The sequence below is a fragment of the Prionailurus viverrinus genome, chromosome A3 (genome assembly GCF_022837055.1).
Source record: "Prionailurus viverrinus isolate Anna chromosome A3, UM_Priviv_1.0, whole genome shotgun sequence".
NCBI lineage: Eukaryota > Metazoa > Chordata > Mammalia > Carnivora > Felidae > Prionailurus > Prionailurus viverrinus.
Genome location: NC_062563.1, coordinates 31,261,272 through 31,322,219, shown reverse-complemented (window position 1 = coordinate 31,322,219; position 60,948 = coordinate 31,261,272). Strand labels below are relative to the sequence as shown.

Sequence of the window (60,948 nt, the reverse complement as noted above, 5' to 3'; positions counted from 1 at the left end):
CCCAGGAAGTCCAGGGATGGATGAGAGAGGGAGGTGAGAGGTGGACAAAGAAACTTGGCCTCCTTCACCGTCACGTCTGCCCACCCGTCAGTCGAAGGGGCCTTGCTTAGCCCCTGCTCAGCTCAAACCCTTTTTGGAATAAGGGGGTGGGAGGGTTAGAAAATGAATCCCACATCCTCTGGGGAATCCGGGGCGCTCGAGGTGGGCTCTGAGGGGCAGCGTGACTGTTCCCTGGGAGTGGCTGTCACAAGCGCTGGGCGAGCCAAGGGGCTCGGGCCGAGATTCCATCCGGCTTGAAGAGGGCGGCGGCCGAACGGGGTGAGGGAAGCCAGCCCATCCTCCCCACCCCTGCCCTCCTACCCCCTCCCTGTCGCCCCCACCCCCAGCCCGGAAGAGACGCCGGCAGCCGGAGCCCCGACTCTCAAGCTGGGAAGGAGGGGACGCGCAGCTCCAGCATTGTCTGGGAGGGAGGGGAGAAGCTCCGCCCCCCAGGGGGAGGGGAGGAGGGAGGAGGGAGGGACGGCGGGAGAGGAGGGGAGGAAGAAAGGCGAGGGAAGAGGGGCGGGGGAGAGATGGAGAGCTAGAGAAAGGCGGGGAGAGAGGCCGATCCGACGCGGTAGGGACGGATAAAGGCAGGGGGGCGGGAGGGGCGGAGGGGAGGCGAGGAGGGCGGGGCGCTCGACCCCCAATCGCGCGGCCGCCGCCTGCGCTGCCCGACTGGATTTGAGCCGGGCCCGCGGATCGCTGACCCAGGCGCGCGCTGGAGCAACGACCCCGCCCCCGCCGAGGCACCCCCACTTTTCAACTCCGCGGGCGATGCAGCCGGCTGGGGACGCAGGCAAGGCTCGGGGCGCGGGGCAGCGGGCGCGGGATGCGGGGCGCAAGGTGCCGGGCGCGGGCCGGTCCTCTCTTCCCCGCCTCCCTCCAGCCTCGCCGAAAGTTTTCCCGCGGTGTTCCCAGCCGGGTCCAGGTCAGCGCCTCAGTCCTCGGCTGCCCTGGTCTCCTCCCTCCTCCCCCGACCGCCGGGGTTCCTGGGCGTGCGGACTCCCCGGGGGCCGCGTGGGCGCCAACCCCTGCACGCCCACCTTCTGGTCGGAGAAAGTTGTGGTCCCAAGCTCGTCTTTCCCCGAGACCCCTGGGGGTCCTTCCTTCTCTCCGCGCCAGGGGCGGCGACAGGAAGGCGCTCCCACCCCTTCTTCGGGGCCCCGGGACTCCGTGGTGAGCTGGGGCCGGGCAGCAGGTGCAAGGCTGGCAGGCCCGGACAGCGCTGGGAGTGCCCGACCCCAGCCCGGTCCCCATCTTCCCTGCCCAACGGACGGTTCCCCAGAGGCGGGTTCCAGCACCCAGCGCGGGCGGGCGGCGCGCCCGAGGCTCCTCCGGGAGGGCGCAGGGGCCCGGGGCCCTCGGTCCTCGTGGCACTTCCCCTTTGCGGTCTCCCCGCCCGCCTACGGAGCTAGTGCTGAGGTCGTTGGGGACCGCGGCTTCGCGTTCTCTCTCGCCCGAGAGAGGCAGGTGCCTTGGGCGACCCGGGTACTTCTGCATTTCGGGCGCCTGCTTTGCATTCAACTCTTAAGCTGGGAAAGCCCTGGGGACAGCACAGAGAGGCGAGGTGGCCGGGCGGAGAGACGGAGGGCTCCATCTTACTCTGGGGCTCTCTGTGGGTGCTGGGTTGTTCACAGCACCTCTGCGCCTCAAAGACAGCAGGAGCTGAGCGCTAGGCTTCCCAGGTGTCCGGAATCCGGGTTCTCCCAGAGGAGAGAGGCTGTGACTAGTGCTGGCCAGGTTTATAGTAAGTACCTTAATGTGATGAATGAAAGTTTGAACCAGTGAGCTGACAAATAACAATTCATCCTGGAGTGAGACTCTGTTCCTGCCACAGTTGATCTTGGTACAATGGGAGGAAAGAATTAGAAACAATGATTCTTTTAAACAGCTGTGATTCAGAGCCAGAGGCCTTCTTGCCAGAGCATCTGGAGGAGGAATCTGGGGTTGGATTTATTTTACTTATCAATCCACATTTATTTCCTGGGAACTTTTTCTGCAGGTGGTCTGAGGAATTAAAGAAAGTTCTCACCGCTAAGAGATATGGGTTATTTTGAGGGTTATTTTTGTTTTTGTTTTGTTTTTAGCTTGTGTCCAAATGCAGTGTCCCAGGGACTAAGTGTGGAGTCAGCCTGGGAGGTGCCCACTTGGGAGCAGTGACCCTGGAGTGGCAAAGTGAGGGTGGGCACCAGCTTTCTGCTCTGGATCAGGCAGCCTGATGCCTGGGAACTGCCGCAGCCTGCTGGGCCGTGGGAGGCCACAAGAAGGTCTCAGTTGGTGGCTGAGCTCGGAGAGGTGGGGTAGGTTGGGAAAGATAGCAGATAGTTCTTGCCCTGGAAGAAGGAGAGGAAGCTGTAGATACAGCCTGCCTGGGCACCTGGGAGGGTGGGCTGGGACAGTTGGGGATTCCCTGTGCTGGGGACGCTGAGCGGGGAGTCCTGCCCCTCCTTCAGAAGACAGGAGAGCAGGGGTGCCGTACTGAGAGGCAGGATCATCTAGCGGTGGGGCGGGGGGCGGGTAGCCCAGATATATCCCATGTTCCTTGCCCTTATTTTTGTGCTGGTGAGATCGGTTAAAATGAGGGGTATCTTCAGGTAGCCGGGCTGAAAGGAGGCCGGGGGACCTGGAGCCCCCAGGCCTGCCCCCCTCCAGGGGAAGGTGGGGTGTGTGCCCTCTGCACCTGACTGCGTGGGCCAGGGCATGTGCACCTGTGCCTGTGTTCCTCCCCTGGCAGCATCCCCACCTTCCCGAGGGGGTCTCATTCTGCCACGGGGGCTCCAGAGCCCGCCTGCCTCTCTGCATGTCTGCACTGCTTCTGTTTGGGGCTCCAGGATCTCTCTCCAGTTTGTGTTGTCTTGGAAGTTAGTTAGGAGTGGTATACGACCTTCTTCTCAGTCCCTCAATCCCCCCTGTTCTCAGATGCGCTGTCCTACCTGGGGCCTGTCAGTCACCCACTGGTTTTGCTTTGATTTCTTCGTCTGTTTTCTGGGGCCCCAGAGCCAGGCTTCGTGTCTGCCTTCTGTGCGTGAGCTGCTTAGGAATGGCCGAGAGAGTTGGCTGGAGCCGTGCCCAGGACCACACATCCTGGCACCTCCGCTGGAGTGCCAAAGGCTGTCCCAAAGCACAAAAGAACGTTGGCCTGATTCTTGCCTTCGGTCCTCCCCGGGTACCCGGGTAGGAAGCGTCCTCACCGGGAGGGGGTGTGGAGGCAGGACGAGATTGCCAGCGAATTCTGCTGAGAGGCTAGGAAATGGACTGGGATTTGCCTTGTGTCTCCTTCTCTCCCCCAGGGTGAGAAGCTGGGCAGGTCTCCGCAGTGTGCTCGGAACAGAAGACGTCCAGTCTCTCTGTCTTCAAGACAGTTGCTGAGAGCTGCGACCATGCGGTTTACAGAACTGGGGCGGCGGTCCCTTTCTGCCACCTCCCTGCTTCTGCCACCACTCTTTACAGTAGGGTCCAGTGATTTACCCTAATGACCCACTGCCCTATTTAAGCACCTCCCCGCATCTCCAGAAGAATTTTAAATAAGTCCTTAAGGTGGGGTAAGCTCCCACAGGCCTGTGATTGCTGGTTTCATTTCTTTGGCCTGCCTCCGGGTTCCCCTGGAGGAGATGTCTGTGTGAGAATGGAGGGAAGCGGGCACAGTAAACAGGGAAGTCCTCCAGACTCGGCCAGCGGGGCGTCCAGTGGGTCATTTTTGATCAGCCCTGGGATGGCAGGCAGACTCTGGAGCCTGTAATCACAGGTTGGCACGGCTGCTTGGGACGACAGCTTGAGGATGCAGAACTCCTGCCCAAGTCAGCTGCGGCTGAATCAGGGAAGGAAACCTTTCCCAGAAGTAGGGGGGTGGGGAGGGGCTCTTGGCTAATTCCCGTGGGATGAGCAAAGTGACTTAGAAGGACTTTGCCTATTCATTCCATTGATAAAACTTGACAAGAAGCTACCTTGTGCTGTCCTTGGGCATCTCAACACCAAGTGATTTGGCAAGATAGGTTTAGTTGACCAGCATGGTGCTTTACCCATACTGGGCACTCAGTTAGATTTGTGAGATTTTGTTTTTTGTTAGATTGTGAGATTTTGTGTTTGTTAGATTAAGTGCTCATTTTAATGTTTTTTTATTGTTTATTTTAGAGAGAGAGGGAGGGGAGGGGCAGAGAGAGAGGGAGACACAGAATCCGAAGCAGGCTCCAGGCTCTGAGCTGTCAGCACAGAACCAGACGTGGGGCTCGATCTCAGGAACCATGAGATCATGGCCTGAGCCGAAGTCAGATGCTTAACCGACTGAACCACCCAGGCGCCCCTAACTGCTCATTTCTAAAAGAGTAATGCAGAATATTGGATTTGGAGTTTGAATGTGGTTTTAACATTTTCGGCTGCATGATACCTGGCAATGTAATACATGCTGTCAGCATCCTTCCCATGTTCCGTTGGCCTCAACCAGTGACTGACGAGAGAAGGTGATAAATACCCCAATTCCCTCACATCTCTGCTGGGGTGACTTAGGGGCACGTGCTGTGCCGTCAGAGTTGCCTAGTAACTGGCTCCCTTCACTGGCTGCTGTCCCTTCCCTGTCTCACTTTCCCAGCCCTCTTCCACTTGCACTCAGATTCTTGTTTGAGGGTCAACTTCCAGGGGAGACCAGCCCAGGATAGGATTTAGTTCGCAGTCATTTACCGGTAAATGTAAACAGTATTTTAAAGTCTCTGAGCCTCAGTTTCCCTAACTGTAAGATGGAAACTGTAACTGTCTCACGGTGATATTGTGATGTGCATTCAGACAGGAGCCTGGCGCAGAGCAGGCATTCAGGCAGACATTTGCTGCTCATTGATTAATATAGAAGGGGCCGTGGTGGATTTGGGAGCGGGTATTATGATGGCCCATGAATGGCCAATGCTTTGGAAATAAGCTATCCTTAGGCGAGGAGAGGAAACTGAGCTCATCTGCTCATGGCTTTCACACCTAAGCTGTGACCAGTGATACATTTTGAACAACTGACTCTCTAGAGGTTGGGGGGAAGCCCTGGGATGATTTCAAGTTACCAACATGGCGCCGTGAACACTAAGTCGGGAAGAAATGTACATAGTCAGCCCTTGAGAGCCAGTAGGAGCAGCTCTAGTTCGTAGCTGACCATGACCGAGCTGGGATGTGGCCTCAGTGATCTTAATTTTCAATTTTGTATACCAAGTTAAGGGGGGTAAGAATTGTACGAGGCGTCCACAATTCGGGGTATGTTCAAGCTCTGCCCTTGAACAGCCGGCTGAATCACTCTGTGTGAGATGCTTCTGGGGTTTACTCAAAGACTATTGAAATGTTTATGCTGTTGTCTTTCGGGGCCTCAGTTTCCCCATCTCCGGGGTAAAGAATTAGATGCTTCCACTAGATCCTTCTGCCCCTGGGTCTCTTTAGGAAGAGTCCACTGCATTCTTCTTGCATCCACTCAAAAACAAAACCTTTCACAAAGGAGAATCTTTCATGTGTCCATACTTCTATTGTGCACCACAGGGCACTCAGCACTGGGCCCTGTTAGAGCCTTTTGCCGTGGTCTTCCCTGCTGACAAAAGGCAATTCAGTAGAGATTAGCCCAGCCACGTTCTGCCTTCCTTGTGTACCCATTTCTCTTCATGACACAGGCATGGCGGGTCCCCTGAGGAGGCCTGGGTGGTGGGGAGAGAGGAGCTTGTGTCTTTTGGAAGACTGTCCCCACTTTCCTGAACCACAGTGCAATGTCACAGACCTCCAAGTGAAAGCCAAGAGAAGTCCACATGGAGAAGGAGACTTTCGTATGACAGAATCCAGAATCCCTGGTGCGGTTTTACTCCTAAGTCTCGGTTGACAGTCCTCTTGAGGGAGTCCCTGACTCAGCAATGCCACTGGTAGGAGGTCTTACCCTAAGGGTATAATTGGACAGGTGCAGGAAAATACGTGCACAGGGATGTCCCTTGCACCGTTGTTTGTAATAATAACCACCACCAAAATGGAGACTAAATCCCAACAAAAGGAAGCTTGTTCTTATGGTACAAGGTATCCCTAGCTTTTTGAAAGTTCTTTGCCTTTATGCTGCTTGGCTTTTATGAAAGATCTACCTTTGTACCTGTTTTTTTCTAACAGAAAGAAATCTGAAGGGGATTTTCACTTTTATGAAAATAGGTGAAAAGCAGAAATAGCCTTCAGTGTTTGTTTTGCAGCAAACTAGTGTGGAGGCTACGTACAACCTGAGCCCTGAGAGTGGTCCCGCCAGGCTCCTTCCCTGGGCCCAACACTCAGCATGTCGGCATCGAGCCTCAGAGCCTTGAACTGGGTTTGTGAGCACCTGTGCTTGTTTCAATTTATTTTGTGTATCCGTTAGCAAGATGTGGCCTGAGGTGTCGGAAAAGCCTAAGTTCTTTTTGGGGTCTAGGAGTGCTAAAACATTTTTCCATACAAATTCATGGGAATTGCTTCTTCGCTTTATACCACTTGGGCTCACAAAAGTTTCACAGGAACGCTCGGCTTCTGGATGGAAGGGAAGACCCGCATATCTATCTATACGCTGGATTACTGTGTGGCCACAGAAAATACAGGGTACAGATGTGCATCTATTCCTGTGGAAAAATATATTTCTAAAAAGCAGGTTACTGAACTGCGCTATTTGTAAAATGTATCATACCCTCTGTTTTATATTTGTCTCTGGAAGGATGTATGGCAAAATGTTCATAGTGATTGTCTCTGGTGAAATTTGGGGAGATACTGATCTTCGTCTTTAAAAAAAATATATTTATTTATTTTGAGAGCGAGGGAAAGCGTGAGTGGGGAAGGGGCAGAGAGAGAGGGAGAGAGACAGAATCCCAAGCATTGACGTGGGGCTCGATCTTATGACTGCGAGATCATGACCTGAGCCGATATCAAGAGTCAGACGCGTAACCGGCTGAGCCACCCACACGCCCCTGATCTTAGTCTTTTTTTTAAGTTAAATACTTATTTTTTTACTTTTAATTATGGTAAAAGATACATAATATAAAATCTACGCCTTTTATGTACAGTTCAGGGGCTGTCTAGTCCATTGGGTTCGTTGTAACGTGATATCACCGACTGAGTGACTTAAAAACTACAGAAATGTTTTCTCATGGTTCTGGAGGCTGGAAGTCCAAGGTCAGGGTGTCAGCATGGGCGGGTGAGAGCCTTTTCCAGGTCTCTGACTTTGCATTATACCTTCACATGGTAGAAAGGATGGGGGGGGGGGGGCTCCATGAGATCTCTTTTATGGGGGTGCCAATCCCATTCATGAGGGTGGTGTCACCCCTATGAATCATACCCAAAGGCCCCATTTCCTCATCCCATCACGTGTTTTTTTTTTTAAGTTTTTTTTAAAAATGTCTATTTATTTTTGAGAGAGACAGAGACAGAGCGTGAGTGGAGGAGGGGCAGAGAGAGAGAGAGGGAGATACAGACTTCGAAGCAGGTTCCAGGCTTTGAGCTGTCAGCACAGAGTCCAACACGGGGCTCAAACTCACGGGCCGGACGGTGCAATCATGACCTGAGCCGGAGTCGGACGTTTAACCGACTGAGCCACCCAGGCGCCCCATATACCATCACATTTTGGGTTAGGATTTCAACATATGAATGTGGAGGGACACAAACATTCAGACAACAGCAGTGACATTAAGTGCATTCCCATTGTTTTCCAACCATCACCAGTATCCATTTCCAGGACTTTTCCATCATCCCACACAAAGACTCTGTACCCATTGAACATTAGCTTCCCACTCCTTACCCTCAAGCCCCCCACAGCCCCTATTCCACTTACAGTCTTGGGGTTCACTGTGCCTTGAACGTAAGAGCTGTCCTGTAGTGAGTGAGGTCCAAACCAGGTGGAGGTGAGTTGTTGAGGCCATCTTCCTTGAAGATTGAGAATGAGATCCTCCCCATTTCAGTTTCAAGCATCCTTTGTGTGTTCCGGGCTCTGAGGCTCAACTTGACCCACTCAGTGCCCACCATGGTGGCTGTGGTTATGGCTGCTGAATGTTCTGTCCACAGGCAGGGTGACCTGCCTGGCATGCAGGGAGGACTTTAGTTGGTGGGGGTCCATGAGGCCCCAAGTGCTCTGGAGACATGGGTGGTAGCCTTAGATAGTCGGTGCCCTCTTCCTAAAGCTCCATACGGGATCTTACAGCTGGTTATACAGACATTTGAGATAAGGATTACTTTCTTATGCCTGTGACAAGATAATCAGGCACATGGTATAGTGGGGTGGGGAACAGGGGAGATGGTGTGTATGCTTCAGCTTTATCAACTCAGGTTGAGTCTGAGGTAAGAGGGGGTCGGGAAGCTTTAGGACCCAGAATTGGGAAACCAGGTCACGTGTTCAGGTGTCACGGGAGTGGATCACGTGGCTTTTCTCTGGAACACCTTGTTCTGTGGGAAAAGCTTGAACTTTCTTGGTAAGTGAGTTCCCGGAAGGGCCTGTCAGGCTCTCCAGGGGGTCAGCCATAGGATGTAGGTCTGGGAAGGACAGACTTGCCCACTGGACTCTGGAAGTTTCTTTACCTGGCCCTGTCTGTTCCCTCTCTGCCCCGTGGGAGGCTGCTCTTTTATTCCTAGACAGTCGGGGAATCTCTGTAAAGATTTTACAGAGATGGCCTTTGAAGCCCATTTTGAGGAGAAGTCCTGTTTTTCATGCTGTTGATTTTTCTTTAGGGTCATTTGGCTGGTTGTAGGGCAGGCAGAAGAGGGTGTGAATGTGGTTTTGTGGAAAACTTCCCCTCAGCCTCCTGGAAATGTTCTGGAAACCCCCAGATGAGCCATCTCTCCTGGTAGTTGGACGGGTCTGAGATCTGCTGCGTGAGAGTGAATTTTTCCACATGCACAGGAGGTTTAGGGGGTTAAAGGAAGGTGGATGTAAGATGCCCCACCATGGCTGCCCCCAGGGAGGGCCCATCACACATTGGATTCTTCCTTTGCTGTCCCTTCCTTACTGCTTCTGAAGTGCAAGGAACCTGCCCAACTTGGGGGGTGGGTGGGGTGAAGGAGGCCCACCCTCCTGGCTCTTGGGTTTCCAATCCTGGCCCCGGGTAGCCAGGAGCAGAAACCCCAAGATCTCTGCACACAAAACTCAGAATCTTAGCGTAGAGCACCAAAAAAGGAAAAACTGCTGGGGTTCCCTGAGGAAGGGGAAGTGAGGTCAGAGATGGGTCTCAGAGAAATCACTAAGTAAACAGGAAGAGTGGCCAGAAAGAAACCTGTGCTTGTCAGAAACAGAGAACTGAAGGCAGCCCCTCCTCACCTGCCCAGATCGGTCAGCATGTCCCCGCAGAGCCGAGATGCTAACCACAGATAGCGAGTGGGGGCCCCAAGGCAAGGACTCATCCAGACCTTGGGCCCTCCCCGTGGGTCGGGGCTCCACCTAAACCCCATCATTATTGGGCTGGAGGAAAGCCTAATTCACCCTTCCCGAGGTACAACATTAAACTACCCTGTAAAATAGCTCTTGGTTCTGAGAGATGCAGGTCAAGAAATGCTGTCTTATTTGCCTGGTTAGGGCCAGTGTTTCCTCCACCAACTTCCCGTTCTTTTCCTCAGGCCAAGCCAGCCATAGAGAGTTTCCCAAGTTGTTGGAGTTTAGCCCCTGAAGGGGGTAATCTTGGCGAGGCCCTTCTGGTTAAAGATGACGAAGGTGCTGCTTTAGGGAGGTGGATGTAACCAGGCCCTTCCTCGGCAGGTCTGTCAGATTGGAGGGTTAGATTTCTAAGTCTTTAGTTTCTCTGAGCCAGAGTCTAAATTCTACACACACGCATGCGTGCGTTTTTTTACTTCCTTAGTGCCTTTTTTTTCCGTCCTGCTCCAACACCCTGGTTCTCTGATAGGAGCCTAAGGGCCTTTGGATTTCCTTCTAAACATCCATCCAGAAGGTCAAAAGCTCGTGGACGCCGGTGGGACTTTCCTATAAACAAGTAGTTGCTCATCCGGGCCTGCGAGGTGATTGTTTGGGTGAGTACCCGTGGTGACTTTCCAGGTCACTCACCTGGCCACCCGCCCGCTGGTGTGGAGTGGGAGGCAGGCCCTTCTGGCAGGAGTCCCAGGACCATTTCCTCATATCTGCCCCGACCTCACTGGGGACTCAGATCAGTGCACGGAAGGCCTGAGCAGAACAGGACGGGGTCCGTGCCAGCCGACTGTGGAAAGAGCAGGGGCTTTGCACACCAAGCTGCCTGAGGGAGGAACCCAGCATGGCTTGAGTCTCAGCTGCTCATCTGGACAGTGGGACAGGCAGGCAGGGGCTGCCTCCTGGGATGGGAACCAAGTTTCCCATCAGCAAAGGCCTCGTATCTGTCATCAGTCAGGCCCCCAGGCTTTTTCCGGGCTGGGGGAGCAGGTGGTCTGTGGGACCCACGACTGTGAAGCTAGCTCATTCTTTAGACAGAGGGTAGATGTGACTTAGGGTCTGTGGTTCTGTGACACTGCAGGTGCCCAGGTCCCTGGACAAGGTCTCCATCCCTGGCTCGCGCAGGGTCTGCTTTACCTATGGCTTGTCTGTCTCACTTACCTCCCCTCCCCAGGACTCCTGGACCCACCATGGCTGGCCGCTAAAGCCAGCCTATCCCTGCCTGTCCTGCTCAGCCCGTTCCCCCATGTCTGGCGTTTCGCCAGGGTACCACAGAAGGAGCCCCGGGCTTCTTGTCAGCTCTGTGACCTGGGACAAGTTGCCTAACCTCTGGGACCTTCTGTTTCCTCATCTGTAAAACGGTGAAAATAAAGCCTTCCCCATGGGTTCTTTCTTGTAAGGAATAAGATAAAGCTTCTAGAGCCTTGTTACCGGCAGTGGCAGCATCACTTGGGAGCCCGCGAGGAATGCACATTCTCCCATCCAGAAGTACTGAATCGGAAACTGGGGGGAGGGGGAAAGGAGTCTGTATGTGATGAGCCCTCCAGGGGATTCGGGTACACCCTCCAGTGTGAGAACCACCCCTCTGGATATGGCTGGGTCAGCCGATTTGTCGCTGAAAACTCTTTTCTCCCCCTTCCTCTCGAGAAAGCTTTCTTGGCAAGAACTCGAGGGCTTCAGCTTCTCCGCCACACAGTCCGACGTTTGACCCCAGCTCCGTCTCTTCCTGGCTGTGTGTTTTGGGACAAGCTACTTAGCGTCTTTGTGCCTCCTTGGCTTCATCTGCAAAATGGGGGTATTAGGGTTTCTTTCTTCATGGGGTTGTTGTGGGGATTCGACGGGTCCAAGCAGATACTAGGTGGCCCATAGTAAACTCTTATTTAGGGTAGCTGTCTATTATTCGCATTGGGTATTTTATTATTAGCACGGTGATAATATTGTGATTGTTCTTTTCCTGATTTGTGGGGGAAACAGGTGTCAAGGTGCCTCCTGAGACGAGTGTTCTGCTAGTTCTCTTGCACTAAGCCCCTTTCCACCTGTCAGCCTCTTCCCAAATACCTTTCACTCGCCCTTTCTTGATGCTTAGAGGGCTTTTGAGGTGGCAATTGGCAAAGCCTTTCATTCACAGTCAAATGTAAAGCTGCGAAAGTGCAGTACATACACTTGGGACACTTGACCTTAACCCTACGGCCCTTGGCAGTGTTTGGTGCCAGACTCTTTCTCGAGCAGAGTGATTGGGAGAGCTGTGTGGGTGGGTCACTGGAGGCCTAAATGCCTGGAAAAGGGGACAGAGGAAGTGCATTCAGAGAGGGGAAGATCAGTGGGGTGAACAGGTCCTGGAGAGGTCACGGTCCTGGCCAGTAAGTGGGCCTTTCATTGAATAAAGCAGGCAGGTGGAAGGCAAAATGTGCCCTATTTCCTTCCCAAGCAGCCTGAATTTTGCCCGTGTCTGGGACAGGATCAAGTTCAGGTTCAGGAACCAGGAGGTGGAATCGCTTGCAATCTCTAGAACTTGGCAGGGTCCCAGCCCACAACTCTTGTGTCCTTCCTCGTGTGGCGCAATAGGGTTGGGGTTTCCTGTTTGCCATCGACACTTCTTCCTGCCCCTATACCAAGGAGCTGAAATGCAGGGGGACTATCTCCTCTGTCACTGCTTGGTGACTAAACGGAGTCTCTCAGGAGACCTGATGAGAAAGTCTTTAACACTATAGTATGAAGTGCTGTGTGAGATAACTTTCTGCTTCAACCCAGGGGTCCCGATTGTCCCCGGGAGGCAGGGCAGCACTCAGAGAAGAGGTGGGGACAGGCCCCAAAAGGGGAAGCTGTGGGCCTCCAGCGAGCATTTCCTTTGTATCTGGAGCCTGGGGCTGGTTTCCTGGCTTCTGTGGTGCGGTGCCCTGCATGACGGAGCCCTTTTGCATCAGCTAGCTGTGGCCCTGCACACACTGATCCTTTGCGATGCTCTACACTGTCCCCTCGCCCCTTTGAAAGATTAGTAACGGGGAGGGGGTGCTAAAGATCCAACTTAGTTTGCTTTGAAAAGATCCCATTCCTTCCATTCTTGAAAGGCTGCTTTGGGGCACATTTCTTGGTGTCCTCACTCTACACAGCTCTATCCCTATCGGACTTTACGATCGTTCTCAGCCCTGGTTGTACATTGGCACCACCTGCGAAGGCTTTAAAACTGCTCATGCGGGGCCCCTGGGGGGCTCAGTCGGTTAAGCTAAGCTCCGACTCTTGATCTCCGCTCAGGTCGTGATCTCGAGGTTCGTGGGATTGGGCCCCGCGTCGGGCTTTGCGCTGACAGCACGGAGCCCGCTTGGGATTCCCTGTCTCCCTCTCTCTCTGCTCATGCTGTGTCTTAGTCAAAATAAGTAAACTTTGAAAAAAGCGGTCCTGCCTGGGCCCCTTTCAGGGGGTCTGCTGTAATCAGTATGAGTTGCAGCCTGGATATCAGGAATTTAAAATCAACTCCTCTTGCCACCCACCCCCCACCCCCACCCCGAGCCCCATCCTCAGGGAGAGTTTAATGAGTGCTAGAATGAGAACCTCTGAGGTGTCCTGTGACTCAAGGCAGCTGCTTCTCCTTCCCGCCTTGGTTTCGGCCGAGGCCTAGCAGACTGCACATCCCTCTCGTTGGTCAGAGGGCGGCTCTGTGGGGTTTGCCCCCCTGGGAACTCTCTGCGGCAGGCCGTCCCCTCCCCCAGCCTGTCTCGTTCTCCTAGCTGTACTTTCTTAGATACTGGGACTGCCTGGGTGCTGGAAACCGGCTGTTGCCCCCGGCCCCCATCCTACCCCGGTTGCTGAGCTCAAGCCTGGCTCCTGCTGTGCCACCAGGAAGAGAGTTTGGGAAATGGAGTGGGGTTCTTTATCTCACTCTGGACTTTCCTGCCAGGGGTTGCCAGCCTTTCTGTTCTGCATTTGCCCTTCTCCCTCTGGGGGCTTTTCAGTTCTTTTGTGTCTAGGCCAGAACAGAAACGGTAGGGATTAGCCAGCGTCCCGGGGATGCTGTGAGACCAGAACCAACTATGGTGTGTTCTCCAGGCCCCCTGACAGTAAGGGAGTGAGGGCACCGGAGTCTGGAGCAACCAAGAGCTGAGAACACAGGAGACCTTGCTCTCTTCGAAGAGAGCTTTGGATGCCTTTTCCCACCTCCTTGAGCTTCTTGAGTGCTTAATGTTTGCCTTCCTCACAGGAAGCTGAGCCGGTGACTTTCAAGGGCTTGCACGGCCCCTCATTTATTCTTGGGGAGGCTGGAGACACCTGTGAGTGGGGGAGTCCGTGAAAAGGAAGAGGGAGGGATCCTTTGTGCAACAGCTGCAGGGGTTTGACTGGTCCGGAGCTGGGGCAAGTCTGCCCCCATTCCTGCAACTTAGCCTCCAGCCAGCGGCACCTGGCTGTCTCCTGCCCCCAGCTGCTTCCTCCCAGCCTGAGGGTGGTGGGAGAAAGTGGATTGCTCGTGAGTCTTAGCTGCTTCCCAGTCCTGGGAACTGTTCCCAGTCCTGGGACCCTCCTCCCAGAGGGGCTCTCAGCTGATGGCTGACTGGCGCACGGGAGCAAAGCCTGGCCGGCCTGTCTGAAGCAGGGACAACTCTGTGGAGTTATTCACACGCCGGAGTTCCCATGGGATCAGGCTATGGCTGGGGTCCAGCTGAACCCCAGTGACCCAGTTCCTTCCCCGGCCCGGCCCTGCTTCCCTTACTTGCGCACAGGTTTCTCTCGAAAACACTTCCTTAGTAACTCATGTGCCCCCAAATCCTTGTTTGGGGCTCTGCTTCTAGGAATCCTCTTACCTAAGACAGCAGGAACCCGCTCCCTCCCTGGAAGAAATAATGATAATGGAAACACCAGATGGATGGTTTCTGTGTGGTGGTTAAGTGCTGGGGTGGAGGGCAGGTTGAGGCATGAGCGCCTGCCCCCGACACTGCCCAGGGGCAGCGGGGACACTTTGAAGGAGGAGCTAAGTTTTGGATCAGGGTCTGGGGAGCATGTGAGTTTGCTTGGGTCTGTAGAGGAGCATGGACACAGAGCGTGAAAAGCAGACCCAGAAAGTCTCTGTGGCTGGGGTGTCACCCTCCAGTTGTGTAGGAACCTCTCCTCTGTCAAAACGTTCTCTTGGATCTTAAGGAGGGTCGTGTCCCCAGGTTGTCTTTGGTGCAAGCAGGAAGTAATGGATGGGTAGTCACGTGAAACATACAAACTAGGTTGCAACAGCAAGGTACATGGTATTGCCCAGGCATTTGAGGGAGCCGAGGAGCACCTAGAACATTCTGCCAAGGCATGATGTCAGTGCCAGTAGGAAGGACTGACTCGTTGGTGGCCCCAGCGGGTCTTCAGTGTGACTAAACCCTGGGAGGCTCGTGTCCCGATGTGGCAAGCCCGATATTTCGCACATCTCCAGACCTTTTATCAGATGTGGTTCAACATACACTCCACCTCTTAAAGTCTTTCTACAGGGAAGTCGTGCTGATTTAGAATGCTTGAGGAGGGGCGCCTGGGTGGTTCAGTCTGTTGAACATCCGGCTTCAGCTCAGGTCATGATCTCACACTCCGTGAGTTCGAGCCCTACATCGGGCTCTGTGCTGACAGCTTGGAGCCCGGAGCCTGCTTCCGATTCTGTGTCTCCCTCCCTCTCTGCTCCTCCCCTGCTCATGCTCTGTCTCTCTCTGTCTCAAAAATAAATAAAAACGTTAAAAAAAAATTAGAATGCTTGAGGAGTGGAAGACTCTGTTCACAGAGGAAGTTCAGTAGTTGTAAATAGGATTTAGACTCCCAAAGAGCAGCACCACATTACAAAATATTTTTGATAAATAGCTTTTTATAAAGTTATTTTTCTTTTTCTTTTTTTTTTAATTTTTTTTTCAACGTTTTTTATTTATTTTTGGGACAGAGACAGAGCATGAACGGGGGAGGGGCAGAGAGAGAGGGAGACACAGAATCGGAAACAGGCTCCAGGCTCTGAGCCATTAGTCCAGAGCCCGACGCGGGGCTTGAACCCACGGACCGCGAGATCGTGACCTGGCTGAAGTCGGACACTTAACCGACTGCACTACCCAGGCGCCCCATAAAATTCTTTTTCTATAAGGTTTATGTGTTGTGTCAGAGTTGTCCTTCATCCGTGTCCCCTTTCTCTCCCCTTCTTTTTCTGTGTGGGAAGCTGTGAACCGTGAGCCGTTTCAGTTCTGTGTCTGAGATGCTGGCCGATGTGGGAAGCCCGGCCTTCCTCCCCATCTTGTTGGCTCTTCATCAGAGAGATGGTGGCTTGCCACTTGTGCATCCTCAAGGCATCGTGGAAGCGTTGCTTGTAAGTGATCCTTACAAAGCATTTTGGAGTCCCAGAGTGCTCCGCAAATTCTTGATAATAAGAGACAAGGCAGAAGAGTTGCAACAGCCACCGAACAAATCCCTCTCTCCGAGGCTGCAGACATTGGCAGGCGCCTTGGAGGAAGTGTCCAATTGAATCCACATTCCAGCCCCATCGACCATCTTCCTCCGACCCCTCCTTGTGCGAGGAACAATACTCTGTTTAAGGAATATCAGACTGAACTCTAAATTTCCGGCCCTTTGTTAGCTCTGCTGCTGTGTTTGCCTTAAAGTGAATGTTAATTTAGCTGACACCCCCCCCCCACACACACACACTCCCGTCTCCCCCAGCCCTCTCCACCCCTGTCCCCTTCCCCCCTCCAAAACCCCCAACTGGTTGGAGGCAGCCAGTGATTTGTGGTGATAGTTGCAAAGCTTGTGAAGGGGGATGCAGGTGTTGGTCTCAAGACAGACAAAGAAAGGATTGGGTCCTAGAATCAGTTACTTATTTTATTTTATTTTATTTTATTTTGTGTTTCTTTCTTGTTTTTTTTTTTTAAATTTTTTTTAACATTTATTTATTTTTGAGAGACAGAGCACAAGTGGGGAGGGGCAGAGAGAGAGAAGGAGACAGAATCCGAAGCAGGCTCCAGGCTCCGAGCTGTCAGCACAGAGCCCGATGTGGGGCACGAACCCACAAACTGTGAGATCATGACCTGAGCTGAAGTCGGAAGCTCAACCAACTGAGCCACCCAGGCGCCCCTGTGTTTATTTCTTTATTTTGAGAGAGAGAGTGCAAGTGGGGGAGGATCAGAGAGAGAAGGAGAAAGAGAATCCCAAGCAGGCTCCATGCCGTCAGTGCAGAGCCACATGAACCTCGAGATCGTGACCTGAACTGAAATCAAGAGTTGGACGCTCAACTGACTGAGCCACCCAGGGGCCCCAGTTACCTGTAGTTTTAATTCAACCGTGTGGTAGGCTATTATTTTCCTAACACCCCTCACCCAAGACTTGTAAAAGTAAGAAAAAAGGTGGGGAGAAGTTCAGGTTGGAAACAAAGATGGAGGCAACACGAGCCAGTAGGTCTGATGCATAGCGATGGTCTTGCTAAGATCACCCAACACAGGTAGAGCGATGGGACCCCGGAGAAGCCCCACATTTGGGCCATGAGACTACTTGCTTTTTATCAATCTGGCAAATACAAAAATAGTGATTAGGGAGGTTGAACATCTCTTCGTAAATGTGTTAACTATTTTAATTTATTTTTCTGTGAATTCTGTGAAAGTATTCATGTTCTTTGCCTGATTTTCTGTTGGGTGTAGAATCTTCTTCTTATGGATTTATTAATTTTGCATATTAATGACATTAGCTAATTTTATATATTAATGGCATTCGCTAATGTTACGTATTAATGACATTAGCCCTTTGTCACATGTATTGTAAATGTTTTCCCCCAAGTTGTCATTGACTTTTGACTTTGGACAGGGTAAAAAATTTTTTTCTAAACAGAAGTTGAAAATCTTTACAGATTGGTTCCATTTTGGTTTTTTTTCAATTATGCCTTCTGGATTTTGAGTCTTTCATAGGAAAGTTTTTCCCACTTCAAGTTTATATATATCCTATGTTTCCTTCCAGCATTTTATGTTTTTTTTTTTTAATTTTTTTTTTCAACGTTTATTTATTTTTGGGACAGAGAGAGACAGAGCATGAACGGGGGAGGGGCAGAGAGAGAGGGAGACACAGAATCTGAAGCAGGCTCCAGGCTCTGAGCCATCAGCCCAGAGCCCGACGTGGGGCTCGAACTCAGGGACCGCGAGATCGTGACCTGGCTGAAGTCGGACGCTTAACCGACTGCGCCACCCAGGCGCCCCAGCATTTTATGTTTTAATGTTGAAATTTTTTATACAGATATCATTTCTTTTGGTGGAAGGAGTAAAGTAGGGGGTTAGCTTTCCCCTCCTCCCCTTTCCAAAGGCTAATCAATTCTCCAGCAACATTTTTAAAATTTATCTTTCCCTTGCTATTTAGATGTAGCCCACATTCTATGTTCCCAAATATATTTGGGTCTGTTTCTATATGCTGTATTGTTTTATTGATCTGCCTATTTTTTTCTCCAAGTACCAAATTGTTTTAATAACTGTAGAGAAGACTTAAATTCTCTAATTGGGGGGGCGCCTGGGTGGCTCAGTCGGTTAAGCGCCCGACTTTGGCTCAGGTCATGATCTCACGGTTCATGAGTTTGGGCCCCGTGTTGGGCTCTACACTGGCAGCAAGGAGCCTGCTTGGAATTTTCTCTCTCTCCCTCTCTTTCTGCCCTTCCTCTGCTCATGCTCTCTCTCTCTCTCTCTCTCAAAATAAATAAACTTAAAAAAAATTCACTAATTGGTATGTTCAGTGGATTTAAGAGGGCATGCTATCAAAGGGACTTGTCTTAAAACAGGACAGACTGCTTTCAGATGCAAAACAAAATTACCAAATTATAGCTTATTATGGAGGCAGTGAACAAAAGAGTCCTGCAGCAAACCCAATCTGTGAGTTAGATTAACTACAGAATTCTTTTTTTTTTTTAAGTTTATTTATTTTTTGAGGGAGGGAGGGAGAGAGAGAGAAAACACACACATCAACAGGGAAGGGGCAGTGAGAGAGAGGGGGAGAGAGAGAGAGAGAGAGAGAGAGAGAATCCCAAGCAGGTTTTCCACCAGCATTTTGGAGCCTGATTTAGGGCTCAAACCCATGAACTGTGAGATCATGACCTGAGGCCGAAATCAAGAGTTGGACACTTAACCGACTGAGCCACCCAGGTGCCCCAGGTTAGCTGCAGAATTCTAGGAAAAGAAGGAGATGGAGGTTTGAGTGAAAATATTACAAGACTTGAGGGATCGGGGCAGGGACAGATGGATGGATGGACGGACAGGCAGTGCTAGAGAAAGAGGATTGGAGACATTGCCGAAGAAGAACCAAGAATGGAAGGAAGAGAAGAGTATCGAAGAAAGAATAGAATAACATTTCCCTGGTTGAGGAAAGACTTGAATGTTCACGGTGACGTCTGTCCACGGTCACTAACCTGGTGTCTGCTCCAGCCAGGCTGTGGGGTTGGCTCTGGCTGAGGTTCCCCCATGACGGCTCTGGGTTTTCTTCCTTGGGCTCCTACCACCAGCTCCCGGCTCCGCCGACCAGCCTCCCTTTCAAGGCACCTTTTCCTCTTGGCCTCCAGGGTACCGTGTCTCCCTGCTCCCCTTCCAGGGGCTCCTTTTGCTCTGCCCGTCGCTGACCTATGGAGTGCATTGGAGCCCAGCCCCCTCAGCCTTCTACGCTTTCCCGACCTCCTTCCCTGGGAGTTGCGTGCTGTCACCTAACTGGGCCACAGACCGGGCTGTGCCTGCCAGCCGCAGCCTGTGTGTGTGCATCATCCTGGACTCTGCCTTTAAGCCCACGGCCATCGCTTCTCGGCCTTTTGGCTAAGATCAAGTGTAACCCCACAGCAAATCTGGCAGCGTGCCCCTTTCCAAACCTTTTTATTGATGCGTCAATGACTTTTCCATCTACCTCTCTAAACCCTTTAGACATTGTGACTCCACCCCCATTGTCCCCTTCCCTGGGTCAGGACCCTACAGGGGTCCCCTTGCCACCGTTCCCTTCCATAATCCTTTCTCAAAGCAGGTGGGGTGGGGCATCGTTCTGAAGTTCAAGTCAGATCACACCCTCTCCTTGTGTTCCTCTTGCCACTGTAAAAATGACCCCAGATGCGGTGGTTTACTCTCTTACGTTCTGGAGGCCAGAAGTCTGAAAACGGTTTCACTGGGCCCAAACCATGGTGCCAGGAGGGCTCTGGGGGGAAACCATTTGCTTGCCTTTTCTGACTTGGAAAATCGTGTTCCTTAGCCCATGGCCCCTTTCTCCACCCTCAGCCAGTGTAGCACCTTCAAATTTCTCTTTCTGCTGGGGTTGTCTGTGGCAGATCCTCCCTCTGCCTCTCTTAGACACTTGTAACTACATTTAGGGCCCTCCCAGGTAACCTAGGATGGTCTCCCCATTTCAAGAACCTTAATTTAATCACACCTGGGGACTCATAAGGTAACATTCATAGGCTCCCGGGATTAGGACCTGGGTACCTTTGGGACCATTATTCAGCCTACCACACCTCCCGTGGAACCCCAACTCCTTGGCATGGTCAAGGTCCCCCATGGGCGCCACCCCATCTTGCACAGCTCCAGGGTGCATGCTGCTTCTGTCTGGACCCCTCTGCCCTTCACCTTTACCTTTGTCAGCTGTACCTCATCATTGAGGTCTCAGCTGAGAGGTCACTTCCTCCAGAAAGCTCCTGGGAACGCCCCAAGTCCAGATTAAGCGCCCTTTTGTGTGCTGCCGTATACCTGCCTTCCTTGCTAGAACAGTCTCCTCCTGTCCGTCTCCCGCTAGACCTTGAGGGCAGGACTGTGCCTGTTCACTTTGCTGTTGAATCACCATCAGGAAGCGCAACATGTGGCACACGCTAGGCATACAATACATTTTTGTGAAATGTGTAAATTCAAATATGCATAGAGAGGGTACTTTAAAAACTACTCACTAGTTATGGGTAATTGTCTTTTTAAAAAAAATAACTTTTTCACCGGTCTGATTCTCTTGTTTCCTTCTTCTTCTTTTTTTTTTCCTGCAGTACATATGTATTCCTATTTTTATGATTTTTTCTCTTTAGGAAAAATAGAGAAATTAATATTTATAATTTAGAGAGAACAGTTGTGTTCTTAGGATACTACTTTTGGGTATGCAGGTGGGGATTGAATTTTCTGAATGGAACTCAGCCCTTCAGCTCCCCTCCCCCACACTGATTGCCCCTCCTTTCGGGGGGCCTTTCGTATTTGTTTCTTGTGGCTGCTTGAACACGTCACCGAAATGTAGCCCCTTAAAACGACACAAATTTATTATCTCGGGGTCTCACTGGGCTCAAATCAAGGTGTCAGCTGAGGCTGTGTTCTTTTCTAGAAGACCCAGGGGAAAAATTCACTTGCTCGTCCTTTTCAGCTTTTCACATTCCTTGGCTGGTTCCTGTCTTCCTCCAGCTTCGAAGCCAGCAACAGCAGATTGTGTCCTTCTCACATCGTATCACGATAACACTGGCTTTTCTGCCTCCCTCTTCCATTTTGTAAAAAATCTTGGCGAAATACCCATAAAATGTATCAGCTTCGTCATTTAAAAAAAATTTTTTTTAGTATTTATTTATTTTTGGGAGACAGAGAGACAGAGTGCCAACAGGGGAGGGGCAGAGAGAGGGAGACGCACGATCTGAAGCAGGTTCTAGGCTCTGAGATCTGAGCTGCCAGCACAGGACCTGACGCAGGGCTCGAACCCGCAAAGCATGGGATCATGACCTGGGCTGAAGTCTGGCGCTTAACCGACTGGGCCACCCAGGGGCCCCAGCAACCAACTTTTTACCTTATGGTTCTATGACACTGACTACTTTGGAGACTTCATATTGGTGGCATCAGCCAGTATTTGTCCTTTTGTGGCTGGCTTATTTCAATTAGCAGAATGTCCTTGAGGGTCATCCATATTGTAGCACGTGTCAGAATTTCCTTCTTCTTCTTCTTCTTTCTTTTTTTAATGTTTATCTATTTATTTATTGACAGAGAGAGAGAGAGAGAGAGAACAAGAGACCTAGGGAGGGGCAGAGGGAGAGGGAGAGAGAAAGCCCAAGAAGGCTCCATGCTGTCAGCAGAGAACCCGACGTGGGGCTTCAACTCACGAACTGTGAGACTATGACCTGAGCCGAAACCAAGAGTTGGCTGCTTAACCAACTAAGCTACCCAGACACCCCAGAATTCCCTTCTTTTTTAAGGCTGCATAATATTTCATGGTATTACCATACACCGTTAATGCATTCATCTGTTGATGGACATTTGAGTGGCTTCCAACTTTTGGCTGTTGTGATCGGTGCTGCTGCGGACATGAGTATATACATATCTCTTCAAGATCCTGCTTTCGATCCTTTTGGATATATACTCAGAAGCGGAATTGCTGGATCATAGGGTAATTCTATTTTTAACTTTTTGAGGAACTGCCACATGGACCACATGTCCTCAGTGGTAGCACCATTTTACATTCCCCACCAACAGTGTCCAAGGGTTCCCATCTTTCCATAGCTTCATCAACACTTGTTATCTCATGTCTTTTTTTTTTTTAATGTTTATTTATTTTTGAGAGAGAGAGAGAGAGAGAGAGAGACAAAGTGTGAGCAGGGGAAGGGGCAGAGAGAGAGGGAGACAGAGTCCAAAGCAGGCTCCAGGCTTTGAGCTGTTGGCACAGAGCCCGACGCGGGGCTCGAACTCATGAACCGTGAAATCATGACCTGGGCTGAAGTTGGACGCTCAACTGACTGAGCCACCCAGGCGCCCCTGTTGTATCTTTTTGATACTAGCCATTCCGACAGGTGTGAGATAGAGGTCTAATGTCATTCTTTTGCATGTGAGTTTCCAATTTTTCCAACATTTATCAAAGAGACTCTTCTCCCCCACTTGAATATTCTTGGCTCCCTGGTCAAATATTAATTGTATTAATAATTAATTGTATTAATTGTATTAATATTAATTAATAAATATTAATTAATTTCTGGTCCCTAAATTCTGTCCCAGGGGTCTATGTGCCAGTATCATACTGTTTTGGTTGCTGTAACTTTGTAGTAAGATTTGAAATCAGGAAATGCGAGGCCTCCAGTTTTGTTCTTTCTCAGGATTGCTTTGTCTATTTGAGTTCTTTTATGGTTCCATACACATTTCAGGATTATATCTTCTGTTTCTGTGAAAAGTGCCATTGGAATCTGGATAGGGATTGTGTTGATCTAGAGATGGCCTTAAGTACTATGGACATTTTTAACAATATTCTTCTGATCCATGAACACGGGACATTTTTCCATTTGTTTTTGTATTTGTTTTCAATTTCTTTCATCAATGTCATGTAACTTCCAGTGTGCAAATCTCTCACATCCTTGACTAAATTTGTTCCTAAGTATTTTATTATTTTTGATGCTCTTGCAAATGGGATTGTTTTCTTTATCTCTTCTTCAGATAGTTTGCTGTTAGTGGATAGAAACACAAGCAATTTTTGCAGGCTGATTTTGTATGCTGTACCTTCACTGAATTCATTGATTAAGTCTAACAGTTTTTTGGTAGAGTCCTTAGGATTTTCTAGATATAAGATACTATCATCTGCAAACAAAGACAATTTTATGTCTTCTTTTTTGATTTGGATGCCTTGTATGCGTTTGTACTGCTTGGTTGTTCTGGCTAGGATTTTCAGGACTGTGTTGAATAGGAGGGGAGAGGGTGGGCACCCTTGTCTGGCTCCTGATCTCAGAAGGAAAAGCTTTCAGGGTTTCACCATTGAGTGTGATGTTTGCTGTGGGTTTGTCATGTCTGGCTTCTTTTATGTTGAAGTATGTTCCTTCTATACCCAATTGGTTGGAGTTTTTGTCCTGAAAGGACGTTGAATTTTGTCAGATGCATTTCCTGCGTCTGTTGAGATGATCATATGATTTTTATCTTTTGTTCCGTTAATGCGATATATCACATTTATTGATTTATGTGTGTGGAGCTATCCTTGCATCCCAGGGATAAATCCCACTTAATCATGTTCTGTGATCTTTTTATATAAAGTTTATTTATTTACTTATTTTGAGAGAGAGAGAGAGAGAGAGAGAGAGCACCTGTGAACAAGGGAGGGATGAAGAGAGAGAGGGAGAGAGAGAGAATCACAAGCAGACTCCATGCTGTCAGCACAGAGCCTGACGTGGGGCTCGATCTCACAGACCGTGAGATCGTGACCTGAGCTGAAATCAAGGGTCAGATGCTTAACCAGCTGAGCCACCCAGGTGCCCTTCACGTCGTATGATCTTTTTAATGCACTGTTGAGTTTGGTTTGCTAATATTTTGTTGTGAATTTTTAAATTTGCACTCATCAGGTATATTGGCCTGTAGCTTCTTTTCTGGTAGGAGGCTCACCTGGCTACCAGGGTATCAAGGTAACACTGGCCTCATGAAATGAGTTTGGGAGTGTTCTCTCCTCTTCAAACTCTTTTGGAAGAATCTGAGAGGAATTGATATTGATTCTTCTGCTTTTTTTTTTTTTAATGTTTATTTATTTTTGAGACAGAGAGAGACAGAGCATGAACGGGGGAGGGTCAGAGAGAGGGAGACACAGAATCTGAAACAGGCTCCAGGCTCTGAGCTGTCAGCACAGAGCCCGACGCGGGGCTCGAACTCACGGACCGCGAGATCACGACCTGAGCCGAAGTCGGACGCTTAACCGACTGAGCCACCTGGGCGCCCCTATATTGATTCTTCTTTAAATGTTTGGTAGAATTCACCAGGAAACCATCTGGTCCTGGGCTTTTCAAAACCTGGGAAGTTTATGATTACTAATTCAATCTTACTTGTTATTGGTCTATTCGGATTTTCTTTTTCTTCACGATTCTGTGTTTGTAGATTGTACGTTTCTAGGAATTTGTCCATTTCTTCTAGGATATCCAATTTGCTGGCATATAATTGTTCATAATATTCTCTTAAGATCCTTTGTACTTCTCTGGTATCAGTTGTAATGATGTCCAAATCGTGTCTAATTTTGTTTGAGTCTTTTCTCTTAATCTTACTAAAGGTTTATCAATTTTGTTTATCTTTTCAAAAAACGAGCTTAATTTCATTGGTCTTTTCTATTGTTTTTCTCTTCTCTCTTTCATTTATTTCTGCTCTGATCATTGTTATTTCCTCCCTTCGTCTAATTTTGGGCTTTGTTTACTCTTTTTCTAGTTCCTTCAGGTTGTTTATTTGAGATCTTTCTTTTTTCTTAATGCAGGTTTTTATTGCTATAAACTTCTCTCTTAGAACTGCTTTTGCTGTATCCCATAACTTTGATATGTTGAATTTCTTTTTTTTTTTTAATTTTTTAAAATGTTTATTTTGAGAGAAAGAGAGAGAAAGTATGAACTGGGGAGGGGCAGAGAGAGAGGGAGACACAGAATCCAAAGTAGGCTCCAGGCTCTGAGCTGTCAGGACAGACCCTGATGCGGGGCTCAAACTCACAAACTGCGAGATCATGACCTGAGCTGAAGTCGGACGCTCAACCGACTGAGCCACCCAGGCGCCCTGATATGTTGAATTTCCATTTTTGTTTGTTTTAAGGTATTCTTGGCTTCCATTTTGGTTTCTTCTCTGACCCATTGATTGTTCAGGATTGTGTTGTTTAATTTCTACATATTTGTGGATTTTCCAGTTTTCTTCCTACCACTGATTTCTAGTTCATACCATTGTGGTTGGAGAAGACACTTGACATGATTTCAGTCTTAAGTTATGAAACTTGTTTTGCGTTTAGTTTACTTTGAAATGCATCAAAAACAAGATAGATTGTTGAACAGATAAAGGAACGTATAGCTGGACAGATGTGTGATAAAGAAGGATATAGTAAACGTTAAGGGTAGAATAGCCATGCATACGTGGCTGTTCATTGTCTTACTCTAAATCTTTATGTTTGAAAATGCTCATAACAAAATGAAAAAAAATTTCTGGTAAGCCATTACCCCGAGAGAGCCAATCCTTCATTCGTTTACATGCAGATGTACATATACCAGAAGTTCTAAACTGGGGGCAATTTAGCCCCAAGGGGACACTGGGTAATGTCCGGAGACATTTTGATTGTCATGACTGGTGGTGCTGCTGGCATCTGGTGGGTAAAGGCCAGGGATACTGCTAAACATCCTCCAACGCACTGGACAACCCCCACAACCAAGAATGCCCTAGCCCCAAACGTCAATAGCGCTGAGGCTGAGAAAGCCTGACGTATATAGCTGAGTATCTGAATATAGATATCCATTCATATAGATGTGTATATGCATGTTTTATGCTTACATATATTTTAAACAAAATCGGACTCACAGTTTTATAACCTGTGTCTTCATAATGTATTGTCACGTTCCCAGGTAATTAAATTGGCTTTAACGCTGTCATATTTTAATGGCGATTATAGATGTATATGCTGTGATTTATTGGGCCCAGCTCGCTCTGGGCATTTTTAGGTAGTTGACCAATCTGTAGTCTACCTCAGTAGAATTTGAACCTTCACTGTCAGACAAATCTCTATCCTGTGTGGTGAAGATATCTTCGGGAAAGGCTCGTTGGTCGTCCTCGGGACCACCTTGGGTGTCAGCATTCTCTGTGCCTGGAACGTTTGTTCTGGGGCTTTCCAAGGGCTGTCGTCTTGGGGTGGTTTTTCCCCAGTGGCTGTGGCCAGCAGAGGCAGCAGCCCACAGTGTGGCACCTCACCAGCCCTGGGTCAGCGTTGGGCTGTCCCAGCTGTGGATCTGGGGTGGGAACAGGGAGCCCTGTTCTCCCTCCCCTGGTCCAGGTTCTGCTGAGTTCCTGAGGACACAACTTGACTTTAACCTGTGTCTTTTCTCAAATATAGGTCTCCCCTTCTGATGACAAGGGAAAGGAAGAATGGATTACAGTCACGAAACCTCCCTAGTCCCGTGTGGACAAGATAAATACATCTCCAAGTAAGGTTTTTTGCTGTAGTGTTGTGTCCCCAGGGGCCAGTGCCACATGGTTGGAAACCCCTGGCACAGGAGTCTCTTCTGTACGTGGGCGAGCAGGGGCTTCTGTCGGGGGGAAGAAGCGAAGCTCCCGATTGTGAACTAGTGACAGCACAGCAAGGTTGGTGCTATAGATAAAAACATGCCCCCAGAGCCTGGCCATAGACCGCGAAGTAAAGACCTTCAAGACATGGCACCCTTGGGTGCTCAAAAAGATGGTGTCCTGGAGGGCTCCCAGGAGGAGGAGTTAATGGTGGTGGCTCGCTGTGCTACCTGTGGTGTCCCTTTGGGGGGGTGTCCCAGCTGGGCTGGGTCCCTGTGCTGCCGGCGTTCTGACTAAACGTTCAGGTGCCCCCTGAACAGGAGATAGTTTCATTGCTCTGTATGTACGAAAATCTCTCGAGCTCAGATTTTTGGCTCATGTGAGCCAAAGTGGACTCTTCCAGATTATCTGTTTGAGGATGTATTTTTATATCTGGCACCAGGATTTGTTCACGCTGGGTGCTCTGTATCTGAGCTAAATGTTTAGCTTATCTGCCACCAAATTGTTTTAATTCCTTTACACATATTTGGCCATATACAGACACGCAGTTGTGTGAGATATGGATCGCTCTTATCTCCTCATTGACGGATTTTCCCGGGTACTTCTGCTGACCAGTAATTTGAGATCTGCATGTTCAAAAGGGCCAAACGGCTCTTGCGTTAGGTTATTTGGAGTCGCATTTTTCACTAATTCACTTAGGCTTCCATAGCATTACTCCGATTTTTCTAGGTTTAGCTTGGCAGGAGATTTTTGGAATTTCAAGCCAGCTTTGACCTCTGGTGTGGCCCCGCATCGCTGTGTTGAAATGGCTGGAGTCAGAGGGACCGAACTTCATAACCTCTTGCCTGAGATGAGGCAAAAGCACACGGCAGCCTCCTCAAGCCTCTCCCTTCCCAGCCCCCAGGCACTAGCATGCACTTTCCCATAGACTGTTCTCAGGTTCAACGCGGGCTCACCCTGATCACAAAGGCGGGAAGTCCTTGCTCTTTCTTGTTCAGGAGAGCTGTGTTTCCAGAGGACCACCTGGAAACCAGGATCTAACAGCTAGGGAGGCCTGATACGAGGCTTCGGAGGGAGATTGGCAAGTTAAAAAACATTTTTTTTTTGTTTATTTATTTACTTAAGCAGTCTCCACACCTAACATGGGGCTTGAACTCATGACCCTGACATCAGGAGTCCCATGCTCCTCCACTCAGCCAGCCAAGCAACCCCAAATTTTTAAAAAAATAAACTGAAAGGAGCCACCTGGGTGACTCAGTCAGTTAAGCGTCTGACTTCGGCTCAAGTCATGATCTCACAGTTGGTGAGTTCGAGCCCCACGTCGGGCTCTCCGCTGTCAGCACTGAGCCTGCTTCAGACCCTCTGTTCCCCCTCTCTCTGCCCCTTCCCCACTTGTGCTCTCTCTCTCTCTCAAAAAGAAATAAACATTTAAAAGAATAAATAAACAAAAAATAAAATAAACCGAAAGCATCTAGAATACAATAAAAAGATAAAAGTTTGTAGAATAGAATATTACCAGGGCCCAGAACCCCCTTCTGCCCCCTTGTGGTCACTGCTCCCCAAGGTGAACCACTATCCTGAATTCTAGCACCCATTTTATTATTTTTTTATTTAAAAAAAAATTTTTTTAATGTTTATTTATTTTTGAGACAGAGAGAGACAGAGCATGAACAGGGGAGGGTCAGAGAAAGAGGGAGACACAGAATCTGAAACAGGCTCCAGGCTCCAAGCTGTCAGCACGGAGCCCGATGCGGGGCTCGAACCCACGGACCGTGAGATCGTGACCTGGGCTGAAGTCGGACGCTCAACCGACTGAGCCACCCAGGCGCCCCTCTAGCACCCATTTTAAACATTACATACCTGGAACCATACGATACGTGGTCTTTTGTGTGAGGCTTCTTTTGCTCAGCATAACGTCTGTGAGATTCATCGTGTTGTGCGTAGCTTGTTCATATTCTTGCGGCTACGTGATATTCCACTATGTGACTCAGCTCCCTTTATTCATCCACTCCACTGTTGATGGGAGTTTGTAGGTTTTTAAACACGCCCTAAGGTCATGTCTATGAAGCTTAAGTCAGTGGGGTCCAGACCTTTTAACTTTCTGAAAAGTCCAGAAGTTTCTGAGTCTCACGGAGGCCTACAGGGATCATCCTGTCCTAACTCACAGCATATGTGAGGGAGGACAGACAGTGGAGACACCAGAGAAACCTTGTCTGTGGACTTTGTAGTGCGTTGGCCTCTGAGCCTGTGCCTTGTGGGGGACGGCGTATTTAGCTTGGGTTTAGGGAGCGTGGTCAGAACTGCCAGGCTTCGTCAGCAGGCGTGGCCTGCCTTGGTTTTCTGGAGTTGTTCCTTACGCTTGGTGTCTACTCTTGACCTGGATCTTGGGGGAACATGAAGGTGGGGGTGGTGGCTCTGTGTGTGTGTGTGTGTGTGTGTGTGTACATGCATGTGGACAGACACCCAGACTGGGGTGGCTGAAGGCCAGGTTAGAGGTGAGAAAAGAGGGAATGACGGCATTCAGTGGCTTCAGCTAAGAGTGTTACACCTTTTGTATTTTTTTCCCCTAAGGAACGAACTTCTCCTGCATCTGAAGACCTACAATTTGTACTATGAAGGCCAGAATTTGCAGCTGCGGCACCGTGAGGTAAGGCGTCCCTGGGGAAGGCCTGTGGGCTGGCCAGACTTTGCCTCCGTGTCTCCAGGGTCTAAGGGTCCCTGCCTCTCCTGCCCCTGGGAGAGGCCTCTCATTTAGGATGTCAGTGGTGTCCCTGGAGTTCTTTGGAAGGATACCCCCAGGCTCATTTTGTTCTAAAGAGGATGAGCTTTTCTGTTCCAAGGACATTTCTGGGGATGTGAGGCTGAGCGGGGGGTGAGGGGGGTCCTCCAAAGGGGGACTTTCATGAAATCGGCAAATCATGTGAGGTCTGTGAGGAAATGCTCTGCCCTTCCCCACAGCTGTAGCGGTCTTCCTAGGGTGTCTTCCCAGGATGCTCTTTGCTATCCTTCCGTCTTTTCCCAGCCCCCATCCTGAATCTAAGCTTACTCATCCTGTATCCATTTCTGTAAAGCCTGTTATCAGGTAGATGATGAGCTATATAGGAGCCTGGTAGAGTAATTTATACTCAAGTGTTCTAGACTGATAAGAAGATATGTGTAATACCATGCTAAACACATTTTCAGGTTATCTAGCCATGGCGATTTAATCCATAGAAACAGATATCAGTCAGATGGTAGAATTTCAACTACTAAGGCAGGCTGGTTGGGGATAGTATGTGAGATGCAGTGACTTTTTCTGTGGCCCTTAAACCAGGCAAAGTCCTACTTTGCCTAAATCATGTGATGTAAGAGTAGTGATGCCAGCCTCGACCAGCTAGAAGGCATACATATAACCTGTTCTTTTTTCTTTTTTAATAAAGTTTTTTAATGTTAATTTATTTTTGAGAGAGAGAGAGAGAGACAGAGTGGGAGCAGGGGAGGAGCAGAGAGAGGAGGGAGACACAGACTCCGGAGCAGGCTCCAGGCTCTGAGCTGTCAGTACAGAGCCTGATGTGGTATTTGAACTCACGAACCATGAGATCATGACCTGAGCTGAAGTCAGATGCTTAACTGACTGAGCCACCCAAGTGCCCCATATGGCCTGTTCTTAAATAAAGCTTCTCCCCAAGCTTCCCCCACACATGAAAGTTGTTTCACTTATCTCTTGCTTTCTTTTATTCTTCCCCCACCTCTCTGAGGGTGATCCTGGGATCCAGGTCAGTGGTTCATTGGACAGGTGTCATCTTTATCCATACAGCATAAAGATGTGGCTGTGGCCCAGGTCTGACATCTGTGGGTTTTTATGAGACTTGGGAAAGAAGGCCTGACCCTTTTATGCATTGTCCTGAAAACTTCTCCTAATTCGTGGCTGGGCCATTTGCAAGATTTAGGTCCTTGAACAACGTTTCTGGGCTGCGTCTTACAGAATAAATTCTCAGAATGTTCTATGATGAAAGGGTTTCATGGTCATCAATGAGACTAATTTCTTTGGGATAAAACATGCAGATGCCCTTAAAAGGGTTTCGCATTTAATTTCTTACCAGTCAACAACCCTTGAGTATAAACTGGGAATCCTTACAGGACCTGTTCACCTCGTGGAGAGCCGTCAGGTAGCACATTAGCTAATTAAAGGCTCTGGGAAGTTCTGCTGGTAAGAAATCTGATTAACACATCATCTCCCAACTCATGATCACTTGACACCCTTTTTTAAGGTACCAGGTGACCTGTTAGAGGAGCTAGTATTCTGTAGAATCAACTTGGGGAAACGTTACTTTGAATCTCCGCAGGTCAGATTGCTAAACACATGTTATGGCTAAACACGTATCACTTTCCCTGGTAGGGGAGGGGAAGTAGCTAATGCAAGAATTTAGCTCTTGCTTTGTTAGCAAGGTTAGTCTCACTTTAAAAGATGTATTCTTTTTTCTGCAAAGTATTAAAAAAACACCCCATTTTTTTTAAAGTTTCTTTATTAGAGAGAGAGAGAGAGCGAGAGAGCGTGAGCACGAGCAGGAGAGGGGCAGAGAGAGAGGGAGAGAGAGAGAGAGCATCCCCAGCAGGCTCCGCACTGTCAGCGCAGAGCCCGATGTGGGACTTGAGCTCGCGAACTGTGAGACCATGACCTGAGCTGAAATCAAAAGTCAGATGCTTAACTGACTGAACCACCCAGGCGCCTGAAAAAATACCCCATTTTTTATAATTTACGCACATGTACTTGAATTTCAGGGCAACTTTTGTGTTGACCCGTGAGGTCATCGGGGTAGTTTGCAGTGGGGCGCATCCTGGAGCTGGGGTGTGAGTATAACTGGGCGTGCCCAGCAAGGACACATCAAGGGTGCTGTCAGCTGTCCTCCAGCGTGGCGCTGGTGGGGTTTTCTGGGCTGGCTCACTGTGTCAGTTGCTCCGTGGGCAGGAGGAAGATGAGTTCATCGTGGAGGGGCTGCTGAACATCTCCTGGGGGCTGCGCCGGCCCATCCGCCTGCAGATGCAAGATGACAATGAACGCATTCGTCCCCCGCCATCCTCTTCCTCCTGGCACTCTGGCTGTAACTTGGGGGCTCAGGGGTGAGTGGGGAGAGATGGGACTGCGGGGGGGGGGACCGGGCGTGTCTGGGGGTTCCGTTCTTGAATGTTCTTGAGTCGGTAAATGCCACCTTCGTCCAGCAAGCCTTGACCCCAGCGCCCCACTCTCCCACCTGCGCTGCGGGTGCACCTGTTCTCGGCTTAGGAGGAGGAGGAAGGAGCAGATGTTCGTGTGATCTGGCCACCGTGCCTGTCACCACAATCACTGGATGAGAGTGAGAGGGGAGGCGCACCAGCCAGCGCCTGGCTGAGCAGTGAGTCCTCCGTCATGGAGAATTCCGGAGCCTCTGAGGGGAACCGCCAGCAGCCAGCCAGGCCTAGCCTACAGATTTCCGAGGGGACACCTGGTGTCCCAGCACCTCTCCACGGGGACCCCTCCTCATAGAATGACCCTGCTCCGGAGACACTTAGGGTTCCAACATGGAAGCTCTGCATGTCTGGGAGGCCCCCTCTTCCGGGTCCCCGCTGGGAGTCTGGGAAGGTCTGCTCCCTCCCTCCCTCTGCTGCCAGATGGTGGCCGAGCACCTGTAGTGAGGCCCGCCCTCTTTACCGGGCCTTCTTTCTGGGACTTTAGTTCTTGGTATCAAGTGACTAGCTGCGTTCCATCCAGACACTTGTCATTGGTCCCTGCTGCCCTGGGGCCGGAGTGTTGGGGCAGGGGGTGCCAACCTCGCAGCCAAAACCACAGCGATGTGTTTCCTGTTTTAACCCAGAACCAAGCCCTGTCTGTTGGACACGCTGAATGTTATGTTAAACTCCACAGCCAAATCAATCTTTCTCTAAAGTGGAGAGAAAGCTACACTGTGGCCAAACCCTGGAGCTGATCTGCTTTCTTTCCAAGGGAATTTTAGGAGGGAAGTTGTTGCCCATCCCATCAGGCGCTGCGAGGTCTAGTCAAGTTTCTCTGGCTTCATCTGCCTTTGATGGTTTCTCACTCCACTTTAATTTCAGCATTTCTACCATATTTGATTTCCTGTGGGTCAAGCCCTTTCCACAGCCGCATCCCAATGCCCGGACTATGCTGCATTCCCTCCCCTAAGTGAGAGGATTTTTAAAATGCCGTTTGACCTCGTGATTTTCGGCTGAGCCTGCTAAGGGGTCCTTCACTCTGCACACTTGTTTCTTCCCCCATCCCTGCAACATCAAGCGGTCTTGGTTGGTTCTTGAAACCTACTAGTACTTTGAGAGAGTTGTCAGAACCGTAAGAATGTTAGCTCTGATGCCTGCTCTCAACGTGACTGCCTGGACCACTGTGTCCAGAAGGATGCTGAGGCCAGTTTCTGCTTCGATGCGGGAATGGGCGGTGGCCTCTGTGAGCGTCCAGTGCTCACCGTTCCTGAGAGGCTCTGACCAGTTCCATTCTAGGGTCAGAAGTCCAGAGTTCTACTACAACAGGAAGTTCTTTCAGATTTTCAATTTTTATTGTCTTTTAAAACTATCATCCCTGGACCATAAGTCCCATCTCTGCTGGATGCCAGGGAGCCACACTCTTCTCATTATGGGATGGTCCTCATTGGTTAAGTATGATTCTCCTTTCGAGCCAAATCCTCTGTTGATTTTGGGTGTGCTTCTCTGAGCTGCTGTCATTATCCCTTTTGGCTTCGGGGAGTCATTTGCCAATTACCATGGCAACACCAGGACTCTGCTCAGACTGCCTGCTTGTGATCCTTTCTCCAGCTCGGCTGAGCATTCCGTCCGGCAACCCCAAGAACGCGATCATCAGTGGCCCTTCTGATGAGGCCCTGACCCTCACGGCAACCAACCTGTTACTTTCCATTCCTTTTAGATACTTTCCATTCCTTTTAGATGCCATTCCTTTTAGATTCCTTTAGAGTCACTCCTACAACAGAAAAGGATCTGAACTGGAATCTTGTCCGGAGATTATTAGGGTTTCCCAAAGAAGCTATAGAACCCATATGTGCTTAGAAACTGCACGCACATAGCACGTGGATTTTGTTCTTCGGTGTTCTCCATCCTGGCCTTGGTGAATTGGGTGCTTATGTTGCTGCAGATGCTGGGAATGAGCATATTCTCCTCCGACATACCCCCTCCCTACCCAGTGCTCAGCCCTGGAGCCGGGCCAGCCTCATGGGACACTTAGCCCGGGCCGTCCATGAGGGTGTGGCTGGTCTCCTGCCTGGCACAGGCGAAGTGCTCCCCTTGGAGGAGAGGGAGTATCTCTCCACAGGGGCTGAGCCAGGCTTCTTTTTGTTTTCTGCCTCCCCAGCACCATCCTGAAGCCCCTCACCGTGCCCAACATTCAGATCTCAGAAGTGGATGCCCCACCCGAGAGTGAACAGACATCGAGTCCCACAGGTACGTGCGTGGAGGGCAGGGCTCCTCCTTTGGGCCCACTTATGTGAAGACCGATGCGGTTATAGATGTTGTAAATTAAATAAATGAAATTCACATGGTTCAGGATTCAAAGAGGATTCAAAGGAAACAGGTGAAAATTCCCCATTTTGTCTACTCACCTTAGAGGTTCTCTCCCTAGAAAAAACCTGAAGGCATGGTGAGAATATCTTGCCGAGATATTCTATATGAATACAAGCAAATACACAGCAACATACCTTTATCGTCGGACGTCATTTCTTTTCTTCTCCCATTTACATAAGGGGTAGCATTTTGCACATCCCTGTTTCTTTTTCTTTTTAAAAATTTCTTTTTTAACATTTATTTATTACTGAGAGACAGAGAGAGAGAGACAGAGCATGAGCATGGGAGGGGCAGAGAGAGGAGGAGACACAGAATCTGAAGGTGACTCCAGGCTCTGAGCTGTCAGCACAGAGCCCGATGCGGGGCTTGAACTCACAAACCGAGCAAGATCATGACCTGAGCCGAAGTCAGACGCTTAACCGACTGAGCCACCCAGGCGCCCCTGCACATCCCTGTTTCTATTAGTTTGTTTTGAGGACTGTTCCGTACAAATCCATGAAGAACTTCTGTGTTCTTTCCATTGTGTGAAGAAATGTGGATCACTCCCTGCTGATAGACATTGAAGTCATTCCAGTCTTTTATTTGTTTTGAGAGAGAGAGAGAACACATGAGCGGGGGAGGGACAGAGAGAGGGACAGAGAGAATCCCAAGCAGGCTCCATGCCGTCAACTCGGAGCCCCACGTGGGGCTTGATCCCACAGAACCATGAGATTGTGAGCTGAGCCGAAATCAAGAGTCTGACGCTTAACCAACTGAGCCACCCAGGCACCCCAAGTCATTCCAGTCTTTTGCTGTGACAAACAAGTTTGCAATTAGTGGCCTTGTACACGTGTCATTTCGCACATTCATCAGTGTCTGTAGGATTCTTCCAAGTGGAATTTCTGGGTCTGAGGCTATGCGCATGTGTAATCTTGAAGATATTGTCAGCTTGCTATATCTTGCACGTCCTTATGTCGTGTTTATCCTGTGCCAAGCGCTATTCTAAATGCTTTGTGTGAATTAATTCACTAAACTCTCACAACAATTCCATGATGCCCATTTTATAGGTGAGGGAACTGAGGCATAGAGGGGTTCATGATACATGGCAATGGTGGAGCTGGGGCTTGACCCTGGGAATCTGGCTCTGAAGTCTGTGCTCTGAACCTTGTCACTGGATTGCTTCTCAGTGCATCATACCATATGTTTCCACCCCCACCCCCCCAGCGGGAAACACTGTTTTTATGAAACGCATTTTGGGGGAGGCGGCCGTGGGTACCGTAACGTTGGCCACAAAAAGGGTACTGTGTGCGAACCGCCACGTCCCGGGTCCAGGCAGACAGAGCTCGTTTCTCCCTTCCCTCTTAGACTCCAGGGGCCTGAAGACCCTGCAGGAAGACACCCCACAGCTGATGCGCACGCGCAGTGACGTTGGGGTGCGTCGCCGTGGCAACGTGAGGACACCCAGTGACCAGAGGCGAATCAGACGCCACCGATTCTCCATCAATGGCCATTTCTACAACCACAAGGTAGAGAGGATGGGGGGGGGGGGGTCAGGGGCCTGGGGAGCCTCAAAGGAATAAGGTCTCTCCCCGGGCAGCCGCCCCCTCGAGGCCGCAGATGTGTGGGAAGCCAAGTGTTTGCTGTTCCGTCTTTGGGTCGTGGGTGGGCTTCAGGCTCTGCCGGCCCTGTGAGGGGTGAGGAACCCCAGATCAGGAGTCCCCTCAGGGTGGTGGGTGAGATGACCCCACAAACATCAGAGCCATTCCCCACTCCCCGGAAAATCCACATGTTACCCACTTCCTACACTGCGTGCCTCTTAGCTGCTGTGGGGTCTCCCGTTTCTGTGAGCTAAGTGCTGCCCCTGCTGCAGGACTCAAGGCAGGGGCGTCCCTGCACCTCCTGCCTCTCCCAAAGCTAGCTGACCCTCTTTTCTCCTGCTGCCTGGTCCGAACCCAGCCCCGGAAGCAAGTGCATCATGGGAGAGCGGTCAGAGACCTTGTGTGGAAGTCACAGTGGAGGGGGCCTTGTGCGTGTTTTATCTGGAGAGGAGGTCTTCCTTATCTGGGTCTATTCCCCCTCCCCCGCCCTGCCACATGCCAAACTCAGAACCCCCAGCCTCCCTCGGGGGCGGCGGGTGGGTGATGAGCTCCTGAGTTAGGCAAAGCCCAGGGCGGCCTTATTGACATCAAGGCCCACTGCTTGCCAGGCCATCAGGGGGCTCTCAGGGTGCACAGGGTAAGTGCCATTGTCACTGGGCCCTGTACCTCAGGTCGCGGGGCCTGGACACCCAAGTTTTAGTGCCCCGGTCCTTGTTCCCACTGCCAGCCTGAACCAGACCTCTCTATTGACAGACATCAGTGTTCACGCCGGCCTATGGTTCTGTCACCAACGTCCGCATCAACAGCACCATGACCACCCCACAGGTCCTGAAGCTGCTGCTTAACAAATTTAAGGCAAGTTCCTTCTGCTGGCTGGCCTGGGATGGCTGGTGTGTGTGCCCGGGGCGGAAAGAGGGGCTGTGGAGAGTGTGTGGTAAGGGGGCACCGGGCAGACAGTTTGGTTCTTCAGACCCTGTGGCATCAGCATCATGTAGGAGCTTGTCAGCAAAGCAGAGCTTCTCAGGCCCCGGCCCTGAATTGGACCCGCTGAGTCCAAAGCCCGGAGGTGAGGCCGGGAGCCTGTTGGGCAACTTGCGGGGGATTCTGAGACCCCAGGCCTGATGACTGGTTTGGGGCTCTGTGTACAGACTGACTTCTGAAACACATTTGGGGAACCGACTCTGAAAAAGGAACTTCAGGGGGCGCCTGGGTGGCTCGGTCAGTTGAGCGTCTGACTTGAGCTCAGATCATGGTCTCACAGTTTGTGAGTTCGAGCCCCGCATCAGGCTCTCTGCTGTCAGCACAGAGCCCCCTTTAGATCCTCTGTCCCCTCTCTCTGCCCCTCCCCTTTTCATGCTTGCTCTCTCTCTCAAAAATAAACATTAAAAAAATTATTTTATTTTATTTTATTTGTTAACGTTTTTATTTATTTTTGAGACAGAGAGAGACAGAGCATGAACAGGGGAGGGGCAGAGAGAGAGGGAGACACAGAATCCGAAACAGGCTCCAGGCTCTGGCTGTCAGCATAGAGCCCGACGTGGGGCTCGAACTCACGGACCGTGAGATCATGACCTGAGCCGAAGTCGGACGCTCAACCGACCAAGCCACCCAGGCGCCCCCCAAAACTTTTTTTAAAAAGGAACTTCAGTAGATGTGTAAATTATAGTGCATGAGTTTTTTTAAAGTCCTGTTGTTACTCTGTTTTCCACAATCCCTTTATAGGAATCATCCCCTTATCTTTTGGAGTCAGAGATTCTTATTTTTATTGAGGCCAGTGTCGCCCAGTGGCCTAAGGGCGCAGGCTCTGGGTTCGAATCCCCAGCCATCACCTGCTGCATGGATGAGCTGAGCAACTTACTAAAGCTCCCTGTGCTTCTGCTCCCTTGCCTGTAAAATGAGGGTTAATGGGACCCCACTGAGGGGTTGTCAGGAGCCTTAGATGAGTGAATGCATGCAAAGTGTGGAACGCTGTGCTTGGCAGGGTGCAGGAAGCATCAGCCCTGATTATCTGCTGTGACTGGTGAAGTTCCCGGCCTGCCCCCTCTCCTCATCCCCTCTGAGAGCTGTAGATAAATAGCTCCCCCCTCAAAAGTTGCCTAAAATTGATTGAGCTTTGTGGCATTCAAGAAGGAATGGCTCGGGCTTGGGATGTGTGAATATGTGCTTCCTCCAAGTATCTTTTGTTTCTGCTTCAGATCGAGAATTCCGCAGAAGAGTTTGCTTTGTATGTGGTCCATACCAGCGGTGGTAAGTGTGAAAAATACCGTGTACTTGAACATTTTTACTTCACTCAAAACAGGAAAACAAACAAACAAACAAACAAACCAAACCTCTGCCTCATTTGCTTGTCGTTTGGCTTTTGGAAACCTCCAAATGTTGTTTGCCTCCAAGGCCAGTGGGCTCACTGGCTGAGTCCACTGGGGAATGCCGTATGTGGTCAGGAAACAAACACTAAAACGTAACTGCTTATTTAAAGAGACCAATTCCTCCAGTAGAGTATCTTCCAAGGATTTGAGCATGGTAGTTTTGTTAGGGAGAGGGGGGAGGGAATGGTTGCTTTGAACAAGAATTGTTCATTCACTATTCAGTCTCCTGACTTACGTGGCCGCATCTCTTAAGGTGCCTGGGCCATTTGGGCCCCTGAGTTGGCCACTACTTATGGTGAGAAGGGCCTCGGGCCGAACTCAGGGCTGCTCCTGGCTGTGTGTGTGTTACAGAGAAACAGAAGCTCAAGAACACCGATTACCCGCTGGTAGCTCGAATCCTCCAGGGCCCGTGTGAGCAGGTCTCCAAAGTGTTTCTTATGGAGAAGGACCAGGTGGAGGAAGTCACCTATGATGTGAGTCCCCTTTTGGTCGGCTGGTCTGTCCTCAGGTGGGTGGGGATTTGGTTGGGTTACCTGCAACTGGGGTATAGCTTGACTTTTTTGGCCAAGGGCCATGCCCCATTTTGCTGCCATTCCTCAATACCGGGTTTCCTTGAAGCCATTAGCAGGGAGAATGAATGCAGTGGCTAGACTGAGGGTATGCCCTGGGGATTTGTTGGAGGTAGGCTCAGGCACCAAGTGGTTTCCATGGAAGGAGTAAATGTCTTCAGCCTTTCTGGGGTACCGTAAGAGGCCCGAGAAGTTTCTGCAAACCTCTCTTAGCGGCTTCAAGAAGTTAGCAGTGATTTTACCTTATCTCATGCATCAGTCAGCTTTTGCTGTGGTAACAAACATCCCCAAATCTTAGCTGCTTACAACAGCATTTACCTTTTTCTCAGGAGGCCGCAGGCAAATAGCAGCAGCTCTGCTGGGGGCTGTGGGTTGAGTTCAGGTGTGCGCTTCATGTCTCATTCAGAGACCCAGGCCTAAGGGGTAGTGCCTCCCTGAGATACACTTCTCATGGCAGGTGCCTGTAGTGCAAGTAACCAGGCAAAACCACGCAAGCTCCTTTGAAGCCTCCACTCAGTTGTGTCTTACATCACGCCCACACACATTCCATTGACCAAAACAAGTCACGTAGCCATGAATAGGGTGGAGAAATCCACTTTTCCCGTGGAGAAGAGTTGATAAAGTAGGGTGGGGATTCTTGTGGGGGGTGACAGATGGCTCACCCGGGAACCACCCTCACCCCCACAACCTCTCCAGAGTAAGCTCCCATTTGGACACCTGCTTGAGACTCGAGATGCAAACCATCGTCCTGAGCCATGGTTCCATAAATCCTCTTAGGGGCGAACACGGAGTTTTATTGAATACCACGGGTCAGGTTTTCCTCTGCATTGCTGCATCAGGAGAAAGTGCTTTTCCATGTTTGATTTCACCTTGTCGTGGACTGGATACATGGGGACGAGAAATGAGAAGTTAGGAGATCTGTATCACGTATAGGGAGCCATCTCGATGCCAGCCTTGAGAAGAACGAGGCTTGGCTACTGCCTTTAAGGAAATCTTGGATCCGTGTAGAAATAGGTGCCCGCGGCTTTGGGCCTTACGTAAGAGAGACACCAAAAGGAATTGGAATAGGGTTGGGAGGGGGGGTGTGTGCGCCCCAGACTTACTTCTTCCTCCCCAGGTGGCCCAGTACATAAAGTTCGAGATGCCTGTCCTTAAAAGCTTCATTCAGAAGCTCCAAGAGGAAGAAGACCGGGAAGTCAAGAAGCTGATACGCAAGTACGCATGGCCCCAGGGCGGCTGGTTGGGCTCCTCCCAGGGCCGTAGGGAGCCCAGGTGTTCAGGTGCCTTGCAGGGACTGTGCTGAGCAGCTGTGTGGGCCTGGGTCCCACGGACCTTCTTCCGGGGGCTTCCCGTGACAAATGTGGATCTCAGATGGGGACACAAAACCTAGTGTGTTGGTCTCTTTGCTTCTTAGGCCAGCTTCTCATTTTGATGTGGGACATAAAAGCGTGCCAGAGAAAGCCATCTAGGCAGCGGAAAGTAATCTGAACAGCCCTCCCTCTGAAATCCTTTCCTCCTACCCTTCTCCCTTCTCAACATTTCTCTTCTGGAAATTGCATTTGGGTTGAAAAGCCCAGTAAAGCTTCTCTCTGGGGAGGATTTAAAAAAAAAAAAATCCTGGTTGAAGTATAGTTGACATACAATGTTATATTTGTTTCAGGCGTATGGCATAGCGATTCAGCAATTCTATGCATTATTCAGTGCTCACCGTGCGCGACAAGTGTGGTCACCATCTGTCACCATATATTATTACAGTATTATTGACTGTATTCCCTATGCTTTTCATCCTTGTGACTTTTTATTTCATAACTGGAAGTTTGTACCTCTTAATCCCCATCACCTGTTTCACCCTATTTCTCGGGGGTGGGTTTTTTTTTTTATTGTGACTTTGATGTTTTTGGTTATGTTTTATGATATTTTTTGCCATGTTTAGCCATAAATCGGGCTGCTTTTCATGGATACAGCGGGACAGTTGATTGACTTCTGCCACTGGCGAATAGCACCGATAATATTTGCTGTATCAATGATAATAGCTAGTATGGTAGCAGTTAATATTTATTGAACACTTACTATGTGCCAAACTTTTAAGATGGCTTTTGCTGTGCGGTGTCAAGCCCTGGACTTAAGGAATGTTCCCGTTAGTCCTACAGCCGTACACACCCCAGCGTCCATGCTGCCTTATTAGTTCAGGGAGGGGGTGGAGACAAGTCATGGACACCCAGGTTTGGTAGTTGTTATAGCCTGTTCCGCAAAATGCGGGTACTGATATTAGGTTGAACCGTACGAAGTTGCCGCTGCCGTTGTAGCCCCCCCGCCCAAGTAGTCAAATAATGGCAATTGCGTATGGTCCAGCCCAGGTGAGGATCCCGTGCTCCTGTGTCGTGGAGCCTTGGGCCTAGTCAGCACTCGGTTAGCGGAACCCTTACTGTTGGTGTTTCCGTTTCGCCTTCGCATCCTTCTTTTTGCCAGAGTGTCTAACTATAGTCAAGTTGTCCACTTTGGATTTGGTCTGTTCAGTTCCTCTCCTCTGGGTGTGGAAATGAACACAAGCCACAAAGTGGCGGATGGCTGGGCCTGTGATAGAAGCAGAAGGAGCGACAGGTGGCCCCTGTGGCCCGGGTGGTGGGGAAAGATCAAGAGGGGGTGTGTGTTGCCTTCCGCTGTCCACCGCAGCTGTTCCTGTCCCCAGGTACACCGTGCTCCGGCTAATGATCCGGCAGAGGCTGGAAGAGATGGCTGAGACCCCAGCAACAATCTGAGCCACAAGAGGGAGGGGATCCAGATGCCACAGGGGCCGCCGCTGACATGAGAAGACGCACAGGAAGCTGGGTACCTTCCTTCCGTGGAAACCTTTAGATGCAGACCTCTCCAGCTCCCACCAAGCCACCATTTGCTGCCCGGAGCAGGATGGGGAAGCCAGCAGACAACTCCCCATCCCTGGAACCCTGTGCTCCGCTCCTTTCTTTCACTCACAAGGACTTTTGATTTTGTTATAAGGACCCAAAATGTGTGCGCGGGCGTGTGTCCGCACATGAGCGCGTGCGTGCACTGTAAGTGTGTGTATCCACGTGCCTACCTGACATTCACATGCCATTGAATTCCAAACAACCAGCACAAGTGCCACGGGGCTTGCAGGTAGGCTGGCCGAGACGGGGAAAATCAGACGAGTCACCAATCCGAGGGGTTTAAGTCAGAGGGAAGATTTCTCTCCTCCAGTGCCAGGGAGCAAGCCACACATGTTTAGAAGGGAGGAGACTCAGCCAGCGCACCATTTGGGATATTTATATGTTAGTAGAGATTCTCCCTGTACACGTAACAGGATTGGGGATTGGAACTTAACAAAATAACAGCCCCATGCTCCCGGGGGGTGCAATGGAAAAAGATAAACCGTCCTTGGGGTAGCTGCAGTAGGCCCACACGTTTTTACACTGGAAACTTGGATTGTTTTAAATAACAAAGACATATGTGATGATCTGCGCGGATTCTGCCTCTGTCCTCGCCTCCACGGCCATGTCTAGGAGACAGGAGAGGAGCCTGATGCGCTAAGCATGCCAGGCTGCCGGCCCCAACTCTGGTGCCTCCGTGAGTTGAGGGAAGGGTCTCACCGGTTTGTACGTGGCAGGCTGGCTAGTGTGGCCGGGGCCTGGCCTCGTTCTGGGGTGGCGGCCAGAGAGTTTCCCTCTTTAGGGAAGTGTAGAGGCTCCTTGCAGAAATGACAGGCCTGTGAGCCCGGCCCGTTTCATACCACCAGGGGAGATTCCTGCACTTGATACTGAAGCCATGTGTTTGAAGTCAAGGCTTCAGTCTTTCCAACCACTGGATTCTTGCAAGTGGCCCTCACCTCGTGTGTGGAGATGGTCTTCCCAAGAGTGAGGAGGCTGCTATTGACCGAGGTGGGGCCCAGGTCGGGCTGCACAGGGAGGGTGGAGCTTCTCTTTCGGCCTCTCTGAGCAGCCACCTGGGTGATCTTTAGAGCAGACCCCATTGCAGGGAAAGGGCAGGACAGTCTGTCCCTGTGGGGTCCCCATCAGGAAGACTTCCGGGCAGCTGGGCAACAGTATGGCTGACACAGTTTGAAGAGGGACTGATAGATGCATGGGGGCAGGGTGCCTGGCTGGGAGATCAACCAAGCAAGGCCAGGAGCTCCTGACATCAGGGGTCTCAGCCTTGGTGGTGGAGAAACTCCCCATCTCTTCACCTCCCCTCCAAGGAAGGTTTGGGGAGCTGGGCGGTTGGGGGAAGGAGTGCCAGTGGTCAGCACCTGCAAGGAAGGTGGAGGTTTGCAGCAGAGCGGTTCCTGCCCCCTGCTGTCCCCTGTGGCCTCCGTGGCCTCTGTAGGTGGCTCACAGCTGTGGTGTCATTGTTGATTTTCAAAAAGATGGCACGCTGCCACCTGGCGTGTTGCCGGGGGTCTCTTAGCAAGGCGACCTCCTCCTCGGGGACAGCGCCACCAGCCCTGTGGGGTGTGGACTGGAAATCCGGCGACCTTAGTCTCAATCAGACATCTCCGTGGGCCTCTGCTAAATGCACAGAAAACCCCGGGGGCGGGAGAGGCTTCCTTTGTTACATACAGATGGGCGAGAGCGGGTTTGTGAATGCAAACACACTTCCTGAGTCCTGCCTTTGAGAAAATGACTTAAACTTCGCTTCCAGTTCTTTTTATTTTGAATGTTCACAGCCTTTGTTGGCCCCAGTAATTCTCCTTGGTGCGCGAGGCAGAAAAACCCCCACAAAGCAAACTACTAACCACTAACTTTTGTTGGACAGCTATTTCTGGTTCATAAGAGTTCTCTTTGATTTGTACTAGCACTACGATAGTTTAAATATGGCGATGTTGCAAAACGTCAGGTTTGCCGGATCCCTTGCCGACAAAGTGATGCTAAGGTAGACCTGGCTTTTTAAAGATGGGGGGCGGGAGGGATTCAGGGTGGAAGCCAGGGGAAATCGCATCTTACAGGATATGTTCCACGTAATGTGGGCCGTACCTTGTGGCATTTTGGCCCACCCTGTTTGGAGATCATTTCTTACTTCCTAACAACCGGATCAGGAATTTTGGAAAGGGCCTTCGAAATAGCAGCGGCTGAAACAGAGACACTTCACCGCAGTGTGGAGCCGGATTTTCTCACTGGTATCACATGGCCTGGCGGCTTTGAATTCCTGTACCGATTTGTAGGGGGTTATGTAATTGTGTGCAATGAACCTGAAATCGTGTGAGGAACAAAAGGCCAATTTATAGGTTTTTCCCCCTAACTTGTGAAAAGCAGTAGAGCCACATCTGGCTTTCTTTTTCTAGGGGTTTATGTTACAAGGTGATCAAATGAAGGAAAAGCCTGAGTCCATCTGGCTGGGGAGGGGGTCCGCTCCCCTAGGTGATGGTGAGATTAAGCACAAGGTCACGTTCTCGGTGATCACATGAGTGGACAGGTGATGAGTTACATGGGGGTGGGGGGATACCTTGGGGAGAGACTGAGAAGCACAGGTAGCAGGCTTGGCTTGCCTGTACGTGCTGGTGAGGAGTGTGCACCAGGCCGATGGACTTGGATTCTAAGCGAGGTTGAGGAGGGAGGAGCTCAGATTAGCCACCCACCTTCGAGAAAAATGCGGGGACTGGGGTTTTGGTCTGAGACTTCAAGGAGAAATATTTGCACCCTTCCCTCCTCCCTACGGAAAGAAAACAATAATCCTCTCTCCTGGAGATCCCCAGATGAAGACATTTTATCATCACTGTAGCTTAGACTTTGAAATACAATGACACACACACAGCTCTGTTCTCAGATGCAAAACTTCTTGGCACGAATTCTTTTCTGCAGAGTTGGGTGGTTATTTCAGAATGTCAGAAGGAAGAGGAGCAACGGATCCCAGAAGCGCAAGAAACTCTTAAGAGAGGCTCTGTTAAAAAAAAAAAAAAAAATGCAAAGCTCCTTATTAACATGGAGAAATATGGTGCCCTGGATACATCGCCAAGAGAGAAATTTCTGTACGAACAAGGGAATTTCAGGGCCTCGTGGCCAAACCGTGATGTGGGGGCCGAGACAGCAAGCAGAGCAAGTCTCCCGCGCCCCCCATGCTGCAACCCACGTTTTTGAGTTGCTGCTTAAGTTGTACACAAATTCCTGCCTGAGTCAGGAGATGAGCAGTGGTCTCCGAGAGGGGGAGAGAGAAAAATGAATGTAGCAACCCGCCTTTCAGATGGGACTGAAAGCGGTGACCCCATCGCGGGAGGTTACAGTGCCCCCTGCATTTTACCCAAGCACAAGATGTGGACAGGCGGTGAAGGGAGAGCCTCAGTTTACCCCTGGAGTCTTCCCAGCCGATTGCAGACCTGCTTCCCCGGCCGATGGTTTCTGGTGTGTTACTACTGTTAGTGTCCTTGAGGGTTTCCCCACTTGTTTTAGCTTTGTGACGTATCCTTTTCTTAATCATAATTTGCCCTCTGCAATGGTACATGACCAGGTTCACTGTTGGGTTCTGAACTTACAGACGGATGCATCTAGGGATCATGTCGTGATTTGACAAGGCCTCAGTAGGGGCCACGCATTTCTGTAACATTTTGATATGTTTCCATGCACCAACGTAGATCTTGTTGAAATAAAGCACTTTTCAAAGAGAAGTCCCTCTGTGGATGGCTCTGTGTGTGGCCGCCAGGCGCGGCGCTCTGCCCCGTGGGACGGCGGGGGATGGGAACGCGAAGGCACATCCAGGAAGTCAGTCGATTTTCATCCCCCAGAGTTTCTGGTTTGAATGGGCTCAGGCTTGGCTGTAATATTCCCAGTCAGAAGTGAAATGAGAATGTCCCCGGCGAGCTCAGGCCCTGCTGGAGCCAACGATTGCAGTGGAAAGAGCTGGGAGCCACCATCCCATGAGGCAAGATTTTGTCCTGACTCTACCCCCAGGCCTCTTACGATCCTGGGACCAATTCATGGAACCTTTTGCTAGGACTTGGTTTCCCCAGCTGTAAAATGGCCAAGCCACCCTGTGGGGGGTGTGGGGACCTGGACTTGCCTCCGTCAGAGGCAGCTCCCCAGAGGTTGCCAAATGTAAGACCTCAGACGAGGGCCCAAGTTCCACCCCAAGGAGCAGGGCAAGTGTGACGGTTAATTCTAGGTGAACTCGGCTAAGCCATGGTGCCCAGATATTTGGTCAAACACCAGTCTAGATGTTGCTGTGAAAGTGTTTTTTAGATGAAATTAACTTGTATATCAGTTGACTTTGAGTAAAGCCGATCACCTTCCATAATGTGGGTGGACCTTATCCAATAGGTTGAAAGCTTTAAAAGAAAGATCGTGCTTCCCCTGAGGGAGAGAGAATTCTGCCTCCAGACTGCCTTTGGACTTGAGCTGCAGCCCGAGCTCTTCCTCTGGTCTCCAGACTGCCGGCCCATCCTGCAGATTTTGGACTAGCCGCCCCCACAACTGCATGAGCCAGTTCCTTAAAATAAATCCCTCTCTATGTACCCACATCCCGTGGGTCCTCTTTTTCTGGAGAACTAGAACACAGGAGGGCTATGTGATTGGTTCACAACATTTGAATATGTGATCGACCGTTGTCTTCCCCGGAGGAATTTAGGGACCATCATAATTTGGCCTCTAAAAAAGGCTAACAACCAAGATAAGATTTTTAACAATGACCCCAAATGATACTTATAGGTTTCTTTTTAAAAGAGAGAGAAAAATTTGGACGAATCAGTGTTCCCCTTAAGTGCTGTTTTGAGTTTTTATATTTAGAGTTATCACTCCAAGCAGTAGCTTTTTAGCTGCTGAATTAACTAAGCTGGGTGAAACAGATGAGCAGTTAACCCTTCCAAGGCAGTGAGGTTTTTTGTACTGTTCAGATTGTGCATGTAGGTGACAAAGACAAAAGATAATCTGGGGTCCCACCAACACCACAAATCAGGCAGGAAGCCTTACAAACGTTGGAGTACTGAAAACTACCCTGCAAATACTAATAACCTTCTCCCCCAAGGAGCCAGCGCTTTTTGGCTTTCTTTACAGAAACAGATTTTATGAAATAATTTGGTTTTGTCTATTTTAGGTAACGAAGCGAGTACTGAACGGAGTTGGAGCAGGAGACTGAGCTGTGAAGTTTCGAATCCATTCGAATAGGTTTTGCTAAGATGCTTAGATGCAGGCAAATCTACGGAAAATTGGACTTGGGTAAAACCGACATTGCCTTTTTCCATTTTAAACCTACAGAAGACAAAAATGATTACTTATGAGTTAAGCATGTAAGTCATAGAAGTATAGAAGTGAACTTCAGAAGCTTTAAAGCCAGGGGTGCATTGGTAGGGACTGTGTGTTCTGTTTTCCTTAGGATAGTTTCAGTTTCTGCCTGTTGGTCTATTGTGATGATCAAAAGCAGCCCCTATTTCTCCAACATGTCTCAGTGTGGACGAGACTTAGGCTGACTCCACGCATTGGCTAGAAAACAGCGTACCATAATTTTCATGTGCGAGGTCCTCAAGACGGAGCCATAAGTTGGAACTTGAGAGTTAAGTTTAAATTTTATGATAGAGGGGCACCTGGGTGGCTCACTTGATTGAGCATCTGACTCTTGATTTCGGCTCAGGTCATGATCGCAGAGTCATGGGATTGAGCCCCACGTTGTTTAAGATTCTCTCTCTTTCTCTCTCTCTCTCTCCCCCTCTGCCCCTCCTCCCACCTAAAAAATTTATGATAGAACTGCAATCTAAACACAAATTTTGGTGAAAGGCAAAATATAATATGGATATTTTATATATCAATATTTTGATAACACTGATGTAAACGTTCTTGTATTACAGTGAGATCCATTTTTTTCCCCAGGACTTTTTATAGACACATTAGCGTTAACTAGTGCTTAATTTTTTGTTTCTTTTTTTTAACGTTTATTTTATTTTTGAGAGAGAGAAAGAGATACAGAGTGTGAGCGGGGAAGGGACAGAGAGAGATGGAGACACAGAATCTGAAGCAGTCTCCAAGCTCCGAGCTGTCAGCACAGAGCCCGATGCGGACTTGAACCCATGAACCCTGCATGAGATCATGACCTGAGCCAAAGTTGGACACTTAACCGACTGAGCCACCCAGGTGCCCCTTAACTCGTGCTTTGAATGCCACTCTGTCCATGGCTGCAGAACCATCTAAGGGGGGGGCAACACCCAGATTTTGGGTCTCTTAACGGTATCCCCCACTGAGAAATTTGGGCTCCCAGGAGGGTAGCTGGTGCCAGAGACCAGGGGAGAAGGCACAGGACAGCGTGGATATGTCTTGCTAATGGAAAGTAATTATGTCTCAGAGATGTCTGGGGTATAATTTCAAGAACAAACTGCTGACGAGAACTCCCACACATAGCAAATATTGAATGTCTGGGGCTATGGAAAACCTTGAACCCAAAATGATCCTAAGGGAAGATTCTAGAGGTAAGGCACATATTAAAGTATGGGAAGAGTCCAAATGTCCATTGACATATGAATGGATAAAGAATATGTGGTATATATACACAATGGAGTATTACTCTGCAATCAAAAAAGAATGAAATCGTGTCATTTGCAACAACGTGGATGGAATGAGATTGTATTATGCTAAGCGAAATGAGTCAGTCAGAGAAAGACAAATACCATATGACTTCACTCATATGTGCAATTTAAGGTACAAAACAGATGAACATAGGGAAGGGAAGCAAAAATAATATAAAAACAGGGAAGGGGACAAAACACAAGGGACTCTTAAATACAGAGAACAAACTGAGGGTTGCTGGAGAGGTTGTGGGAGGGTGGATGGGCTAAGTGGGCAAAGGACATTAAGGAGGACACTTGTTGGGATGAGCACTGGGTGTTCTATGTAAGTGATGAACCATTGGGTTCTACTCCTGAAATCATTATTGCACTGTATGCTAACTTGGATGTAAATTAAAAATAAATAAAAATATTAAAAAATGAAAAATAAATAAAAAATGAGAAATGAAGAAAAAAATAAAGGTAAGGCACATATTTACAGAAATGTAACCTATCGTTCAACTTAAATTGTTAAAATTCCTTAGCCAAATTTTGTCTTTAACACAAGTCACAAAAATACATTTGAGTAGTTTGCCCAAAAGCTCTTGAGTTAACTAAGCAAAAAGAAGAAATAGAAAAGTTAAAATGTCCACGATCCATTAAGAGAAACCAACAAGGGAAAGCTGAATTTAAATGGTCATAATAATCTTAGGGGCACCTGGGTGGCTCAGCCAGTTAATCTTCTGACTCTTGATTTTGGCTCAGGTCATAATCTCAGCGTTCATGAGATTGAGCCTTACATCGAGCTTTTGCTGACAGCTCGGAGCCTGCTTGGGATTCTCTCTCCCTCTCTTTCTGCCCCTCCCCTGCTTGTGTGTTCTCTCTCTCTCTCTCAAAATAAATAAATAAACAAAGGCACTTTTTGGGATGAGCACTGGGTGTTATATGTAAGTGATAAATCGCTAGATTCTACTCCTGACATCATTATTACACTATATGTTAACAAACTTGGATTTAAATAAAATTTAAACAGTAAAAAAAAATAAAATAAAAAAAACTTTTAAAAATAACAAAGATATTAAACATTCTTCACAAGTCAGTTGAAATTCAAATCCACTAGAAAATAAATAAATAAACAAAAATAAAAAAATAAGATAGTCATAATAATCTAGAAATTATTTAGAAATACTAAGTGAATTTTGCAATGTTGCTAAAATGATGTGAATACATACAAATTTATTGTGTTTCTGTGTATCAGCAATAAAATACGAAAAAATAAAATTTAAAAATGGAAAGTTATCCCTCATTTTTGGATTGGAAAGATAGCAGCTCTCCCAAAATTGATTTAAATAATCCCATGGAAAAGCCAAGTAGGTATATTTCAATTAAAAAAAAAAAAAAGCCAAGTAGGACTATTTCTTTCTTCCTTCCTTCTGTGATAATGCTGCAGATAAAATCGAAACCATAAACATGAATATTATTCAGCCATTAAAGGTATAATTATGAAGTTTTTGTAGAAACATGGAATATGTTATTACATAAGGTGAGTAAAACAGCATGTTCAATATGATGGCAGGCCTATATATAAAAGCCTATGAGAAAAGTTACCTTGGAGCCATAGGATTATGCTTTCTTTACGTTTCTATTACACTGGCTTTTTGATTAAAATTTCCTGCTAGTATGCCAGAAACATGAAGGCTCCAAAAGCACATATGGGTACACAAACCCCCCACAAAACCCACAGTAGAGAACATTAAAGCCCTCATCCCCCTGCTGGGGTCAGTTTTCTCCAAGTGCAAGACTTCAAAGCCTACCAGGAGGCAATTCAATTTCATGCTGTTGAAATGCAGTCCCTGTGTGCCCAACCTGTCTATGTGTGTGTGCATGTAAAATACATCGCATGCGTGTACACTGACATAACAACACACGAACACACACAAACACACACGCCAGAATGGAAGGATCACATCCATAGTTCTAGGGACCTGGAGAAAACCCTCCTATGGCTGGTTTCCTGACGTCTTGAGTGTGTACGAGTCTGAACGATGCAGTCTCCATGTGCTGAGCTGGGGACTTCCTTGTGTTCAGGCTCAGTTACCCTGGACACCGAACCCACTTTCTGATTGTCCTCTCAATGCTTCTTTTAGGGATTAGAAAAGCAACAGCTTTCAAAAGGAGGAAAAAAAAAAAACCCCTATTACAAATTCTGCAAACCTGACATCACTCAGAATATGCTGTCAGACTGTTCCGCTTTCAGTTTCTGACATTCTGAAGTTCTCTTTATTAAGGATTGGATACCTGATTGGCTGACCAAGGCCCACATCGTGGATTCTGGATAATGTGTGCTTCGCCCCACCCTGGCACACGGGATACATCCTATTCCTCTCTCTCACCTCATGGACCTGGAGGTCTGATCCAAGGAGCTCAGGAACTGATCTGACCTACATCCCCACAGGTCAGAGGCTCACCTTCTCCAAGAGCTTTAGGGAAGAAGCTGTCCAGGGATGGTGGCAGGGAAGACTATTTCTGGACTCAGGTAGTCACCAAATAAACTTAATTGAAAAATAATTGCCTCAGGTGTCTACCAGCACCCTACAAAGATATGCCCACTAAGCCAACCAATAATAAACAACCCCAAACGAACCCAGCTGACAGGAAGAGATCCTAAATGCCCTTAGAATCCCCCACCCTAGAAAACTTCAAGGATCCTGAAGATTCTTGTAAACCCTGAGCCAGTGGTTTTGAACTTTAGAATCAGAATCACCTGGGGAACGCGTGAAACCTGATTGCTGGGCTCCACCCCCAGAGTTCCCAATTCAGCAGATGATGGGGGGCCAAAAGTTTGCGTCTCTGAAAAATCCTCCCATGGTTCTGAGGCTGCTGGTCCATTGTAAGTAGCTCTTTTCTAAACCAGTATAAAGCGATGGCTCTCACCTTGGCTGAAAGTTGCAATCGCCTGGGGAGTTTTAAAAACACGGATGCCTGCATTTCATGCCAAGGGATTCTGATTTAATTCTTCTAAAGTGTAGCTCTGGCAGCAGGACTTCTAACATTGTCCCTCCTCCTCCCCACCACCCCCTCCCATCCCTGCGTGCACTGAATTTGAGAACCACTTCCCACACAATCCTAAGAGATTCCAAACAAACCCAAACAATCCTAAGCAATTAAACATGACTCCATGTGAAATATTTAAATGTGACAAGCAATTAAAATTATTCTAAATAACTCTAAGATTCTTAAATGCTCTTAATTAACCCTAAGTGATCCAAATGAATTTCAAAAATTCTATACAATGAAGAAAGATCGTAAGTGACCATAAAAGTTCCTAAATGATCCTTAATGGCTCCTAAAGCCCCCAGAGGGCCCTAAACTTTGAAGGAACCAACTCTAAACCTCAAGAACCCACATGATATTCAGCGACCCTAAATGACCTTTAAAAGAATGCCAAAATCTTATCTAGCCTACCTAGACCTAAATGGTCTCGTCCCACCTAATCTTGGGATCCCCTGGTTTCCACCTTCTCCATAGTCAACGTGCTTCATGCTCTCTGGCCTTGCTGTCCTCAGACCTCTCTTGTTTCTGGGCTTTTGCACTCACCACTCTTTTTCTGGAACATTCTTCTCCCAGCTCATCCCATGCTTGGCTTCTTTTTGAGTCAGGTCTGAACACAACACTTACGTCCTAGTGAGGCTTTCCCTGAGTGCCCTACCTCCATCGGCCACCCTCCTGCCAGTCCCCCTCTGCTTTCATTTTCCTGAAAGCATTTGTCACTGAATAGATTTGTTGATTTATTTATCTCCTCCGCTAGAACCCAAACTCTTGTGAGGGTAACCCGAACACTTAGAGTAGTACCTGACCTTTGGCGGGCACCTCGATAATGTCTGTGGAAAGCAAGGGTGAATAACCAGATGTACCCTAAACAGAAAGACCTTAAAACAGCAAGAATGCCAATGCTAATAACAACCTTAAGGTCTTGACCCAAGTATCTTAACAGTCATAACCCCTGTATTGCCCGCTAAAATGACCTTAGACATCCCAAACTATCTAATGGGCCATAAATCACTCCAAATGTTCCCATACCTTTTGGTAGCCTAAACTACCCGAAATGGCCTAAGACTTCAAACACTTAAAGATCCTGAAGAGGCATAAATTACTGAAAATTACTTTAGCCCTACATGATCTCCAATGACTTTAAATGATGCCAAATGATACACACCATCCTTAAAAAGCTCTAAGCAATCCAAGAAGAACCCAAACCTTAGCAGTCTCTAAGAGAGCTTCAATATTTTTGAACCCTAGATGATTCTAACTCTAAATGCATAAAATATCCTAAATGAAAAAAAATGACCCTAATTCTAAGGGCTCTTAAAAACCCAATCATTTCACGGGGTGCCTGGGTGGCTCAGTCGGTTGAGTGTCTGACTCTTGATTTCTGTTCAGGTCATGATCCCAGGTTGCGGGGATCAAGCCCTGAATCGGGCTGAGGGTGAAGCCTGCTTAAGATTCTCTCTCTCTCTCTCTCTCTCTCTCTCTCTCTCTTTCTCTCTCTCTCTCTCTCTCTCTCTCTCTCTCCTACCCCCTCCCCCTCCCCTCTCCCCTACTCACTCTCTAAAAAAATGATTATTTCAATGGCCCAATGGGTAAGGTGATCCCAACAAAAGATCCTCAACAAAATTCAATCCTGAGTCTCAAATAACCTTAACCACCCTAAAGTTTCTCAGCTGATGCTTAAAACCATAAGCCCCAAATTATCCACATGACCCTAAACTAACAACTCTGAATGACTCCAAGGATCACTCTAAAATAGAGGGATAAATAGACTCTTTTAGAGTCTAAAGAGACTCTAAAAGATCTTAAATCCTGCCCCTCCCTAAATGCCTTTAAAATGCAAATTTACTTTAATGATTCTAAACCCCAACAGTACAAAAGATCCTAAAAGGCCCAAGAGATCCTAAACACACCTAAAATCCCAGACTCAGTAAACAATTCTAACTGCCCCCAAGTTATCCTAAACCCAAACTGACCTTAAATAGTTTAAATGGAGATTAGATCTAACGAGCCTGACCTCCCCACTCTCAGTGACGTTAGTGCTAACAACTTCAGTGAACTTGACGAAACAACGTAAAACCCTAAGAGGCAATGGAGCAGACAGACACCTTGTTGATGGCCTGTCCTGACCCTGATTACTCCACACTCCAATGACTCAACATCGATGCTCCAAAGAGCAGAACATATGCCTTGACTTTAACCCTGACCCAGGGAGACCATTCATGCCGAATTCCCTGAGTTGCAAATGACAATGGATTCATGTATGGTTGACTCTGAATGCCCTGAGGGGCAACCCTAATGCCTGGTTACCATAAACTAATGACCCTGAAGTGTAAACTCTGGAAAGCAGACTGGAGCAGATCCACGTATATCTTGACCACAACCCTAACCCTGTACCCTTCCCCTTAACGATGCTATGCTTTCACCCTAATAATCCAAATGCCAGGAGAACTGTGACAGAGATTACCCCGAGGCTTATCTGGACCTAAATGTGACTTTGCTTCTGATACCCAGAGCTCTAAACTCGAATAACCCTGACCATAAACCCTAAACACTGAGAAAAATGAGAAAGCAGCATTGATACCCAAGTGGGGTACCAAACTCTGATTTTCCTGATATGGAACATCACAAACCCTCACAACACTCCTTACCCTGGGTTCCATGTGTGTGCCATCACCTAAGGATCTAGTTTAAAAATATGGTGAAGTAATTAATACTTTTTAGAAGTTCATCCCACTTCTGAGCTGGGGCCCCCAAATTCATCTAAGGGTCGTGCGCCATGTTTTTCTCAGTGTAATCATTGAAATGTACCCTGAATTAGGATAAAAATCGTGCAGATTTTAGGCTTTATAAAACTAAATTTAAGCTACCCTTATAGTCATCAAGTTGCTTTTCAGGCCAGTATGACATGTAACATGTTGAGGGGGTAAAACCAAAATCCCAGGGCCACCACGTCAAGGTAAGCCTGCCACAAGAATCCAGACGGGATACTGGAACACGTTCTCCTGAGTGGTGGCGACTTCAGCCGTCTTATCCCCCCAGAGGCAAATGCTCCAAAAATGCATCCTCCGAAAGATCAAGATCTTTAATACCATCTCTCTTGGGAGACAAATCGAAAGATAATAATGTGATTTCAGTGAGCTACGCGAAGGAGCTTAAAGTCCTGGCGATAAAGATTTGTTTCGCAGCGTGTAATACTTCCCTTATCAGGAATTTGCAGAGAAAGTGTGTTGAAGCCTGGAGACGGGGTACAAAACCAATGTCACCAACTGGAAGCAGATGCGAAGACGGAATGTTGGCGAAAAGAGCTGGTTGGTAAGAGACATGGACAGGAGGGCACTACTTATATGTCACACGCACACACACCAATATTTCGTGTATAAACACGTGTCAGTTAAGTCACAACTATGAGCAACTGGAGTTTCATCCCATCTGAGACCTCGGGAAGCCAGGGTACAGCATACCTCAGTGTTCTCCCAGCGAGGGGTGAGGGAGCCGGGGTACTTACATATCAGCTTCCCTCAGGCATTGGTAGGGAGAGGACTGTTCTTGGGGGTTAATTCCCTGGCGTATCTGGCTTTCTGTGTATATGGGCAGATCGGGCTCTGGGGGCCAAAGAAAATGCACAGGCCGAGAAACACAAGTGCTGGCCATTAGAGGTCAGGTGTAGGTGCCCAGAGATGTCAAGTGGATAGGGACAATGTCTGCTACGTGAACTTGTTGTACCTGTATGTGTTAAGAGCAGCAGCTGTTGCAAATTTTTGAATTAGATGCAAATACTTAAACTATTCCACACGTTTGTAAACTTGTTTCCACATTTCTTCAGCTTGCGATTTTCTGGATCCTCTAAAAAGAAAGGCTTCTCTGTTCCGCCCCAGGTGACACTCCAGAAATTTATTTATGGTCTACCTAAATAATCCACGATCATTGCCCTTTCTCCAGAGCCGTAACTTAATCACATTTGCAAAGAACACTCTTCTGTATACGGTAACATCCACAGGTTCCTGGTATCTTTGGGGGCCATTTTCCAGCCTATCTATACTATGGAAAACCTGAACTAGCTTGGGAAGCGTGAAGTTAGGCAAAAAGAAGTGCCTGCAGTCAGTTGGATGACCTGTGTAGGAGACAAGAAAATGCATGCCAACGGAAGCCTGGAACATCGCCCGGTCATGAAAAACAAAAGAAGGCCAAGGCAGGTCTGACCCCAGGCCCCCAGCCCTCAGCCCCTAACATCTGCTTCTCTCGATCGTTCTCTCCTTCCAAGCCATCTCAAGGCTGCCACGTATTTATGGGTAATTCCCAAAGCACTTCTCAAAGTGAATTAGGGAAGCTTCGGTTCTTTCCCCGTGTCATTCCTTGAGCACTGGAAGCCACGGAGATCCCAGACACAGGGAGACCAGAAAGAGGACGTTTCCATCTCTAAACAAACAGCCCGTCCCAGGGGAGGAGGCTGTTGGTGATTCAGAAGGCCAGGCCCTCCATTGCGTAAGCCTCAGTGACATTCTCCATTCTTGGGTGATGGCAGACAGCCCCATCTCAGATATCCAACTTGACTTTTTCTCCCCTAAGGAGTCCAGGCCATTGGGTGTTCGGGGTGGGGGGAGGGCAGCTTTGAGCTGGTTGCCTTCATTCTCAGAGCACACAGCTGTCAAGCCAGACAGAAACAGTGAATGAGGGTCTTTTGGGGACATGCTGCTGAGTTTCCAGCCACCTGCTCACATCACAGAAATCCTTTGCCTTACAGACTCAGGGGTTAATTATGCACCATGCGGCCCAACCATTCACCTGTTCCCTGGAAACACCGGGCTTTCTTAGACTGTGACCACAATGACCTGTGCACTCGTATAAGCGGGCGTTTATGGAGCTCAGGTCAGTGGTTGGGGAGTGCCCTTCCTGCTGATAGCATTTGGCCTTGTCCCTTTTCTTCTGACTCCCCTTTTGGCTGTGTTCCCGGGCCTCATTTTGGGAGCATACAGTGGCATCCATTTGTTGATCACCCGAGACCTTGGGGCTCTCCAAGTGACCCTGGATCTTCCCGACTCTTCTAAGTCCTGCCCATTCCCTGCTATGTCTTCTACCTGTGGCCACAATGCCCTCCTTGGACAGCTTGAACTCCAGTTGCCCACCTGCTGCCCAGGTCATGTCTACCACCAATGCTCAGGTAGCTGCTTGAAACTTGCTGCTTCCTCCTCCTCCTTCCTCATACTTTGCCTAGGGCTGATCAGACTGGGAAGCTCTATCTTTCTCCTGTTTGGTCCCCCTAGTGGCTTCCAACTATACTTGGAATGAATTCCTACACAATCTTCAAGGTCCCCATCACCAGCTCTCCCTAACCTCATCTCACATACCTGCCATTTTGCTCCCTTTGCTCACATCTGCCTCCCACACCTTCAACACACTCTCTATGGGCCCTTTGAATGCACAGGTTCCTCTTCTGACAGCGTCTTGGCAGGAGAAGACACCAGATCTTGGCATGGCAAACTTATTCTAGCTCATTCTCATTGTTCAAGTCTCCGCTCAAATGTCCACCCTGCAAAGAGGCCATCTTGGTCATTCTAGCTAATGTCTTCCTTTCCATCACTCTTTTCATTATTTACTGAAAGTTTTTAATTGAGGGGTGCCTGGGTGGCTCAGTCAGTTAAGCATCTGACTCTTCATTTTGGCTCAGGTCGTGATCTCACAGTTCGTGAGTTTGAGCCTGGCTTGGGATTCTCTCTCCCTCTCTCTCTGTCCTTCCCTGGCCCACACTCATGCTTGCTCGCTCTCTGTCTCAAAAATAAATAAATAAACATTAAAAAAAATACGTGAGAAGAAGTTTTTAATTGAGATAAAAGCTACATACAATGACATGAGCCTGTCTTAAGTTTGGAGAGTTCTGACTCTTTTATGTATACATATGAAGTATATATAAAGTTTATATGTTATGTATATAAAGTTTATATATGTACACATATACATGCATATATACATATATAAAGTTTATATATATAAATAAACATATGTATATATATGTGTGTGCATATATATATATATATATCTGTGTAGCAATATCCCAGTCAAGATACAAACTTTCCCCATCGCCTTGTTATCACATTGCGTTGTTTCATTGACTTCACTTAGCTCTGTCAGACTTGTTTATTTATCTCTTTCCCCCTCTACAAAGGAAACTCTCAGAAACAGAGGTCTCACCCATCTGTTTTGTTCCCTGCTATATTTCTTATGTTCTTTCTTGCTTGCACTGAGTGAATGAATGGTTTGTATGAGCGCATAACCACTGACGGCTTCTTCTTCTTCCTTTTTTAAATAAAATGTTTATTTATTTTGAGAGAGAGCGAGAGAGAGAGAGGGAGAGTGCACATGAGTGGGAGTTGGGCAGAGGGAGAGAGAGAGAGAATCTTTTTTTTTAAACAATTTTTTTAATGTTTATTTATTTTTCAAGAGACAGAGAGACAGAGCATGCGCAGGGGAGGGGCAGAGAGAGAGAGAGGGAGTCACAGAATCCGAAGCAGGCTCCAGGCTCTGAGCTGGCAGCACAGAGCCCGACGCGGGGCTTGAACTCACGAGCCGTGAGATCATGTGAAGTCGGATGCTTAACCGACTGAGCCACCCAGGCGCCCCTAGACAGAGAGAATCTTAAGCCCTGGATGTGGAACTCGATTCCACAATCCTGGGGTCATGACCTGAACCAAAATCAAGCGTTGGGCGCTCAACCGGCTGAGCCACCTAGGTACCCTAGCCCCTGGTTTCTAATGTTGCAAACTCACTCGAGGTGCTCTTTAGGGTTAGGCATTGTCCTCTGCTTGGTGGAATGGAATTCAGACTGCAGGGTCCCTAGGGTGGGCAACACTCTTAGCTCTTGGGCCTTTGGGAGTGAACTCTTTCCTTTCCTTTGTGCTCTGTCTGTCTCACCACTTCCACATCCCACACCTGCCCAGTCTGAAAGCTTAGCCATGTTGGAGAGCCATGGTCAGGTTGATCAAACACAGTCCAAAAGCCAAGTGTATTCATGTTAACCTTGGAACGTTTGGATGACGCGTGTGGGTGTGAGCTAGAGTCTCGAGAAGCACCTTTCAAAATCCATTTCTGTTTAGGCAGAATGTCCTGATGGAGCTTCCCCCTGAAATCAGGAAGAAGGCCTTTAAAAACCTGTCTCAGAAGGTGGTAGATGTGGAGGCAGAGGATGAGGGAGGTCTCTCCAGGTGGTACCTTCTGGCTCTGTGACTCCATGAGGATTTCATGGCCACTGCCCCATCTGGTATTAGCTATGTGTCGCACTCTGCCTCCCTGTCCTGGGTCCAGCCCTAAGAAGTCTCTGGGGCTAAGAAAGGCAGGCCCATCTCTCACACTGGGTGAGCCTGATGGTTGATGAGCATGTGAAAAGTGCACTCTGCCGAAAGCCTCCGTCGGTCTAGGTCTTCAGGTTGCCTGCGCTACTGGAAGGTTCCTCTGCACCCATCCAGGTCAGTGGTTTTGGAGCGCCCCCTGGTGGTCCAGACTCTGTGCTACTTTCACTCTCCCACTTCTGAGTGGTGGTCTCCAAAGTGGGGCCAGGAGAGAAAAGACTACAACCTCTATTGTAACTGTAATCATTGAATTTTTTAAATCTTAAAAGTAGCGACATTTTGACCTTGGCGCCCTTACTTAGTGCATCAGTCCTGTAGCACGTTGCATAAAATAAAAGGGGTAGGGGTACCCTGTGGGCACAGGAGGGCCCCACACCTTGGAGAGCTGTTGGTGATGCCCTGCCTGGACTCAGTGTTTGAGACATAAAGATTTGACACATCCCTGGTGTGTTTTCATGCCAGGCTGCTCAAGTTCAAACCCTTGTTCCATTATTATGAGTCCTTGACTCATACTATGACTGCTCTCTGTCTGCCTCCATTTTTTCATCTATTTAATGGGGCTGCTGGGGGATTAAATGCCTTTAAAACATTTAGAAAAGTGCCTTTGTGGGGACCGTTTAAGCAGCAAAAACTACAACTTTTTACTTAAGTTTTACTTTTTACTTAGTTTTACTTAAGCTAAAACCCTCATAAAAATCCTAAGAGGCTTCAAGATTACTGCAAAAAACATAGACTAAAGACCATATGAAGAACGTGAACACAAGACGTCCAGATGATCGCTAAAATTAGCGATTCTTAAAAGCACATGGAAATACTTTACAAACAAGAATGAGCACATATGAAGAACGCTTACTGGGTGGTGTTCGCCGTGAAAAGCTTGGGGATCACTGCTTGTTAACCTGGATGACAGAAGCCCAGTAGACGTGTGGGTTTTGCCCTGCACATCTCCTTTGATTTGCTCAGCAGCCTTGTTCAGAGTTACGCCGTGTTTAGTGGTTTCACAGTACAATGGGCTAGACTCTAAATCCCAAGTTACTCAGTGAGGCCACTGGCTGAGCTGGGCCTCCTCACTGCGAAGACTGATGGTTCCCATGCTCCCAGATGCTTTCCATGACAGCTTAACTTCTGGTCTGCCCCATTCTCCTTGGAGGCACAAGAGGAGGACCGTTAGCCTTTGTAACTTACCCTCTGACTACCTTTGGCCCACTCCCTTCTCCAAGGGATAAGCAAGTTTGAGGCTAGGGGAATTTGGGGACAGGTCCTGCTTTGAATTTTACCAGTTCCGCCATGTTTAGAAGAGAGAGTGCCTTGCATGGTGTTTGTCCTGGTCAGGGCCATTTTCATGGGCTTATTGGCTGTGGTAATTCTCAGGCCATGTCCAAAACAGTTGCTAACAAGTAGGTATGAGGCTGCATAGGATGAATAAAAGCCTCCATTGTTAAGCAAAATCTATCCACATCCAAGTCAATCTCCCACAGAGGCCATTTCTGAAAATCCATCTGGCAGGATGGTTTAATAGACAATTGTTTGGAATCCAACATGGACTTTTGGTTCAGGGGTTTATTCAGATGCATAATGAAGGACTGGTTGCACATCTGTCACAGGGCAGACACTGCTCTAGGTGCTGGAGAGACTAGGTAAAGATACATAAGACAGACAAGTTCCTTGCTTGCCCAGAGCTTACCTCGCAGTGGAGAAGGGAGGAACAAAAATACCGACCACGAATCACAAATGGTGGCAGTTGAATGATTGCCCCGATTTTTCTTCCCTCCCTGCACCTACATGCCTGCTTGGCCTTTTCACGGGTGGAGGACACTTCTCCACTCCTTCACTTTGGGATCAATCGCAACGCTTTCTTCAGCCGATGGAATGTGGGTAGATGTGACAGTGTGTCAGATTTGAGCCTCACACGTTTCTGCTTGCTCTATTTTTCCTCCACCGCTGCCATGAGAAAATATGCCCCGTCTGGTCCCAGTAGGAGGATGAGAGACAGGTGGAGCAGAGCTGCCCCCAACTGACTCACCGCCCTCCCGTGAGGAGCACAGCTGTCCAGCTGAGCCCAGCCTAGCAGCTGAACCCCAGCCAGCCCCGCAGGAGTGTGGTTTTAAGCCACGGAGTTTAGAGGAGGCTTGTTACACAGCAACAGCTGGCTGACACAGGTGCTTCGAAGGAAATGAGAAGCTGAGATAGACCAAGATGGCAGAAGGAAGCTGCTGTTGGCAGGATAGTCTGGGAAGGTCTGATGAGGGGCTGATAGTTAAGCTGAGCCCTGAAGGTTAAGAAGGAGCTTTTCACACGATGAAGGGAACGGAGTAAAAACAGACGAGGTCCCGAGGCTGGAAAGAACTTTTTATGTTTCAGGAGCTGCCAAAAAGGCCCCAGTGGCTGACACAGAGTCAGGGAATAGAGGCCAAGATGAAGATAAAGGGAGGTACAGAGCTTTTGAAGCCAGTGTGAGAAGTTTGGGCTTTATTCTCAATACAATGGGAAACTTTAAAAAGATCTTAAGGAGAGAGGGAGAGAGAGAGAGAGAGGCAGAGATGGCTATTTCTAATAGACCGTCCTTGTTCCTGTGTGAACAGGAGCAGGAATGCCAGTTAGGAGGCCACAGCAGACATCCAGATGAGACGAGGGTAGGCCTGTACCAGGTGATGACAATGGTACTGTGGGAAGTGAGTGGTTAATAACACGTGTCAGAGT

At 48.7% G+C, this 60,948-nt stretch overlaps 1 protein-coding gene across 5 annotated transcripts; it reads left to right on the top strand.

The window, feature by feature from the left end:
• Positions 1 to 565: 565 nt before the first annotated feature.
• On the top strand, positions 566 to 44,998 carry RASSF2 (Ras association domain family member 2). Of its 5 annotated transcripts, none has more exons than XM_047852679.1 (11): positions 566 to 616; positions 26,153 to 26,243; positions 28,894 to 28,969; positions 31,271 to 31,422; positions 33,668 to 33,756; positions 35,221 to 35,381; positions 36,207 to 36,308; positions 37,649 to 37,700; positions 38,171 to 38,292; positions 39,506 to 39,603; positions 41,078 to 44,998. In XM_047852679.1, exons 2-11 carry the CDS (start codon positions 26,185 to 26,187, stop codon positions 41,145 to 41,147), a joined length of 981 nt encoding a protein of 326 aa, XP_047708635.1. In that variant the 5' UTR covers positions 566 to 616; positions 26,153 to 26,184; the 3' UTR covers positions 41,148 to 44,998. The 5 variants fall into 5 exon arrangements, with proteins under 5 accessions (XP_047708635.1, XP_047708632.1, XP_047708633.1 ...); XM_047852676.1 differs by lacking the exon at positions 566 to 616 and adding an exon at positions 668 to 838; XM_047852677.1 differs by lacking the exon at positions 566 to 616 and adding an exon at positions 1,446 to 1,789.
• The last annotated feature ends 15,950 nt before the right edge of the window (positions 44,999 to 60,948 follow it).

Excerpts from the sequence above, each read along its gene's own strand:
- RASSF2 (XM_047852679.1), top strand. The coding sequence starts at position 26,185 with ATGGATTACAGTCACGAAACCTCCCTAGTCCCGTGTGGACAAGATAAA. Across the intron at positions 28,970-31,270 it reads TGCAGCTGCGGCACCGTGAG|GAGGAAGATGAGTTCATCGT; the intron begins GTAAGGCGTCCC and ends CTCCGTGGGCAG. Across the intron at positions 38,293-39,505 it reads TGGAGGAAGTCACCTATGAT|GTGGCCCAGTACATAAAGTT; the intron begins GTGAGTCCCCTT and ends CTTCCTCCCCAG.